At 33.0% G+C, this 72,089-nt stretch overlaps 2 protein-coding genes across 4 annotated transcripts; one reads left to right on the forward strand and one right to left on the reverse strand.

The window, feature by feature from the left end:
* The first annotated feature begins 3,605 nt into the window (after window positions 1-3,605).
* LOC131802651 (brain tumor protein-like) lies at window positions 3,606-27,521 on the forward strand. Of its 3 annotated transcripts, none has more exons than XM_059123037.1 (9): window positions 3,606-3,976; window positions 7,964-9,151; window positions 9,224-9,428; window positions 10,097-10,555; window positions 10,635-11,937; window positions 13,045-13,618; window positions 13,683-13,846; window positions 13,919-14,151; window positions 21,691-27,521. In XM_059123037.1, exons 2-9 carry the CDS (start codon window positions 8,670-8,672, stop codon window positions 21,793-21,795), a joined length of 3,525 nt encoding a protein of 1,174 aa, XP_058979020.1. In that variant the 5' UTR covers window positions 3,606-3,976; window positions 7,964-8,669; the 3' UTR covers window positions 21,796-27,521. The 3 variants fall into 3 exon arrangements, with proteins under 3 accessions (XP_058979020.1, XP_058979022.1, XP_058979021.1); XM_059123039.1 differs by having other exon boundaries at window positions 13,126-13,618; XM_059123038.1 differs by having other exon boundaries at window positions 3,607-3,976; window positions 13,048-13,618.
* A 21,493-nt stretch (window positions 27,522-49,014) lies between these two features.
* LOC101896792 (N-acetylglucosamine-6-phosphate deacetylase) lies at window positions 49,015-57,149 on the reverse strand. The gene is made up of 5 exons (XM_005191492.4): window positions 56,853-57,149; window positions 50,233-50,498; window positions 49,924-50,142; window positions 49,452-49,773; window positions 49,015-49,384 (listed from the first exon to the last, which is right to left on the reverse strand). The coding sequence occupies exons 1-5, from the start codon at window positions 57,061-57,063 to the stop codon at window positions 49,161-49,163; spliced, it is 1,242 nt and encodes a 413-aa protein (XP_005191549.1). The 5' UTR covers window positions 57,064-57,149; the 3' UTR covers window positions 49,015-49,160.
* Window positions 57,150-72,089: the final 14,940 nt, after the last annotated feature.

A 72,089-nucleotide genomic window follows, 5' to 3' on the forward strand; every position in this document is an offset into this window, starting at 1 on the left:
TGTGTGTTATTTTGTGGGCTTGTGGATACAGTTATATCCGTGAATTGATTGAGTAGGTAGTTAAGATTAGTTTAGATACAGATATATCTAAGTGAATAGCGGACTACAGAAATAGTCTTACGGATATAATGTTGCTTTGTTTAGATACAGTTATATCTAATCATCCCGCGGACTACAGTAATAGTCTTTTCGATTTCTTCACAGAAGCAGCTTTAGCATACTACCTGTAGAAGTATAACAGTGGGCGACGTTCAATTGGCCAGACAAGAGCTGAAAATAATGAGAGCGTAAGACAAAAAAAAAATAAATAAACTATATGATAGAAAGAGTGTCACGTCTGCGCAGTCAATCGTGTCCTCCGAATAGTAGAAGTTGGCGGGCCAAGTTATTTGGGTGCTCGGATAGTTTGTTTAAGTACTTGCGGCAAAGCTTCTTTATTTCTTCTTCAACAGTAAGTATATTTAGGTCCTTGTGGATGTTTGCGTTCCTTATGTACCATGTTGCACCTGTAATAGATCGAAGAATATTCGACTGTCTTCTTTGTAGTTTACTTACGTTAGAGGCACTAGCTGTGCCCCAGAGCTGTATGCCATACGTCCAAATTGGCTTTATTATAGTCTTATATAATAGGACTTTATATTCTAATTTAATAGAAGAACGTATACCAATTAACCACTCAAGATTGGCCTTTTTAGTTTAATTTGTGTGATTTTTGCATCGATGTGTTGCTTCCATGTAAGTCTTCGGTCCAGGTGCATTCCGAAATATTTTACGGTATCTTTTTGTGGAACTTGAGTATTAAAGATTTTTATCGTGGGGCAAAGTTCAAGTCTTAGAGCAAAAGTAACATGTATGCACTTGCTTGCATTTACCGATATTCTCCATTTTGTCAGCCAATTTTCGAGAAGATATAAGTTGTGTTCTAGTACTTTTTTAGTAGTAAAACTAGCAGAAGAGAGAACAGTTCGAAATGTCATTCTCATTTAGGTTTGCTCAAAAAATAAGGGAACGGAAAATTAGCAGAAATGCGATAAAATGTCAAAATTCAAAATTCCAAAAGTAAACAGCCTAAATCGGACTGGTGAAACCTTACTGAAAATAGCGCCAACATTTAAAAAATGAGTATTGAAGACGATAAGTTAAAATTAATAATTTATAATAATAATTAATAATCTGATTCCTCATTCAGCCAGTCCTCTTCACTGCTGGAATCATCCAAAAGTGAATACATCAGTTGCTCCATATTTTCTCTTTTTGTTTTTTGCACGACAAATATTAGTTTTTCCTTTAGTTTTCAAGTTGATCATTTTCTTTATTGAAATGTATCAATACATTTTTCAACCTTGTTAGCCCTGCCAATTAAATGTCAAATTTACAATATGCACATTTCTCGGCCAAATTCATGTAGCTAAAACAAGCAGAAATGTGCAACACTCAGCGCCATTTTTTCGAGAGAGAGCTGCAAGTTTTGCTAGTTTTTGGAGTACGGGAACGCGTTGTAGCAGAATTAGTGCTAATTAGTACTAATTTGCAGGTTCTGGAACACAACTATACATGGTATTGTAGTTTTTCCGACGCAATCAGAGGATCCTTGTGTATGCTAATGAAAGCAGTATCATCAGCAAACGTTGAGGTTAGAGTTTCATTGGTTGTGGGCATATCGGCAGTAAATAACACGTACAGAATTGGTCCTAAGATACTACCCTGTGGGACGCCAGCCAATATTTTTCTCGAATTTGAAAGTATGTCTTTCGATTTAACAACAAACGTACGATTTGACAAATAACTACAAAAAAGTTTATGAGTGTTTTTAGGTAGAGTTTCACAAATTTTGTATAGAATTCCAAGATGCCAGGCTCTGTCAAACGCTTGGGAAATGTCTATAAATAGCGCCGAGCAGTACTCCTTCCTTTCGAATGCCATTCTAATGTTTGTGACTATGCGGTGCACTTGCTCAATAGTACTGTGGTTCTTACGGAAGCCGAATTGGTGGTCGGGGATAACATTGCTATTTGTAATATGGGGAGTTAACTTCCTTAGTAATGTTGTTTCGAACAACTTTGAGAGTATAGATTAATTAATGGTCGAACAACGAATAGAGAGCGAATCACATGCCATGTGAACTTAGCATAAGTGTGCCCGACTTCTCCCAATTTTGCGTATGTATTTATTGTTTGGAAAAATGAAAACAAAATATTTCCGCGCATTTAAGCTATTAACCAGTTTAGCAATGAAATTGAAACATTGAACAGATTGGAACATATTTTTAAGAGAAAATCAAGGCATTTCGTTCATTTGTCGCGCCATTTTAACTCATTAAAAAAAAAAAACAACAAAAACAACTAGTTGTATATAATTTTGAATGAGTCTTACAGGAAGCGAGTATAGTCTCAGGGCTGTATTTTTGTTGTTTGACGAAGCTATTCTACCATGGTACAATAAAAAGGTAAGGTAGAGCTCCCAGCTGATTACATTTTTTTTCTAAGTGTGCCCGACTTCTGCCAATTTTGTGTATGTATTTTTATTTTTTGTTTTGAAAAATAAAAACAGAATATTTTCAAAATCAATGATTGGAAGAAACTTAAATTGCGGGGCGCGCATTAATAATATTAACCAGATTTGCCATGGGATTGAAAGATTGAATACTTAGGATCATATTTTTGAGAGAACATTCAGACATTTCATTCATCTTTCGCGCTATTTGACTCATTTTAGAAATTAACAAAAAATATCAAATAAATGAAAACAACTTTTTGGATATAATTTAGAATATTTCTGACAGGAAGCGGGCATAGCCTCAGAGCTGTATTTTTGTAGTTTTACGAAGCTGTTCTACCTCCTTATTGTACCATGTATTCTACCTACTTATTGTACCATGGTGATGCTACTTTCAGGTGATGCTATAACATATCAGGAAAATTTCAATATTCAAGATAAAATTATTTTATGCCCCGCAAGAGTTTTTAATATATATTTTTTTTCATCCGAAAAACAACAGAATTTAAAATCTTGGCATAAACACAATTTTTTTTCTATTGGTGCCCTTATTCTGTCAAAATATATACACATTTTGTGAATGTGTTTGTATTGTTTTGAATAAAAAATACAATAATTTGAAATTATTTCAAATTTGTTTGCAAAATAAATAAATAACAGAACATTAAAGAATAAGAAGTAGGCACAGTTAGAAAAAATAATTAAACAGCTGGTGGAGCAACCACATTTTACCTTTTTATTGTACCGTATTATCCAAATATGCCAGATCTTTATCTTCAAATTTTCCTAATAATAATGTTGTTAAAATTTATATTTTTCAATTGTTCTATTTTCCACTCATAAACATCAAACACACAAAAAATAACAGTTCTGTGGTGTAGAAATTGTTCAACTTTTGTAGGAATTTCGGTAACATTCATATAAATTCATGTGTTTCGACCGAGTACATCGAATTTTAGGTAACAATGATAATTGATTGGTACCTGTGACCTACCATGATTTCGTTAAACCCTGCGGTGTACACCTTCTCATACGACTAGCGATGTTCCGCTTTTATCCTAACGTACAAGTCGATCTACATATCCCTGGACTGGAAGACATTTGGACCGGCGCAATTTTCCAACGCCAACTACAATTTGTTGCAATTCTATCAACTCCAGTGTTGTACCTTGTCGTACTTTGGGCAAAAGTTTAAAATAAATATATTTGTTTTTTATTAAAACAATAATACAATCGGCTGGCAGTGGTCTTTTCGGCACATCCAATCGTCCCGCGTCGATTACCACATGTAGTTAAACACTTATACAAGCGTGCAAATTTATTTCCACAACACAGCAACACTGCCTGGAAAGTGGAGGCAACTCTGAACATAGTGTAGAAAAAATACTAGCAGCAAAGAAAAAATTTTTTCACACACTACGGACTGAATTGATTTTTGTCTGCGATTAACTCTGGTGGAAAAAATCTTATAATGGCAAAGGTGAGTGTATAATTTTATTAAATATTGAAAGAATAGCCAATTTGCAATTAGCTCGTGAAGCAGATGTCCGTTTTTGCCGAAATTTCTAAAATTCTTGATTGCAAAAGTTGTGTAAAGAAAAATTCTCGACCACCACGAGCTTAGTTCGCAATGTAGTTGTGAGACCAAAATGTGTGTGTGAGTTTGTTGAAAAGTACGATCTTTGCCTTCCACTAGGGGCAATGTAAAAATAATTGTCGTAAAGTAAAATTTTGTGAAGTTTGCATTTTTATTTGTTCAATAAATCTTTGAGCAAAAAGGTAATCATTTACACGAAAAAGTATGCATCGAAGGGCATGAAGAAGCATCGTTGCATGGGAGAAGGTGGAAAATTGTGTTCAAGGACACAACGGGCCCCAGCAAAGGGAGCAAGTTGAGTTTAGGGGCTATGCTCGGATCATTTTGAAATTTTTACCGCAGGTAGGTATTTGTAACCTGATTACGGCAATGTAATTTTTTTGTGGGGGAAATACCCGGTTACCCGGTTATTCGACCCAAAAGTTCGAATACAACATCCGGTTTGTATCCGGTTCTACGTAACCGATATCAATAAAATGGGTATCATTTGAAAGCTTATGAAAATACCTATCCAACAAGTGGTCATATGACGGGGTTGCTGGAACCGGTTTCGGAGAAATTTAGGAAAATTTGCATTTTTGTATGAGTACTTTTTGAAAAACCTATAAAAACTCGAAAATGGACCCATTATAGGGTCTTAAAATCTATACACTATATTATAGCTAACACTATTGCCTTTCCAAAATGGTGTCATATGTGTTGATATCTTTTGTGGTTCCGTGGATATAAGAGATAGAATTCATTAAATTATATTTTTCTCCAGTCTAGATGCATTTGACTTTGACCTTTATAGCTTTTTTAAGCAACCGGCCTTCGGCCGGGGCTTAAGATTTTCTCCTCTGGGGTATGTCCAACACCGGCTACGCGATCCATAGTTTTTCTAAAAATTGTACATTTTGTAAGTAGCCGGCCTTCGGCCGGGGCTTAAGATTTTCTCCTCTAGGGTATGTCCAACACCGGCTACGCGATCCATAGTTTTTCTAAAAATTGTAATTTTTGTAAGTAGCCGGCCTTCGGCTACTAGCCGGCCTTCGGCCTTCGGAGAAAATCTTAAGCCCCGGCCGAAGGCCGGTTGCTTAAAAAAGCTATAAAGGTCAAAGTCAAATGCATCTAGACTGGAGAAAAATATAATTTAATGAATTCTATCTCTTATATCCACGGAACCACAAAAGATATCAACACATATGACACCATTTTGGAAAGGCAATAGTGTTAGCTATAATATAGTGTATAGATTTTAAGACCCTATAATGGGTCCATTTTCGAGTTTTTATAGGTTTTTCAAAAAGTACTCATACAAAAATGCAAATTTTCCTAAATTTCTCCGAAACCGGTTCCAGCAACCCCGTCATATGACCACTTGTTGGATAGGTATTTTCATAAGCTTTCAAATGATACTCATTTTATTGATATCGGTTACGTAGAACCGGATATAAACCGGATGTTGTATCCGAACTTTTGGGTCGAATAACCGGGTAACCGGGTATTTCCCCCACAAAAAAATTATATTGCCGTAATCAGGTTACAAATACCTACCTGCGGTAAAAATTTCAGGTCAATCCAAGCATAGCCCCTAAACTCAACTTATGCCCAGCAAAGTGTGTGCGTACGTTTGTGTGCGCCCCTTTTCGTTCTCAGCCGTTTCATTCGTTTGCATTTCACTCGAGAGATTATAATAATATACTACGAATGTTCTGTCTGTCTGGTGGCTCTCTGTCCATGCATCACTCGTGTCAAACAAAAATGATAATTGTTACGGGAGTAGGGCACATAGAGGTAATGGGGTCGTAAGAGGATTTAAGCCCGTTTCCCCGTTTGTATAGCAGTAGCAAATCTGGTGTGTGTTCTTATTTTTGTTCTTCGTTGGTAGATTACAGACATTGTCGTGTGCATCTGCATGGTATATTCTACATGATGTTTTTACGATTTCAAACAAAAAGTTGTCAATTGCATTGGCCATGACAAGGTAGAATCTGTTTCCCTAGCTGACAAATTAAAAAAAAAAAAATGAACTATTTATTAAAGATATTTAAGGATTTGCCCTACCCACTATATAAAGCGAATTATCGACAGAGCGGACTTCTGAGTAGTGTATCGGTAATTGGTTGGCTTGAGTATTCTATATATTCCACTGGATATGCGGCTTTTACGTTCCGAAAAACATAGGCAGTCGCAGACATAAGACAACCTACGAGAAGTTTTTGTAAACATAAACTCAAGCATGTGCACAAAATCTTACGGCGTTCAACTATGCGCTTCTATGAGCCTTCATTCTCTGGGAATTATGATTATTTCCATTTCAAAATAGGTTTGCTCGAAGATACGAATTGGAATGGAGGAAATTAACCTATGGATCAAAGAAAGGCAATGTCGTAATTACTCTTTGATGATTATATAATTTATGGGGAAATTAGAGTGCAGCCTTTTAGGCATTACGATTGAATATTTAAAATGTTCGTTGGACGTCAAATGTCTCTTTTCATTGTTGAAATTCGTTATCATATATTACACATTACATCCTGCTAAATGATAAATTTCTATACAGCAACAGCTATACAGCTAATGTTCACCTAGAGGCTGATTTTCAAATTGCATCATGTTGCACCTAGATACTGATTTTAAAAACGCATAAAGGCGTTAAATGAACCATATTAACACCATATTTCGCTTTATATATCGAAACATATCTTATTGCTTGAAAAAGAAATTTCGTTTACCAATTTATCATGTATTCAATTCCTTTCCGTTGTTCGAATGGGTAATGTTGGACAATGTAGCCATGTGGCCATATGGAGAAATGGCAGTATAATGTGGTATTCTGGCTACTTTTTATTCAGAGTTCACTTATTGTTATAGAATGGACTGGGGTCTAGGACTAGGGTGTTTTTAGAACTTCGGTTCTTTTTCCGAATTTTACATTTATACGATGTTTTACATAGAACTTCCAGAAATACTAAACAAAGTATGAAATATGGGACATCCGAAGCCTATCGTAATAAAAAAGTTTTGGTATTAAAAAATATTAGGCAGAACATTCTGTGTCGCAATACGATGCTAAATCAGGGTTTAAAGCTAGGTTTCAACAATTTGCAAGCAAAGCTAAAGGAAAGGTTAGTGAATTTGTGGAATTTGAAGGCTAAAAATCCATTTTGATTTTTTTTTTCTAGGGAATAAACTATAAAAAATGCCATACCGTTAAAAAAGTATAATAATAGCGAATTTCATTTTTTCCTATCCCTTATAATCTCGAGTTTCAACCTTTGGCTTAGCTATAACATTCCATATATTCGCCAAAGAATTACTTCAGTTTACCTGTACTTTATAATATGAAACCTAGTTCGCATATATATGAAATATCATAAAAATAAAATATCGAATGTTCCCAGCACTAATCTTTCCTAAACCAATCGGTTTGAGTTTAGGACAGGGCAAGTACTACCAATTTGGATGGTAATCGAATAATAGTAAGCAGATAAAAGAAAATTAAAAAAAATTGCTGAAAGTCACTTCCCACCTACATGAAAGGTAACTTCTGACCTACGCTTGCATGGCTATATGAATTAATTTCAAGAATGAAACAAACTAACATAGACATGCACAAATTCAGAAAGGTTTCCCGATCTACAGAAACGTTATCGCAAATTATAGTGGTGTAGAACATCACATGTTCGGTCCAGCTCGACTAACCGGTTCTAAACCGAGCAATCATGTGATAAATCAAGAATAATAAAACATATAGAGCTGTAAATTGCTGTGGTTGAGATAACTCAGTGAATTGTCATTTTCTCATTTTGCTGTCATTGACATAGCCTCTATGGTTGTACAATTCTAATAATTTTGTAATATTAATCCTTTATATTTTTCTTGCAGAGTCTGTAAAAAGGGGACGGAATAAAAAGTGATATATGCTTTTCAAAAGAGTGTGGAGAACAAAATCTTTCGATAAGATCAGAAGACGTGTCTTTCAGCAAGTCAAAAGTAATCATCAAGCATAAATAACAGCACAGTTTAGTCAACATATTTGCGAGTAGGAATAAGTTTATCCTCCAGTGAAGTGGACTGCGCTAAGCGAGAGGCTTAATTGTTTTGCAAGACCTAAAGCAACGATAACGAACAGAAGAAAACGGGTCTTACTTGATTATCAGTCAATACAATAAATAATTGTTTAATGAACTATAAAGTTATTCAACCAAAAAGTATATTTGCCTTTTAACAACTTTGGTACAACTAATAATTAACATTTTGGCAATTCTTGAAACGCTTTTCATCAAAGGCTATAAAGGCGAAGTTAAATTAAAGAAGTACAAACATCTACCGAAAACTAGTAAAAGTTCTCCGCATAATATAAAAACACAGAATATTTTGGCGTTCGACTAATTGTTGCTAAACTTCATCATCTCTTTAACATCAAAGATTTGTAACTTCAACTCAAATACTAGGCGGCGTCATCTTTGTTCCAAATCACGATCAAGACCAGCACTAAACTCAGTTTAGACATACAAAAATAAAACGTCTACGATCTCTTGTACCTATCTGATTGAATTATTCTGTGTCACGTTTTAAAGAGGCTTCATATATGGCAACTATAGAGGATTTTGTGCCACATATCTTAAAAAGCACCACCGTCACTCCCAATCCTTCGTCTGTGGCACCAATCATTGCCAACACCGCCGACGCTAATAACTGCACTTTTACCTCTGTCTTGGAATCGTCTTCTATAACGGCTGTTGCTAAAGCGTTGGAGGCATCAAGCTTTATCACCTCCTCTTCTAGTGCTTCCACTGTGGATTCTATCGTTGACAAACTTGTCAATTCGTTGGATTTGAACGACTCTTTAATATCCAACAGTTGTAACCCAATAGCAAAGGATTTGAAGAGCATTTCGTCCCGTTCGTCCTCAGTTGCCGGCAGCTTGTCGTTAGGCGGGCTGGGCGGTGGCAATATGTTTAGTGAGGTCTTCGAAAGTAACGTGGGCTCTGAGCTGGAATCGGGCTCGTTAGAGGACTCGTCAGGCTCCTTAGGTGACGGCGATGTCGACAAGAATTGTAAGATTTGCAGGTACAGTATTTTTTGTTGAGTTTTATAAAGCCTTAAATTAAACGTGTGTATTTGTTTTTGTTATTTCTTCAGTTCCCGTTTGCAATCACCTCGTGTTCTCTCTTGCCTTCATGTCTTTTGCGAGTCTTGCCTGAACAAGTTGTTGAATGAAGACTCGTCGGGAGGAAACCTTTCATCATCATCTTCGACATCTTCGGTTGGGGGCGATCTTGTACCACTTCATAACTGTTCTGGAAAATCGCAAATTAGATGTCCAATATGCAAGCAGATAACTATGGTAAGTAAGATTATGTGTGATATTTTTGGCATTAGAAATTGCTAATTTACTCAATACATTGTTAGCTATGAAAAAATAATGTTCTATTACAAAACATTGTTGTAATGATGATTAAACTTATGCATATGCCTTTGTTTAAATTTATGATTTTTAAAAATTCGTTCTAAGAAATCTTAGTTTTTAGACATTTTCTGTTTTTTAGTCTGAATCGGTGTTTAATAAACACTGTTTATTAGCGATGAAAAAATCATAGCAGGTTACAAAAACAAACGATTCATATCTCGAAGAATTTTTAAAGCCTCAAACTTTTATTAACTTGTTTCTTGGTCTAAACAAGACAAAGCCTTTAATGTGCTTGCGTAAATGTTCTTCGGCCACACTTTGTCGATATCACGAACCGCTATATAAAGTATATTATACACAATAATGGAAACTCTCTATTGTCCCCAGTGTAATGAAGACTAAAAATATTATTTTTTAGAGAAGACATTATTAAATTTTGCTGAAACAAACAAATCAATTCATGCGGATTATTTACGTATAAAGATCTAGGCCAAATAATATGAAGACATAAAATAAAAGTTAAATTTTATTTGACGGCCCTTTTATACACTAAAATACTTGTGAGTGTTATTACTAAATATGTCTTCTTTTCGATTCCATTATAGGTTGGACCTAATGGCGTGCAATCTTTGACATGTGATTACATACTTACCAATATTTTGGACTTGGCCACTATTGAGTCGGAACAATTGTATTGTACTTCTTGTAAGAGCAAGGAGAATGCAATTTCCCGTTGCAATGATTGTGCCAATTTCTTGTGCAGTGGTTGTGACAACGCTCACAAATATATGCGTTGTTTTGAAAACCACGAAGTTGTCAAGTTGGAGGACTTGCAAAAGACTTCGGACGGCGACAAACCATTGATTATACACAAACCCTTGTACTGCAATGTACATACATCGGAGAATCTCAAGTATTATTGCTTTAATTGTCAAATACCGGTATGCAATGACTGTTTGATTGCCGACCACAAAGGCAGCGAGCATCACTATGATATTATTGCGTTGGCTGAGAAATCGGTGCGCGGTGATGTTGAGAACCTAATAAAGGAGGCCAAATCAAAGGTATGTCTTAGAACCTTTCAAACCAATGCTTTTGTTTCTTCGGATTTATGTGTGTGTTTTCGTTATCGTTTTCTCGCAGGTGCAATATTGCGATGACGCAGACGCAAATTTATGTAGCGCTCTCAATGAGCTACAATCTCAACATGATTCGGCACGCGACCTCATCCAAGAAACTTATGAGAATTACAAGAAAATCATTGAGAAATGTCGCGACCAAGCTTTGGTGGAACTGAAAAAACTGCATTCCGAACGAGTTTTGAAGATAATGGATTTAATGCAGAATATACAGAATACTATGGGCAAGATTGACAACACTTGTAAATTTACCAACCGCGTTCTGGAGCAAGCAAATGCAGCAGAATTTCTGTCGATGAAAAAACTAATTGCAACTCAATTTATCAATATGATTAATACAACTCCAAAATGCGATATAAATTATTCCTTGACATTCGATACTAAACCGGAAAAGTTTGAACAACTAGCTCAAGAAACGTTTGGCAAATTTCGTACCGAGTCGACACCCCCATCGCCAAAGGAAAGCACACCTCCACCTACCTTACCTGGTATGCCACCGAACATGATGAATGGTCGTGTTGGTAGTGGTGGAAACGGTAGCATGAATTGCTCCAACAGCTCACAGAGTCAGTTGACAAGCTCCGTTACAGCTAGCAGCCCCATTTCTTTGCCGACTTCCATGCAAAGTTCATTTGATGGCGATATCTATGCCAATGCCTTGGGCAATGGTTTTATGATGTCCAATGTACTTACACCAGACTCTCCACCACAAGGTCAATCCGCATTATCTCATCATCATCATCAACTGCAACACCAGAATAGCACTTCCTCTCACCACAGCAGTGTTAATGGGTTTAATAGTATGGGATCCATTGGGCCTGGTAATGGAAATAGTCTAAACAACAATTTAGCTAATTCCTCACCCGGCTTCAATGGATCTCTTGGCAACAGTCAGTTGGGCGCAGGACCAGGAGCTTCGCTGATCGGCCCTCAAGGACTCAACGGCTTAAATAACACTGTTCCTTCAAACGGACTAAGTGCTCTAAACAATCCTCTCAACAATAGTCTTTCAGCTGCTGTTGGTGGTCCTTTGGGTGGAAATACTGGAGTCGCCGCAGTCCCACCACCAGGGGGTTACAACAGTATTCTCGAATACAATTTATCACGTCTTGCCAGCCTCACTGAAAATACGCCGGATTCTCTAACGGATGCCCTGGTTGGCTCTCCAAGTGGACCTACTGCCCAATCAGTAGTGCCAGCAGCTAATGCACAGAATCAACCAATTACCCTAGCCGATATTCTCTCTGGCGATCAGCGCGCTTTCAATAATTTGCAAGCTCTTGCGAAACTGGGCTTAAATAACAACGGTAAGTATTGACAAAAATACATTAGATCATCTATGCCATTCCCAGTCAGTAATCCTTATGTCGTGTATCTTCTTTTTTTATTATTTTTTATTTATGAGACTTATATTAAATAAGTTTATAATCAATGTTTAAAGTATGATATTCTTCAGTGGGCATGCCTTAGCTCTCCTAAATTAAATACATATCTTTATTTTTATATGCATCGATGATGTTAGAATTCTAGTTTGTCTCTTATATATACCTTCCAGTTACAAGGAATTCTGGGGCTAAATCCACATATGATTTAGTTTTTGGTGTTTTTGTTTTACCTCAATTCTTCCTTTGAGGGTGTTTTCATAGTTGAAACAAATCGCAAAAGTGGCAGCTATGTTGCGTATGAATGCTCGGTAGAAAAAATTTAATAGGTTTTGAATTGATTCCATTTACCTATAGTGCTATACCGTAAATAGCTAACGACGTAATTGCCGATAGCTAAACATTGAAATTTTATCTAATTAACCGCAATTGTGGGAACTATAAATTCAAGAATTAACTAATTTTGCAATAGTTTTCGAAATCATTTAGGGAAAATCATTTTTCGTAGTAAACATTTTTTTACATTCTTGCAGTTCTGAAACAGAACACATGTCTATAATAAAAAAAAAAACAAGGGGGTAAGGCCTTTATAACTAGTTTCCCATTTTTTAACATTTTGTATTATTTTATTTAATTTAATTTTTATTTTAATCCTTTCTTTCTTTCGTTCTTTTTTATTTTCTATTTTTTAACCATACAAAAACCAATATACCCCACCAACATCCATGATCCACCACCACCATCACTACCGTTCCAAATACTTGCTGTCGTTATAAAAACGTACAATTTCAACATATTTTCTTCTACACGTTTGCACTAATATCGTGTGGCGGATAAATACTTATTTCCCACCAAAATGCCACTGGCTAACAATATACTACATACAAACTTATTGTACACAACAATTATATTGTGATAAATATAAAACGTATAACTGATTGTTTGTTATTGTTGTTGCTGATGGCACGCGTGTTAATCAATAATTGCTATTTTGTTATGAATAAATGAATATTGTTGTTGGCATATTACAAGTAGATTTTCACACAGACATGACAAGCAATCAGCTATTAACGAGTGGACCCTCACCAACTGGATTTGATTGTTTATTACCAGATTACTGCCTACCCACAGCACCGTCGCCAAGTTTGCCAAATTTGCCTCCATTGTGTCCAGGCGCTGGGGCTGGTGGTTCCGTCGATGATATGAGCATAACTAGCTTCCATGCCCCGCAACAACCTCAACCAACGGCTACAAGTATAATAACGGGTCGCAACAAGGCAACCCCAATGCAGATACGTTGCAAGTTTGGCTCATTGGGAACGTCCAAAGGACAATTTAATTCTCCACACGGTTTTTGCTTGGGCGTTGATGAGGAAATTATTGTAGCCGATACCAACAATCATCGCATCGAGATCTTTGATAAATCTGGCAATTTGAAGTTTTACTTCGGAGTGCCCGGTAAAGAGGAGGGGCAGTTATGGTATCCCCGAAAAGTTGCTGTTATGCATACTAACGGCAAATTTGTGGTGTGCGACCGTGGCAATGAGCGATCTCGGATGCAGATATTTTCGAAAAGTGGTCATTTCATGAGGAAAATTGCCATAAGGTATGTCGTTTGCACAGTTAACAAATTATGCACATGCAAATATGTTTTGGTTTTTCCCCATTAGATACATCGATATTGTTGCCGGTCTGGCCGTCACTTCTAAAGGCCACATTGTCGCCGTTGACAGTGTTTCCCCCACGGTGTTCGTAATTTCGGAGGATGGAGAATTGGTACGCTGGTTTGATTGTAGCGATTATATGCGCGAACCTTCAGATATCGCAATCAGAGGTAATTATATCTGCCCATTCATTTAGGAATCTACAGCAAGACGGAATTCTAATCGTGTACATTTTGTTCCAGACAATGACTTTTACGTGTGTGACTTCAAGGGCCATTGTGTTGCGGTCTTCCATGAAGATGGTACATTCCAGTATCGTATAGGCAATGAAAAAGTTACCTGTTTTCCGAACGGAATTGATATTTCTAATGCTGGCGATATTTTGATTGGCGATTCTCATGGAAATCGATTCCATGTTGCTTGTTATTCACGTGATGGTGTTCTTCAGTCAGAATTCGAGTGTCCACATGTTAAGGTAATTACAAAATTATATATCTATGTAACAATACAAACAATATTTTATCGTGTACAAAAGGTTTTTTTTCATTTTGATTAACATCATTTAATTGACTCGATTTCTTGAGAACTGAAATTGCAGGCGGGTTACAATGAAGTGTAGTACCGAATTATGTGGCGGCGAAACTGAATAGATGATGTCGAAATAATTTAAAGCGGTCACACCAAACTTAAAGGATAATTACTTTTTTAAAATCCCTAAAAAACACGAAAAAATTAAAATTGCAAAAATTATAAAATCGGGAAAAAATCGAGAACATTTTTTTCAATGGAAACGAATTTCAAAATAGTAGTACATTCTATTGACAAACTTCGTAACGACCTTGAAACATTTGCTGTAGAAAATCAGCGAACAAGTTGAAGTTTTTTTCTTTTTTCCTTTTGTTTTTCTTCTTTTGTCAATTTTATATAATACACGATTTTTTTTTCAATTTGGCTTATGTTGAATACAATATTTTTTGTGAACAAAACAAAGAATTATTTTCACCATATAAAATAAAGTTATGTTAGTTACTATGCTTATAACTCAAGAACGGCTTGCCGGATTTTAACAAATTCGTATGAAATGAAAATATGCCATTAAAAATGTGAATGAAAACAATTTTTTGGCTTGAAATTTTTTCTATTTGACATACTATATTGAAGTGTACATTTTTTATTGTTTTGAATTGTGAATAAATAAAAAAATGGCATCTAGCTTTAAACTCCAGTACCTACATCGTGCTTCAGCTGGAAGATGCGAACACATTTAAACAAACAAAAGTGACCGACAAAGCGTTATGGGGCTCATTTCAAAACGTAGACCTACTTCTCTCATATGACAATAATCCGTCCAATGAGAACTCAAAATGCAAACAAAAATGCAAATTTAGTAAGAAAAGGATTTCTATCTCTCCAGAAATTCTTCCTAAACTTTCAAGATACCTTAACTCGCATTTTCAGGTCATGATATGGGTCATAACCCCCGAATTCGTTTTCTTGCACGTTTCACATTTTAACCATATTTTTCATACTAATTTCCGGAAATGTTGGCAATTTGAGAAGAAACCATCCTTACAAAATTTTTTAACGTTTTGTACAACCATCATATGATTTAAGTTATTTTCGGACTCTTGAAGATTTTTTTTTTATTTTTTGATCCCTTATTTGACAACTTGGTTTCTCAGGGGGTAGAAAACCTCTTCGCATACAATATGACATAAACTCCGCAACTCATTTAGTTGGAAATTGTGACAGAAACATGAAAAAATTGGGAATATTTGAAAGTAGCACGGGACCGAACATTTGTTTAATCATCGTTGAATTATTCTATGATGAAATATGAACTTCAGGGGTCTCCTACGCATAAGACAGAAAAATGAATTCCCATCTTACGGTAATGGGTGTAAAAGAGTAATTATCTTTGACTATTCTGAAATCATTTTGCCTTAATTATGAGGTGGACAAAACTAATTACCACGCAGTACGGTGTTCTAAACATTGGAAAAAACAAATTCCAAATTACAGCTCATTTGAATGAAAAATGTTGCTAAGCTCTTTGCAATAAAAAACATTGAGCTGTGTTTTGACATAGGGCTATTATATGTGTTCTATATCATATAGGCTTTTAACACTCAAAGCCTATGGCTGAAAAATAAGGTCAGGCTATTCAAAATATCTAAAACCGACGGTTTTATAATTTTTGCATTGAATATTTATTTCTATTTAGAAATTACTATGGAGTCATTATTTATAATAAAAATTGTGTCAGCTAGTAGAATATATATAAGAGTACTACCTTAATATAGTGTACAACCTAAGATATACAATGGAAGATCAGAACGCGAAAACTGTTCCGTTACGAAGATATAAGAAGTGTGTGTTTTTTAATCACATATTTTTAGCATATTTTGGCATATTTAAAAAAAAATGGCTACAGACCTTCTTTTCATTATACCGATCGACTCGTTCTCTGGGGCCCGAATAGACGGTTGTTATTGAATTTTCATCGGAAACATACAAATGATAAAAATCAGGAATACCTGGATTCACATTTACGATGACATGGGATATTTGAAGTCAAACGATATAATTTTTAAATTTTTTGTAATTCTATTGAATGAAAGCAGAAAATGTCGGAAATAGCTTCAAATTTTGGAATAAGTTTAGATTTGTTCGAATTGGTCACTTTTGGCACGAATTATGGCCTTCAAACGGCCAATGAAACTGCGGTATTTTGGCCCGTTCCCGGCGAAGCGCTTGCTTGAGGTGATCGACAATTTTGTATTTTTTAGTGCCAACCTGCTTTTCAAAATACTCTAGACCCAATTGTACAACGGATTGGTATCCGGAGATTTTGGTGGCCATTGTGCGCTGGAAATGAAGCGAGGAACCTCATTTTGTAACCATTCTTGGGTGGCGCGTGTTGAGTGCGATGGTGCTGAGTCCTGTTGGAATGTCCAAGGTCTGCGGCTAAAAGGCTTTAATACAGCCTCCAGAGTATTTTCGCGATAATATTCGGCATTTATTCTAATGTCACGGTCGATTAATACGAGCGGAGAGCGACCATCATCTATTATGGCGGCTCACACCATCACCATGGCCGGCGCTTGAGTTCTGGTGGCCAACGGAAGTTGCACATTTTCAGCTGACCTCTTTGGTCTCATTGACCTCATTTTGTTTGTCTACAAACTAATGTTTTCTCATCGGAGAAAACCAAATTCGGCAGTTCACCACTTTCGGTCAAGTGAAGCAAAACTTTGGCTCTTTTAAGTCTATTTTATTTCTGTTGCGGTGTAAGTTCTTGCACTTCTTGGAATTTCAATGGCTTAATACCGATCTTATTTTTCAAAATTTACCGAATGGAATATTGCGATATGTTCAGCTCACAAGCCATTTTTCGGACACTGCGACGCGGGTTATGCTATGTCAAGTTGCTTCTTTACTTTTCGAACCATTTCTGCTGATGTTGCTGTTTTCTTCCGTCCACTTCCTTGACGTCGGGCTACGCTATCACATTTCCACCCAAATATAAAGAAATCACACTATCACGCTTGAATTCCATCACGAATAACTTTTTTCTGGAGAATTTTTACCAAAAGGCTTTTGTACGCTTGTAAACAATATATTGAACTGTCACAGGAATAATTTCAACAGCAAATGACAGCAGTCTGAAGTTGGTTGCAGCTTTTTCATCTCACCCTGTGTAGCTGAGTGCTACCGGACGCGTCCACATGTTACGAATTAAATAAGCAGTATCGGGCACCTCAGCGGTTTCCGGGGAGAGTCTGGGATTTAATTCCTGAGTGCCCATGATCCCAGGAATCGATGAGGCGAAGCCACTGGCGCCGCCTAACTAACCAGTGAACAGAATGGTCCACCGCAAACCGAATCCCAAACGCTGGGGTGTGCCCTTCAGTGTTCCAAGGTTTGCAGTAAGGGTACCCACTATTTTTAATTAGAATTCCATCAAAAGCCAAAAAGCAAAAGACTACTTAGATCGCTCTACATCTGGCCCAAAATGACTTTTTTGGGGAACACCAGATTGAAAGACATTGATCGATTTAGATTGACAAGTTTCAAATATAGCATTTTCAGATTAAATGAAACCTTTTGCAATTCAAATGAAACTTTTTGCAGCGGGAATGAAACCTTTTGCAGTGGAATTGAAACCTTTTGCAGTGGAAATGAAACCTTTTGCAGTGGAAATGAAACCGTTTGCAGCGGAAATGAAACCTTTTGCAACCGAAATGAAACCATTTGCAACCGAAATGAAACTTTTTGCAAATCAAATGAAACTTTTAAATTTATAGAAGGAAAAATAACAAAATATTTTTATTTTTAGTAGTTTTTAAATGAAATCAATTAATAATTAATAATAATATAACTAATATATTGACAAGGAGGATTTTTTATTGATTATAAATATATACATTTATTTATATTATTTCTTAAATTTTCAATTATTGTAATAACAAATGGTTCTTTATTGATTTGATATAAAATGCTTCCATATTATTAAATTCCAAATGCTTAATGCTAAAAAGAGAAATTTAAACAAATTTTGCCCTTTATAGGTATGGCCAGGACTGAAATGTGAAATTATTAATCTTACCTAATAAAGGTAAGTCGTGATTTCAAAAGATAGATAAGTGGAAATCATTAAATCAACTATGATCATAATTGTATATACTTTATGGGGTCTACGACGAATATTTAGAGGTGTTACAAACCGAATGACAAATTTAATATATCCTCTTTTCCATGGAGGAGATTATAAAAAGATACCTAATTCGGGTCCTTTGAAAAAAATACCTTGAAAAACTTTTTTCAATCTTTCTGCATCTACTCTTGTGTATTATGGAAGCTTTAAGAAAAAATTTTATAAAAACATAAATATTAATAATCAATAAAAACTCCTCTTTAACTATATATTAGTTATAATTAGTTAATTTAATTTTAAACGTACTGAAAATAAAAATGTTTTGTTATTTTTCCTTCTAAAAATCTAAAAGTTTCATTTGATTTGCAAAAAGTTTCATTTCGGTTGTAAAAGGTTTCATTTCGGTTGCAAAAGGTTTCATTCCCGCTGCAAACGGTTTCATTTCCACTGCAAAAGGTTTCATTTCCACTGCAAAAGGTTTCAATTCCACTGCAAAAGGTTTCATTCCCGCTGCAAAAAGTTTCATTTGAATTGCAAAAGGTTTCATTTAATCTGAAAATGCTATATATCTTTCAGGGATCAAAAGGGTGAGCTCCATAAAACCCGAGTTCTATTGAAGTCTATGTCTTAAAATCTTTTACGAAAAATTAATTCTCGAATAACTTTGGAATGACACTCAAATTGGGTAAATCCTCTATAATTGAAAACATGCTAAGCTATCATATTTTTAGGGACTCCATTCAAATGAAAATTAATACATGTAGGGGAATAATTATACAAAAGTGTTTAAAGGCCTGACCGGGAAAACCATCCGGACCCGAACTTTTTTTAATGCTTTTCAACCACGCAAACTAAAAACTAATTCAGGGTTTTTATTGTCGAAATATGTATTACATATTTTCAACTTGAAATACACATGGTTTAGAGAATGTTATCCCTTTGAACTAGATTTAAACTGATGTACTGATTTTGCAGAACAATTGATAGTTGTTAATATTCGCGATATTAATTTTCTTTTAACCGGATGAATATTTGATATTTTGGACATAAAAATCTGTTCAGTATTTCTTTTTTATTTTAATATATTCACTTGTTTATCGCATCTGCCATATAGGTGTATGACAATAACAAATCTGCCGGAACAGACTATTTGGAGGTGCATTGATGGTATATTAAGGTCGCAGAAGATGTTTTATGTACCAAGGTCCAGCTATAATAGATCGAAATCGTCTTTACGTTAGAGGCATTAGGCGTGATGTAGCATTAGAGAGATGTATGCAAAATCTTAAGTAAATATATACCCAAACGAAATTAAAACACGTAGCTTCAATTGTCGACTTAAAAATAAAAAAAAACAAAAGTTTCAGGTCTGGATATGGTACGTTCTTGAGTCTCGTATGCCTTATAATGATAATCTAGACAAAGTGAGCATAAACTTCAGCCAAGTTCTTTTCGTTAACTTATTCAAAAATCATTTCACGCATATGAGATAACTCAGTCAAAACAAGTACTTATCCCACAACCATGATGATGAAGCTTGGAAATGTACCATATATTGGTTTCCTCTGGTGCCTTTTTCTCCTGAAAATGTAATGTTGAAAATGTAAATAAAATATATGCATCTAAATTAAAAATTAAAACTTGCACATCGTAATATGTATAATTCATATTTGGTAAAATGTACAGGGTGAGATAAAAAAAACTGCAACAAAGTCAAACGCCATCATTTTTAAATTTTTTTTAATTTAATTGAATAAAAGCAAAACATGTCGGAAATAGCATCAAATTTTAGAATAAGTTTAGATTTGTTCGAATTGGTCACCTTTGGCACGAATTATGGCGATCATTTTGTTTGTTTAAAAACTGCTGGACAGCGAAAGTTTTCTCATCGGAGAAAACCAAATTCGGCAGTTCACCACTTTCGGCCAAGCGAAGCAACTCTTTAGCTCTTTTGAGTCTATTTTATTTCATTTGCGGTGTAAGTTCTTGCACTTCTTTTGTGAATTTCAATGGCTTTACCCCGAGCTCATTTTTTAATATTTGCCGAATGGAATATTGCGATATGTTCAGCTCACGAGCCATTTTTCGGCCACTGCGACGCGGGTTTCGATCGAGTCGCTTCCGTACTTTTGTATCAGTATCACGGTAACGAGCGATGGTACGCGTCACATAAGATTTATGCACATTTAACGAAAGTTTTCTCTTCGGAGAAAACCAAATTCGGCAGTTCACCACTTTCGGCCAAGCGAAGCAACTCTTTAACTCTTTTGAGTCTATTTTCTTTCATTTGCCGTGTAAGTTCTTGCACTTCTTTTGTGAATTTCAATGGCTTTACCCCGAGCTCATTTTTTTGCCGAATGGAATATTGCGATATGTTCAGCTCACGAGCCATTTTTCGGCCACTGAGACGCGGGTTTCGATCAAGTCGCTTCTGTACTTTGGTATCAGTATCACGGTAACGAGCGATGGTACGCGTCACATAAGATTTATTCACATTTAAATGCTGAAATGCCCCAAAGATAACCACTTGTGGTTTTCCAGCCCAAAATAAAGAAATCACACTATCACGCTTGAATTCCAATACGAATAACTTTTTTTCTGGAAAATTCTCACCAAAATGCTTTTGTACGCTTGTAAACAATATAATGAACTCTCACTGGAATAATTTTAACAGCTGTCGGACGAGTGGCTTAGAAATGACAGCAGTCTGAAGTTGATTGGTTTCTTCATCTCACCCTGTATTTGTGATATTATTGTTAGATTCCATAACAGCTTGCCAAGTTAAAGATCGATCCGTATTTTTATAAGTTATTACAGATATAACAAATTTTATATATTGTCCCCAATAAAGCAAACGTATGGACGTCATCGCCTCAAACCCATTGTCATAACATGCAATGGCAAACAAATGTGGATGTTGAAATTTTATCAACCTACTTCATTTCGTCCGGAAGTAAGAGTGATTTTCACAGACGGGTGGACATCGAATTTTGTGCCGACCAAGAATATATGTGGTTGTGGTCTCTAAAGTTTATGTCCATCTACGAGCTGTTTCTTCAAAATTAGGAATTTGTGATAGTAATAGTGTGAACCACTGAACCGAACCAACCCAAACCGACAAGTGGTTCACAATGCCAAGATCTTCCCCAAAGTTTATGCAGTTGTAAGTCTATTAAAAGTCCACTTTCCGATGTTATACCTTACATAATTTTTAGTCATTTTTTCAAAACATCTGCATTCTCTGGAGAAGAAAAAAATACTTTTTACAATTCCGTCGTTTAATTATATAGGAATAATCAGGGATTATTCCGTGGTTGTTTTCTAACCTTCAGCTCATTATTGTTTTGTTTTTCATAGGTATCACGTTGCTGTGGCCTAAAAATAACTTCTGAAGGATATGTTGTGACACTCGCTAAAAATAATCATCATGTTTTGGTGCTTAACACCCTGTACGTTCAGTGATTGCAAAAAAAGAAAACTCTCAATACGAGATCTGATTTGTTAAACTTTGGAAAAACTGCAACTGTAAGTAGACCACACCAGCAGCATCAACATCAAAATCCGCAGTCGCAGTCGCAGTCGCAGACGCAACCACAACATCATCATCATCAACAGCAACAGCAGTTGCGTTCCGTTTTTCCTACAATGCATGGCAATCATGGCATTAGTAACACATCATCAGCGGTCACAGTCCCAACGGATCCGAAAGTACCAACAACAGCAGCATCAGTATCAACAAACGCAGCACTAAATTTCAATATGCCTTTAATTAGCAAGCATCAGCTTTATAAAATTAATACTGAAAATAGTGATAATGGTGAACAAAAAAAATTACAACTTATAGATTATGATGAAATTTAAGGCAATAATATTTTTGTATTATTTTCATTTTCATGAAAACCAACAAAGAAAGAATAACTAAAACAAAATTACACCCACATAAAAATATTTAATGATAAAACAACGCCTCCAAAGATACGACGAAATTCTGAATTTACGCCGCCAAAAGCCAAAAAGAATCGTAAAATCAATATAATTTATTTTTTTTACACCTCTTCGTACCACTTACTACTACTATTACTACTACTTCTAATATTTTATTATAAATTATTATATTCTACATCGTTTTACACTTTACAATTTTTAATGTAGTTAAACAAACAAACAACAAACAAACAAATTAAAACAAAACAAAAGGCCGTTTTTATATACAAAACAAATATTTTAGCTTATATGAGAGATTTTTTAAATATATATGTAATATTTTAAATAGTTTCCTTCCTTTTTCTACAACACTTAAGAGACTTTCTAATGAGGAGGAGTGAAAAGGCTAATTTTTCTAGAGTATACATAAAGATTTATTTTTGTATACATAGAAAATTGCCCTTTTGAACATGAAAAACATGAATTTATAACTCCCAATGAATTAATGAAGGAAAACATGTCTGATTTAAAAAAAGTTGATTCTTTTCGAAACAAATCTCAAATCCACATACATACAAATATAATATTTTGATCTCTTTCTATTCAATTTTATGTTTTTTAATTGCCAAAAACCAAACATGAATCATAATTACAATGTAGAAAAATGAATGAAATTTTGAAAAGTAAATAACATATTTTTATTTCACCTTTGCAAAATAAAAAAAAAAAAAAAACAAAACGGAAATAGAAAACAAGTTGCAATGGTTTACAAAAAAAAAAACTAATCACAATTTATACAAAAGAACTATTACAACCATAACAACTTAAATGAATATTGTTACATAAATTACATTATTTTTATTATTTTTGTTACGTTTTCTTTTTATTTTAAATCAACTACAAAACAATAAAATGTATTTACAAAACGTCGATGGGAGCATAAGTATATAAGGCATACTTTTGTTTCCATTGAAATTGTATTTCACGTTTTTATTTACAAACAAAACAAAAAGAAAAGAAAAAACATATTCCTTTTTACATACAATTAAATTAATTTCCCCACGTTATTTTTTTTTAATAAGGCTGGTTTTCCAAGACATTATTTTACATAATTTACTCAATCACCTTTGTGTGTTATATATATATATCTATAAATATATTTTTTTTTAATAACATTGTTAACTCTTTTAAATTATTAATTAATTACATATACAAACTATTTACATTTACAAGAACAAAAACAAATATGTTTTAGTATATATGTTATATTAAATACACTGTAACACGAAACAAATTTTAAACTTGAAACAAAAGAAAAATAATCCTATAATTTTTATTATAAAATGTTTAATTTAATTTTGATTTAACTTTGTGTTTCAAATACTTTCTTGTCATTTTTTGTATTTAATTTTATTTTACTTTTTATATTTATTTTTTTGTTTTCTTTTTTATTAGAGAGAAAAAATATATGATTTTCAAATGTATTTTTTATATATTGTTTTCAAGATTTCTAGCTGTTCTTATGTAAAACATAAAAGTTAAAAAACGAAGAAAGATAACAAAAAAGATTGGAATAAGAAAAAAAAAACAAAAAAAAAAAAAGAAAAAGAAATTATCATATATTGTGCGTGAGGCTGTAGTTTTAATTGAAAAAAAAAAAAAAAAAACAATACCAATCATACCTTTATACTACTATATAAGCATTAACAACGATTACAAGAATTACCCAAAAGCAATCCTTTATAAAAATACATATTTAATTTTAAGTAGTACCAAATGTAGAGTTTCTCTTCGAAAACACTCACACATCAGACTTATTCAAATTTCAAACCGTCATTGACAAAAACCAAACTGTATAAGATATTTTTGTAAACATATTTTTTAAGTATACACACATATGTATTTTGTTGTCGTTTTTCAGTGCAAAAACAGTCCCACAAGAAAGTGTTTAGTCTCTCTCCGCAAAAGGCAATTTGAATACACATACATATGTAATGTTTGGCTGTTTAGAGGATTTAGCGTTCTTTTATAACTTTATTTTCTTAATGTAACATCGTTTTTCGTTCGTTCGTTTTTTTTTCTCTTTTATTTTTTGATCGAAAGTCCGGATGAGCCTGTGTGCTCTCGTCCCGATTTCCGCTAATTTCGTCTTGTTTGTGTTTTCCTTAAGAGCATTTTTCTAGCTATAATAACACATTTATTGTATACAAAAATTGAATTGATGCAATTTTTTTGTCGAGTTTAATTAGAAAGTATATACATACAATACGTTTTACATGCTCATTATTTTATAAACAAATATTTTTTTGTTTTAAAGTAACGAAATATATTGCAAAAAAAAAAAGATAATACCCACAAAAAAAAAATTAAAAAAAAAAAACAAATGTAATTCCATAAGCTTTTACTTTTTATTGAAATATTTTTTGTTGTAAGTTTTTTAAATCTATTTACAAGGTTTTGTTAAACAAAACTTAAAAAGTCTACAAAAGATTATTTTTCTTTTTTTTTAATTAAAGTTTTTTTTTTTAATTATTATTACTTTTATACACACACAGACATATGTAGGCATAGTAGGTGTTACAACATGTTGTGGAACTAGTTATAGGGCTATGTTTCCTGCATCATAGAGGTTTTACAACTGATTGCCAACACATCCCCATTTCAACGCATATACAAACAACTGACATTTGATATTATTAATAGAGTGTTTTAGATTAGAAAATGAATTTATGTTGTATTTTTTCTTGTTATAGTTTATTTCCAATAATCCGCTTAAATTAATGATATTAAAAAAAGAATATAATTGTTTAAGTCAGTTATTTTATTTTTTTTTTGTATTTGTAACTAAGACGCCCTCTTAGCGTTTTCCTTACATTTTAACTTTAAGTCAAGACGTACAGTAGTGCAGAAAGACTAAATACATTTTCGCTATATTATAATTGTTTAAAAAAAAACACGCAGGTTGTATTAAATTAAAACCAAATGCATTTTACGAAGTACTCCAATATTTTTTATTATTATTTTATAAGTATTTGTTTACAATATTTTAGTAGAGAAAACCTTCAAATTGCCTTTTTTAGACTTTTGTTTTCAAAAATATGTCGTCTACCAAATTATTTTTATTGGCCATATAAATGTTTTATAACAACTATGTATTTTTATACATACACTCCATTAATACATGATATGATGCAACACTAGTCATATACATATGTCTATTAACATGTGTATATTTTTAAACTATATAATTTTATTGACCCACTACTATTGTTTACCTCTATCTTTTTATTAATAAATCTACACTACTGTACGCTTCTGTTTTACACGCTTAAAAAATTAACTAGATAAAGATAGAGAGAGAAAGAGAGAATATGTTGTTATTGTTAACGTTTTCCACCTTCTTTTATGTTTCTTATTTAATTTAATTTTATTTTAATTTTATTTCTTTAGTTTTTTTTTTTATTATTATTATCTTCGAATTATTAATTCAAAGCATTATTTTTAATTATTATTTTTGTGATTTTTAAACTATACACCTATAAATTTTCAATAAAACTTAATTAAAGCGTTTTTATCTATATATTTATATGTGTATGTATATGGTTTTTGAAAGTGAAAAAGAAAAAAAAACTGCACAGAAATCAACTACTAAAAATATTTCAGCAATAATATAGAAAAATATTTCAGCAACGTTATTCCGGTTCCGGTAAAATGCACGATGCGATTCAAAAACGGTTTGAACAACTAAAAAATAGTATAATTCAAAATCTACTTGGTGGTGAAAAAGAAATATTTTTATTGCATTCGCACTTTTCCGATTTCGTACTTTCAAAATGGAAATCGCATTGTTTTTGTTTTTTCACGTGGAGTATTTGGGTACACAAATATTTTTAGTTCGACGGCAAATGAATTGAAGACGTTCAACTGAAGTATGTTAATTTTGTTCATAATTTGGTTTGTTTATCCCTTTACACGAATAAGCAAATCAACAATCTCGGTACAATAACATGAATGGTAGTGATTCTGTTTTTTTTTAATTTTCTTTTTAATAAAAATAGGGCTCAATTTGTAAAACGATAAAGTAATTTCAACACGTACACACACATATAAAGGTAATACTAATCTCCCCTTGACTTGCTTATGAAGAAATGTGAGGTTAGAAAAGTATATGTATTTCACGAATCCAAAGTTTTTTTATGTTGTATTGTATTTAACATATTTTAAATTAATATAAATAAATTTACCTACATTTTACATATATATTTATGTATAAAACAAATATATACATATATGTATGAGAAATATACATATGTTTATAAACGACCTTTAAATGTACATCATGTATATGGGTAAAACAAAATGAAATAACAATCTAGTATATGTCAATTTTTGATGATATTTTACGCCTTATGAAAATTATTAAAACATATATATTAAATAAAATAAAAAAACAAAAGATAAACAAACAAACCAAATTCCCCCCAATATTTGCAATAACGTTTTAGGAACACTTATACAAATCCAGTTATAAACCATTAATGTAATATTAGTAATGATTAAGAATGATTTAAGCTAAACACTTTTATTTTTTATATTCAGCTAAAAATTGAACATGAAACGAAATATGAAAATCAAAAACAACATTGGTAAATGCATTCACAACAAGAACCATAAAGGATAATATATATATATGTATGAGTGATGAATTTTCAATTAATAAATAGCAGGCCGAATCAAAAATAAAATGAAACAAACAACATCCTAATACATCAAACATTCAGAATTAAAGTTTTAAAACAACACAATAGTTGACGAAGTCGTTAAAATAATCGTAATGTTCATAAAACCAATTGATAAATAAATATATACAAAAAAAAAAAAACAATTTCAAATTAAAAAAAAAAAACAACAAAAAATGCGTATATAAAGACACCAACAACACACGTACGTATTTTGTATTTATATGGCGCCTAAAATGTTTGAATATAAATTGTATTCTCTATCTCTATTCTCTTAGCATATACATATATACAAATGTAAACTTAATTATAACAACACAGCAAATTGCTTTACCTGGTGGTGTATAAGTTCCTCAAATACAAAATTTTATAATTAATTTGTTATGATTTGAATTTATTTTTCACTGTTGTGTTCGAACTGTTTTTTTTTTAATTTTATTTGGGCTCGAAACCTAATATTTTATCTAATTTGTATTTATTTACTTTCTTTATTTCAATAAAGTTTTTATTCAAATGTATACACAATATGATTTTCTTTGTTTTGTTTACCATTACCATTTTAACCCTGTGCAAGACGCAAAGAAATGACTAAATTTTATTGAAGTTACCATATTCCACATACGAATGTTGTGTACATAAATGTAACACAGTATGATTAAAAAGGAATAATGTATTCCCAAAGGAATATATTCTTTCCAGATTTTATTCTTTAAAGCTTGTAATGCATTGCACAGGGTAATTAAACGATTTTCGCACTACTGGACGGTAGAGAAACCATTTCTCACTTTTTTTGTCATCAATGGCTTAAATGATCGATAGTGACATGTTTCACTTTGTGTTTCAAAAACTAACCAATTAACGGAAGGGATATGTCAAAGGATAAAAAGTAAACAACATATCAAACATAAAACAGCGAATATTTTTTAGTCATGTCATACTATGGTTCTCTTTATGTTGTGTTTCATTCAACAAAAAAACAAAAAAAAAAAAGAAGAAGAAATCCAGTAATAATAAAAACTGTAGCAGTGCCATTAAAGACAACTACTCATATAATTAATTCGACATTCCTAAGAAACAAAAAAACAAACTAAATATACATTTTATATAACATAAACTACACCCATGGAAATGAGACAGTTTATTTTTTTAAATCATTTAACGTTAAGAGGACAAACAAAAACAATAACAATAATAATAATTTTAAACTTACACTACTCGAAATCATGAAGTATTGTAAATCTGAAACAACAGCAACAAATGAAAGAACAACCAAACCACATTCTTCCTATATTTTCTCAGTGTCCACAATATACATACATACATAAATACTTAATAAATAATAATAAATTATAATTAGTTATATGAATGCGGTATGTATGTAGTGTAGTCTGCAAACGGAAACATGTATAACTATATTGTGTTTTGTTTCCTCTCTACATATAAAAAAAAATAAAATAAAATAAATTCTGCAACATGAAATGAAAAAGTAAAAATCACAAACGTTGGACAGGCTCTAATCTTGTTCGGCTTCGGTATGCTATCCCTAACATATAGCTCAGTGAATTTGACGAGAAAAAAAATAATTAGCTGTACTCTCTGAAAACAATTCTAAGCTGGGTTAATTCTGGGTATATATGTATACTTAAAGTCAAATATCGAAGACGACCTACATTCAAGCCTACCTGACAAACTTTATAGGTTGTTACTATATGTATATTTCAAAAAAAAAAAAAGACAAAATCTTGTATCGAAACTATTTTTTTGTTTATATAGAATTTTAATATTATCCATAAGTAAAGGCAAACAAAAAATGCAATTCTTGATAGATGGGTCTGGTATCAGAAAATATCTATATCAATGCCCGTTAATTCAATATTAGATATGGGAGAACGCAACGAACAACAAGCAAGAGACGACAACCATTGTCTATTAGCCTGCTATATGTATATTGTTCGATACAGATCTTGGCCGCTATCGTCATATAACACAAATAAAAAGTGATGCTGTCCGTTTTCTTTGACAATGTGTACAAAACATCCTAAAAAATATCGTAACTAGATCTATATTTTTGTTTGTTTTTTTCTAAGCCACAAAAAAAAAAAATAAAAAAAATGAGGCCTGTCTATTTCTTATATAATGATGCTAAACAAAAAGAAGGAAAACAAAAACAAGAAACAATTTACAATAGCATATACGACCTAATACATATTTATTAGTATATATATACATAGATAATAATTAGAATAAAATAATATTATCTACATTTGTTCCAAGACAAAAAAAAAAAAACGACAACAAGAAAACCCAAAGACCAATATTAAATGTATTTTATTTATTTTCACAATGAATGAAAAATTGTAATAATCAAAAATATACACACACATAAAAATGATAACACATACATAAACAATTAATAACATATTAAATGAGGTGTAAGAAAAATATCCTTATCCACGAAAATATGCAATTTACGAATGTATATGAAATGTATTACAAAGAAAAAGACGAATGTATATGAATTATCTCTGAATACTCAGCTTCAGAGCTAAGTAGACGAGAAGAATCTAGTAGTAATAAGTAAATCCAACAACAATTTCATGACAGGGCCTAACAAAAAAAAAATCGTTTTGAAAAAGCAATAACACTTGATACGGTTTTTAAAACATTTATTTAAACACAAGACAATGTTAATATAATTTCAATGCAATTGTTTATTATTTACAAATACATATACATATATACATAAATTTATATATATACACACACATATTTATATCCATTAACTTCTTATATACAAACTATTTAAGCAAAATGAGAGAGTTAAGTAAGAGAAGACATGTTGTGACATTGTATTGTAAAAATTGCCAACTTTATTTTAACAAAAATCAAAGACATATTTTTTTTGAAAATCAACAAATCGACTACTATTTATTATTAAAATTATGAAATATTAAAACTAAAATCACAAAAAAAAAATGTTTATATACAAATACAAATATATACACACTCTGATCTTTGAAAGGACTCTACTTCCATGATAAAAGAAACAAAACAAAAAAAAAACTTTCAATGATATATGTTAAAAAAATAACTAGAAAATAATGCCGCATAAGTCTATGCGTTTATAGAAAAAATGCTTTAAACCAACCTAAAAATGCAGATACCGAGAGAGACCAAGACCTCGTTGCATTATCAAAAAATAGTAATAATAATCGAATTATGCTAAAAATTATTACTACTGTTAAACAATCTGGGCCAAAATTCCATGTCAGTTCAATTTCCCAGTCACAAGACACAAGACACAGTTTAATGGACCGACTTTCTTTTTATTTTAAGAAAATTGGATGTTTGCAGTACCCCGTTTCTGATATAATAAAGATTTTATTTCATTTATTTCAAAAATGTCATTCTCATATACGTTCCCATGTGGTAAAATATTATTTTCATTCCAGCTGAATTTCATAGTAGTCAGAGTAATTTTCTATATTATGTAAACAAATGCATTAACATATGATCCTCTAACATTAAAAAAAAAAAACATTGTTTTGATAAAAAAAAATGAATATACAATGAAAAAGTTCGAAATAGGGTACTTCAAACATGTTTCTGTCAATGGCATATCTAAGGCATAATTGTGTTTTGATATTCAAACGCCAGTCAAATCACAATGGTAAAAAAACTACTAAGTTCATTGCCAAGTTGTTGTCAAAGGTAGTTTTCTTGGTCGACCTTATATAGGCCATGGTTCTGTCAAAATGTAACTAAGTGACCAAGTGTAACAATTTGATATTCTATTCTTTGGGTTTTGTAGAGAGCTTAGGATTAATGAAGACTTTATTAGAATAAAAAATTGAAAAATATCAAAATCGTGGACTGCCGTTCTGAAAACTTTTACTTTTACAAAAAACAAAGAATAAAAGAGCTGCCACCAATACCTTGTTAAATATTTTAAATACCCAGCAACATGAACCGAATAGCATATTACACGGCAATGTATGTAAACAAATTAACTTTGGCTTTACTATCAGGTTAAAAATAATGGATTATTACTATAAAAAGTCACACACAGCAAAATACCTTGTTTTCCTCATTACCAAGTAATGTCTAAGGGCAGTACGTGTCCGACCACAAATTTACTTGGAAACTAAAGGTGAGAATACATAAAAGTCTCTTTTGACTGGCTTAAGTCATCGGCTGGCTTTTTCGGAAAAAACGAAGTCAACCTAAAACTCCTTTGTTCCTCTACGAAGAAGCACACCGATGACTTAAGACAGCAGTCAAAAAAAGCCTTTTATGTGCTCTCACCTTAAGTAGTATGGGCATTAGCTTCAGATTCAAATATGAGGGATGAACATATCCAAAAAATTGCTATCTTATTCAAACTGAAAATCATTTGCTGTTTTTTGTCTACTGGGTGTTCAGCTAACTATATCCCAAAAACCGAGTGTAAATTAAACTGACCGAGTGTAAATTAAACTATTCATGTGGGAGATAGTTTCTTGCATAAATTCGATAATTTTATCTATAAAAATTACCAATAAAGAAAATGAATTAAGTAGAAATGTCCAATCAAAATTGAATATAAAATGAAGAAAACCATAAACTTAAGATAGAGTTCCGTGTGTTAGTTTTGTGTTGTGTTAAATGTTTAATGTTTCATATTAATAAGAGTAAAATTAAAATCCCAACACATTTCTAATTAATTCATTTTTGTGAAAAAAAAAATTATAATGAATAAAAGCTGCCTCAATTTAAATAAAAAACAAACAAAAAAAGAAAAACCAATATAAACAAAAAATTATAATAGACACATATACATACATATATTTAGCCATTTTTTGGCATCATATATAATATATATAAAGAAAAAAATGAACAGTTTTTTCGAAAACATTAAACAAACACCAATAACATACAACTTTATTCTCCAATTCTTAAATTTTAACAAACCAAAAACTATTTACAGAACAAAGTAAGAACATTTGTGTAGTTAATTAAAAAAAAAAAAACAAAAAATACAAACTAAAAAGAATAATGATAATATTACCACTAAAAACATTTTGCTGACTGTATTCCTTAGGCTTTTTACACCATTTATTGTAATACATATGCGTATATATACGATCTATACATATACTTATATGTATATTTGTATCTGTATATACTATATATGTACATGTAAGTCAAATCTGAATTTTACATATTTATAAGTCAACAAATCCTGCAAATTTATACATATTTTATTATGATTATTACTATACCAAGTGACAAACCAACAAATAAAAGACAAATATTATCGAATTGAATTACAAATATTTAAACAAAACGAAACAAAGCAAGATTGATTATCCCGTATTTTATAATTTGACGTTTTTATTTTATTTTTTGGTTGAGATATTTGGTTATTCCCACCTGTGATAGAGAATTTGATTTTTTGGTTAAAATTTGTAGATTTTTTGTACAAGGCTAAAACTATACAACATTTATTATTATTAGTTATACTCATTTTATTGCCCAGTTGACAATATTGCGCTGTTGTTTTTTGATGTAAAACCGACCATTGAAATCATCAGAACTCATATGCCTTTACATATCTAATTTTTGGATTTATTTATTAAAAAACAATATATTGTTCTTTATTTTGCTCTATTGCCAAAGTTTTGAGAGAAAAGCAAAACATTTACAATTCATTGAAATTGCTTACTTTTTTATGAGAAGTGGTTCGGTATATTTTGAAATTTGTAAAGCTTTAGTTTTATTAATTAAAATCGATTAAAATTACGGTTAAAACCTATTTGTTTACTAATCGGTCCCGTGATTTATTTTTAAAATAATTCCCCCTGAAATGTAATGGATAAGTAAGTTCCATATTAAAAGTTTTTATTAATAAAGATAACCTCAGTAACATACAGGGTGAGATAAGAAAAACTGCAACAAAATCAAACGCCATAATTTTTATTTTTTTTTTTAAATTTTATTTAATCAAAGCAAAAAATGTCGAAAATAGCATCAAATTTTAGAATAAGTTTAGATTTGTTCGAATCGGTCACTTTTGGCACCAATTATGGCCTTCAAACGCTGCCCGAATTTTGCTCTGCGGTATTTTGGCGAAGCGCTTCCTTGAGGTGATCGACACTTTGGTGCTTTTAGTGCCAACCTTGCTTTCTAAAATACTTCAGACACCATAGTCCATCGGATTGGTATTCGGAGATTTTGGTGGCCATTTGGCGCTGGAAATGAAGCGAGGAACCTCATTTTGTAACCATTCTTGGGTGGCGCGTGCTGAGTGAGATGGCGCTGAGTCCTGTTGGAATGTACAAGGTCTGCGGCCAAAAAGTTTGCGTGCCCAAGGCTTTAATACACCCTCCAGAATATTTTCGCGATAATATTCGGAATTTATTCTGATGCCACGGTCGATTAATATGAGCGGAGAGCGACCATTGCCTGTTACAGCTGCCCATACCATCACCGTGGCCGGCGCTTGATTTCTGGTGGCCAACAGAAGGTGCTTATTTTCAGCTGACCTCTTTGGCAGGTAAACACGATCATTTTGTTTGTTTACAAACTGCTGGAAAACGAAAGTTTTATCTTTATTGCCTATATAGTTTCGTGTTTCATAGTGAAACGACTTTTTCTTTTTTGACACATCACGCTGGTAACTGAACACTTCTTGTAAATTTTAAGCTATTCAAAATTCAGAACATTGTGAATAAAAAACAACCTTTGTGCCCCAATTGGCCTGTGGTATTCTAAGTTAAGGCAGGATCATAAAGACAAATATTATCGAAAAAGTAGCATAGAAAGCAATGTAGACATTGACCGAATGTTTAATAAATTAGGTTTACACAATCCATCCAATACAATTTTTTTTGAAATTTTTTATGATTCTTATTTACTTAGCAAAATATAAACGAGACAAAAAAAAAAAAAAACAAATTTAGCCACTATTTCTACCAAAAACAAAATTGCCAGAAATTTATTTAAAAAAAGAGCTACCAGCTCGAATTTCTATGACAAAGAAATCCACAACTAAAATCAATAGAACAATAAATAACAACAGAAAGATAAAGAATTGAAACCCCCAAAATTAAGAAAAATATATCCATATATATACATGAAATACATTTTCAAATTAAAATAAATACAAACTGTAGAAAGCAAAAATAAGATTAAACATTTTAAATAATAATCAATAATATTTATACGTATATAATACATATATAGTTAATATTGTATACACAGCATATATTATACATGTTTGATTCTTACTGTTTTAAGGAAATAACAAATAAAGCAAAAACAAACATATTACAAAAAAAGAAGCACCAGTTAAGAAAATAATTTTACGAATATTGATATATATGAGAACTATTGAAATCCGACAATGCTTTAATTTTACTTTTTTTGTAAAATGTTTATCAAATATTAACATTTACACACATCAAATACGTCTCTCACAAATTTTATGTCTTCCCAAAACTTAATGAAAATTTACAAAAATTTCCAGAACGAAACACAGAAATGCTCTGTTCACGACACCACACATACTCTACATACACACTATGTACAAGGAATGCCTTAATTTTTCAATTGGAACCCATTGGAATTAATGAATACTCCTTTGAATTTCGCAAACAAAGCTTACAGTACGTTTATATATATGAGGGTTAACCCACCGGATTTGGGTTTAAATTGTCATATCCATTACTTTTACTTCAAATAACTCCTCTCAAAGTAGGTTAACCCTACAAAAAGTTCTAACGTAAACATGGCATTAGACGCTTTCCAACGTTGATGAGCGATTTTAATGTTTTTCATATACCTACTTGCAAAAGAGAGAGAGACAGAGAGAGAGAACGTATGAAAACGTAGATAATGTTATCAAGATGAGGGGTTTTTGTGATTGAAAATCATCCGTCAAACCTCTATGCATATAAAAATGAGAATGTTTCAAACGACTTTTTGTTATGCTCACACCTCCATATGCATTTGGCAAATCCTTTGGGAAAAGTCGCGCTAGAATCGAAAATGTTCGTATGGTTCGCACGAATGACAATTTATCAATCACAATAAAATAGGCGTATTGTGATTGGTCAATAATCAGGATTGAGTCGGAAAAATATTTTATTAAAACGTTTACAGTATTAAAGTTAAACCCAGCGGTTTAATATTTCTGGAGGTTTGAGCTTATGTGGCTACATACAGGATGAGATGAAAAACTGCAACAAAATCAAACGCCATAATTTTTACATTTTTCGGAAATAGCATCAAATGTTAGAATAATTTTAGATTTGTTCGAATTGGTCACCTTTGGCACGAATTATTGCCCTCAAACGGCGAATGAAACCGTCACACGCTATCCGAATGTTGCTGTGCGGTATTTTGGCCCATTCCCGGCGAAGCGTTTGCTTGAGGTGATCGACACTTTGGTATTTTTTAGTGCCAACATTGCTTTCCAAAATACTCCAGACACAATAGTCCAACAGATTGGTATCCGGAACCATTTCTACTGATGTTGGTGTTTTCTTCCGTCCACTTCCTTGACGTCGGGCTACGCTACTAGTATCACGGTAACGAGCGATGGTACGAGACACAAAAGATTTATTCACATTTAAATGCTGGAGTGTTCTAACGATAGCCACTTGAATTCCATCACGAATAGAGACAATTGATGCCGAAAAATGACTGTTCTTGCTGTAATTTGTAGAAAGAGTAAAACTCGTTCGAATTCGAGCTGGAGTACCCTGGGAGCAAAAAAAAAAAAACGAACAAATTAAATTTTTGATGTCGCTCGAATGGAGCGAGCATGTTTTCCTCGTTTTTGAGTGCGAGCAAATTTTGTTCAAAATTGAGCAGATTCTACTCTTGCTGTTCACTTTTTTAGTCATTGTCATATCGTTGTTATATTTCTATGGGGTTTTTTTCCTTGCATGATCACCCCCCATCTTCCACCTTTGTTTTCACTCATTTACACTCTTAGAGCAAACTCTTGTTCTATTTTGAGCGATTCTGCTCCCATTCTAATTTTTTTAAACATTTGTGACTCGGGAGCGCTGCCGCACAAAACAAGAGCATAGACTCCGAAAAAACTCCCACTCTTCTAGCAATCCCGCTGGTGAACAATTTTCACTCCCGAGTGAAAATGATCAAATCTGTGCTATGAATTGTACCATATAATTTTTATGCCCTACCTTGAAAATTAATGTAAAATGTTTCGAAATTTAAAATTAGCTTTTTAAGAGCTCCTATGAGGTGAGGGCCATCTGCTGGCCTTTTGTGGATAAACGGGTTTTATGAATATGAATGAATGAATTCCATACACAAAAAATAGTGTTTTTTGATGCCACAACACAACAAGTTTGTTTCGAAATTCAAAGGAATTGGCGCAAACAATTGCCGTCTAATTATGGCCAATGAAACAAAAGTATTTTACGTGTATGTGTACATGTGTACATGGTTTCTTGTAACAAAATTATTTTTTTATTTGGAAAGTTTTAATTTTAAGTAAATATATATATAATATGGTTGTGATGTATTCCCGCTTTAATTTCGGAATCTATTTTAGTTGCTTTGTTTTTATAATTAATAACAACAATTTTAACACAATACATTGAAAACTCATACATACGAATACTATTTAAAAATAAGATCAATAAGAAAGAAAAATAAAAAAATATATATAATGAACTTAACAAAACTAAAAACCAAAGCTTTTCGAAATGAAATTGCACAATGTTTTATTGAACAATGTTTAAAGGACAATTCCAAAGTCACCTTTACCATTAAACAATGAACAACTAACTTTGTGTACATACAAACTGACATATGTGTGCCCTCCTAATAATTAAAACAAATAAAACACGAAATTATTAATCAATTTATTTATAATGTTCCGATTTTTTTGAAAAATACAAAAAAAAAAAAACAGAAAAAAGGAAGAAAACAAAGGAACAAAATATATTGCTCATTGTAAGTAAATAATAACTAAGTGGTGTTGGTAGTAGTTCATACCGTTATTTACAATTTCAAAACAACAACAAATTCACAAAATAATAAAAAAAAAACAAAGAGCATATATAACAAAAAACCGAAATCGTAAATAGGCAATGGGCAACATTTACAAATTAAAAAAAAACGCAAAATGCAAATACAAACTTTCAAAATTAATTTAAGGACAATTAACAAATGTTGTTGCCTAAAAGAGATTCTTAAATGAATAAAGAATTTTAATAATAACCGAACTACAATAACAAATCATATAATAAAACAAAAAAAAAAAAAAAAACATTTTTGAAAATCACAATTAACTGCAAATGCAATCAGGTATTTAATGACAAAAACAAAATAAACAACAAAAGAAAAACAAAAACAGATAAATCAAAATTTTTTCTTATTCACATTTTTTGATTTTACTTAAACAACAACTACATGATATTTATATTTTATAGAAATTTTCAAATTTTACATACATACAACAAAACCAAAAACCCATTTACTTACTATGTAGATTGAAATACCAAAAACCCAAAACAAAGAAAAATGGTAAAAAACTAAAAAAAAAAAAACAGAACTGTATACATAGTAAATAATATTAAATGAAAAAAGTTAATAAAACAATGAAAGTGGAAATCCAATCAATGCACTCTTTTTAACTGATCTTTATACAATGCTTTAAAGCCGATCCTATACAAAGAAAATGACAACACAAACACCAAGAAAAAACTTACCAATGACAAGATATAAATCAATGCTGATAAATTGTTCGAGATTAGTTGATCACTTACTAAAGACTAGGTACAATGTTAAATATCCTCAAACAGATTATGTATCAGTTTTTTTTTATGTTTTTAATGTTGTTTATAAACAAAGAAAAATCAATCAAATTCAAAACCGGACAAACATGTGCATAAAATTACTTATTTAAGTTCTTCAAAAGCAAAACAAGAATACATATACAGGGTGAGATAAAGGCTCCAGCCTCCAGAATATTTTCGCGATAATATTCGGCATTTATTCTGATGCCACGGTCGATTAATATGAGCGGAGAGCGACCATTGCCTGTTACAGCTGCCCATACCATCACCATGGCTGGCACTTGAGTTCTGGTGGCCAACCGAAGGTGTACATTTTCAGTTGATCTCTTTGGCAAGAAAACGCGATCATTTTGTTTGTTTACGAACTGCCGGACAACGAATGTTTTCTCATCGGAGAAAACCAAATTCGGCAGCTCACCACTTTCGGCCAAGCGAAGCAACTCTTTAGCTCTTTTGAGTCTATTTCCTTTCTGTTGCGGTGTAAGTTCCTGAACTTTTTGGAATATCAATGGCTTTACCCCGAACTCATTTTTCAATATTTGCCGAATGGAATATTGCGATATGTTCAGCTCACGATCCATTTTTCTGCCACTGCGACGCGGGTTTCGATCAAGTCGCTTCTTTGTTTCTCGAATCATTTCTGCTGTTGTTGCTGTTTTCTTCCGTCCACTTCCTTGACGTCGGTTACGCTGCCAGTATCACGGTAACGAGCGATGGTACGAGACACAAAAGATTTATTCACATTCACAGATACTGGAGTGCTCTAACGATAGCCACTTGTGGTTTTCCAGCCAAACATAAAGAAATCACACTATCACGCTTGATTTCCATCACGAATAACTTTTTTCTGGAAAATTCTCATTAAAATGCATTTTTACGCTTGTAAACAATACAATGAGCTGTCACTGGAATAATTTTAACAGATTTCGGGCGAGTGGCTTAGAAATGACAGCAGTCTAAAGTTGGTTGCAGTTTTTTTTCATCTCACTCCGTATGGTATCCACATGTTTCCGGCTTACTGCCATACCAATTAAAAGGGTGAAATAAATCTATTGTCCGGTTTGTCTGGGTCACAAGACAACAACATTCGAAGTATAAATTCGATACCCATACTTTTAAGTTCTGAGATCTTTTCGACCTCAGAGGTGTGACCCAAGTCATTCTGATATGTCTCGTCTAGCAGCTGTTGGAGCACACACGTATGACCTGCCAAAACCATACATTTAGCCACAATATACATAACTATATGGGTTAGAATTATTATGCGATCAGCCAAGGCCATATCAGACGTAACAGCCCGATTTATGTTTCCACCACTTAAATAGCCCACAATGATAATAGCTTTTAAAGAAGCTGAAGTCAAAGAAAAGGCAAATAAGTTCAACATTTTTATATCTTTCTGTTTTGTGATCAACTATTCTAGAAATTTTTTAATACTGTCAAATAATCAGAGTTCCCAATTCAAAGAAAAGAAAAACAGAAAAAAACGAATACAACTAAAATTATATAAATTACTTTAATGAAAAATCGTTAACATACTGACCAAAATATTGCAAAGTGGTATAATAATTTTGAAACCGAATCTATATATAGGACACAATGAAAAAAAAAAAAAATAGTAAAAACTCAATAATAATAATAATAATAATAATAATAATAATAATAATAATAATAATAATAATAATAATAATAATAATAATAATAATAATAATAATAATAATAATAATAATAATAATAATAATAATAATAATAATAATAATAATAATAATAATAATAATAATAATAAACCCACATATAAATAAAAACCGAAACTGTACTGTCGCCTTTTGAATTCCTTTTTTCATGGCATTGTTTTTATTTTTTTGTTTTAATAATTTAGACACTCACGAATTATACACAAATAACAGGTAAAAGGTGTAAGTTTCAATCAAAGTTCATTTTTAAGTTGAAGAAAACAACAAAAACATGAGCAAATAACGAAATAGTGAAATAGTTTAAAGACGCTTCTGACAATAAGCTTTGGCCACTTTTTATTTATTTTTTAAGACAAGAATAAAAAAATGGGAATTAAAATTAAAAAAAAAAAAAATACACAAATCAATTAGACAAAAAAATGAAAGAAATACAAAGAAATAAACAACAACAACAACTAACAAATGAAATGTTGCAATGAACCAATATTTTTAAATTTATTAAACAACAACAAATCTTATTAATATTCTTATAAAAATGGGAAATTTAAACTAAATCATATACACGAATTATTTTAAAATCATATATTTATGGATACGTATTAAAGGAAAAAAATCACAAAAACAAAAACATAATTCAAAACATGCTAATAGAATATTATTTAGGCGAATGTTGACAACAGACAAGCAACTGAAAACCAACAACAATTAAATAATAATAATACCAATACTAATAAATAGAGCATTTGAAGTTTAGAAGTTCTTATAAAAATTAACATATCAACAGTTTTTGAAGTAAAAACCCAAAATAGAGAAATTGTAAAAATATAACGACATCACACGTGTGTAGATTTTTTTCACTTTGCAGCAAAGTTTTCCTATATTCTGCAAAAATAGTAAAATAAACGCATAAAGTGGAAAGCCACAGCATTACCCGAAATAATTTGTATCTCTTGTGCCGGAATGGGTCGTTTTTAAAGTGTAAATTATGTTGCTCTAAGCATCGTTAATTTTCAAATTCCACATCCATCGCTTTGTTGATGTAATGACAGCGGGCTTTTCATTCTTATGCGTGGCGTACGCCTTCAATTTATCTGTTTTCTATCATATCCAAGACAAGAAAATCCAAAAAAAAAAAAACAACAATAATTATTTTCAAATTTTCAAAATTGCCAAAAACAGAAATAACAAATCTAAAGAGTATCGGAAACCCGAGAACAATGAATCCCAGCATAGGAACTATTTCGAATTAGAGTTTTAATGCTTAAAAAATTACAGTTTTGCTGTGTCTTAGTCCATGTTAAAACGAATTTATATATAAAGAAAAAAAAATAATAAATCAACAAAAAAAAATAATAACTTATATATTTGACATTTGTCGTCTTTATTTTAAGGAAATGCCTTTATTTTTTTTGTAATGGATAATTTTCGTTAGTTTGTTTTACAAAAAAAGGGGTTTGACTCAGTTTCTGTTCATTTTTTATTATAATTGTTTTGAAAGGAAAATATAAAAACAAAGGAAAAAATACTAGACACCAAATATTTTAAATAAAAAGAAAATTAAAAAAAAAAAACAAAAACCAAAAAAAAAAACGTTTATTGCAAATTTTTATGAAACATAACATAAATATTTTTTTGAAAGCGAAAGCAAAACTAAAAAAACAATGGTTTTACAAATGAAGTGTATTAAAACCACATAAAGACACAAGAAATATTGTCTTGTCTTTACTAATATTATATACATTAAAAAAAAAAACAAATATATATATTATATCTTTACATATTTTAAAAATTACATAAAAATTTAATTATACAAAAAATAAAAAGGAAAACCAAAAATACAATATACAGCCTCTCCTCCCCTCATATATTATATACATATAAACATACATATAGGAATGTGTATACATACATACACAAATGTATTCTTAACACTTTATGATTAACATTTGTAACCTTTGGAGAAAAAAATGTGTATTTGTTCCATATTTAAATATTAATAAAGTTGTATTCACTTAAAAGAAAAGAAAAAAACATTTGTGTTTCATTAAACTATGTATTCCAATTTATTAGCAAGACCATAAGTCGGATATTTATTAAATGGAGCGTTTGCCAGCAATATCTTTACCAGGGAGTACAACACATTTTTATAGACCAAGAATTGTGCCAAACTAGCATTTTCGCCTGCCAGCAGTTTATATAGAAATTGTAATTAACCAGTCGGAATAAATTTGAGTTTAGAAAAGCTACATTAAATTTCACGGCCAACCCGAATTACAACCTAGTATGTAAGTGGACTTTAGTCTCATCTCTAATATATAAAATATTCTTGTCAAATACTCATCTGAAACGGCTCGTTAACGGAGAAATAATTTGATTTTAAATGCATTTTTTATTTTTTATTTTTTTTTAATTTTTTATATCGCATGGACTTTTTTTCAATTTGGCTTACAAATTACTATTTTTATACTCACACCACTTGTAAGCGATAAGGGTATAATGTCTATGTGCATTTGATTGTAACAGGAGGAAGGAAGCGAGACATACAGTGTGAGATAAAAAAACTACAAAGTCAAAAGCCATAAATTTTACTTTTTTTTAAAATCTATTGAATGAATGCAAAAAATTTCGGAAATAGCATCAAATTTTTGAATAAGTTTAGATTTGTTCGAATTGCTTGAAGTGATCGACACTTCGACACCTGATATTTTTTAGGGCCAACCTTGCTTTCCAAAATACTCCAGACACAATAGTCCAACGGATTGGTATGCGGAGATTTGGTGGCCATTGTGCGCTGGAAATGAAGCGAGGAACATCATTTTGTAACCATTCTTGGTTGGCGCGTGCTGAGTCGTGTTGGAATGTCCCAGGTCTGCGGCCAAATGTTTGCGTGCCCAGGGCTTTAATACACCCTCCAGAATATTTTCACTATAATATACGGCATTTATTCTGATGCCACGGTCGATTAATACGAGCGGAAAGCAACCATCGGCTGTTATGGCGGCCCACACCATCACCATGGCCGGCGCTTGAGTTCTGGTGGCCAACCGAAGGTGCACATTTTCAGCTGACCTCTTTGGCAAGTAAACATGATCATTTTTTTTTTACAAACTGCTGGACAACGAATGTTTTCTCATCGGTGAAAACCAAATTCGGCAGTACATCACTTTCGGCAAAGCTTAGCAACTCTTTAGCTATTTTGAGTCTATTTTCTTTCTGTTGCGGTGTAAGTTCGTGCACTTTTTGGAATTTCAATGGCTTTACCCCGAGCTCATTTTTTAACATTTGCCGAATGGAATATTGCGATATGTTTAGCTCACGAGCCATTTTTGGCCACTGCGACGCGGGTTTCGATCAAGTCGCTTCTTTACTTTTCTAACCATTTCTGCTTATGTTGCTGTATCGCGGTAACGAGCGATGGTACGAGACACAAAAGATTTATTCACATTTAAATGCTGGAGTGCTCTAACGAGAGCCACTTGTGGTTTTCCAGCCAAATATAAAGAAATCACACTATCAGCTTGAATTCCACCACGAATAACTTTTTTCTGGAAAATTCTCACCAAAATGCTTTTGTACGCTTGTAAACAATACAATGAGCTGGAATAATGTTAACAGCTGTCGGACGAGTGGATTAGAAAGTTGGTTGCAGTTTTTTATCTCACCCTTTACCCATAGTTATTTTTGAGGATCTTCATAGAATCACTTTCTGAGGCGATTTATGCATGTCAGTCCCTCTGTCCGTGTATTCTTGTGAACAAAATGCAAGTTGCATTTATTATCCGATTGAGGTGAAATTTTCCAAATAATATTTATTTGGCCCAAGAACGAACCCTATTGATGAGAAACTGTTCAAATTTGGATATAGCTGCCATTTGGATATAGCCGGTTTATTGTGCACTAAATGGCCAATATTAGACCAAATGGCCTGAATTTTGGCTTATCCGACCGAATTCAGTCTTGAACCAAGTAAATCAAATTATAGATATAGCTCCCATATATATCTTCAAACGATTTCGGGTTAATTGTGCGCCAAATTTATAATATCAGATCAAATGTCCTGAATTTTGGTGCATCCTACTTACTTCAGTCTAGAAGTAAGTACATAAAATTTTGTGAAAATCGGTTCAGCACCCATACATATATATTTCATCCGATTTGGCGTTTAAGTCCCTCACATTCGTAATATGCATTCGACAACAATGATATTTGGTACCAGATATATTATAGAGCTCGGAAAAACCTTTGCCAAATTTTATCGAGATCGGCTAAGATTGGGATATAGCTCCCATATATACCTTATTCTGATTTCAGGTTTATTGTGCAAATAATGTCTAATATCAGCCCAAATGTAGTGAATTTCGGGACGTATGTTTCCATTTGGTGGAACTCGGTTCCGATACATATTTTTTTCTAATAATCCTTCTCGAAGTGATATCATGCACTCTATAGCGATGTTATTTGGTATGAAAGATAAAAATGTCTCCGTAAAATTTAGTGAAAATCGATTCAGATATATCTATAGCTCCCATATATATGTTTCCATATATTAGTTCCCTCTGAAACCAAACTATAACTGCTCTGAAGCCAAATGTTGATAGGTGGTATGATCTACTTCAAATAAATTCTTTTGTTACGTGAGCTCTACTAAATATGTATATTGATGTAGGGTATATAGTTTTTTTTTTTTTTTTGAATTCTGATTGAAAGAGTGTAGAAAATCAAGTTAGCCGTGATGGTGCAATTTTCTAATTTGTGACTAGAACTGGACCTACATTGATATTATAAATTTGTAGTAACTCCAGTCGCGAGAAACGACTAAAGGCGAGAATTATGCCATGGGTTGACTTAGTTCGATTTGGCCCTATGCTGCCTTGTTCTTTTCCGAAGAAGCCAGCCGATGACATAGCCAGTCAGAAAATCTTTGTATGTATTATCACCTTAAGACATTCAAAGAAACTAATACTGCCTATACAGCTATATGTGGTTATATCGAAACCTACTACTTTCGAATGGCTTTCATCCAGTTTGGTTGGGTCGAACTTCATCATAAGCTGAAGAAAACAATCATAAACAAGTAAAAAAGCTGTAATCCGTTAAAAATTCTGTTAGAATCTTAAAAATACCGATTGTAGCTGTTATATTAGGGTCTATACGACGACGTGGACCTGCATAGATAACATTTTTATAAGCCTTTACAATATTCAAATGCGAAACTTGAAAAATCGGTGAACAATTTCGCTAAAATCAATACCAAATTTAGGGAAATTATATGGTTGCTATACCAAAACTTGGACCTGCATAGACAATTTTCAGTCTTAGGCTGTAAGTTTCTCATTCTAATTTCTGTACTAGCCCCAAACATACAGGACCCGAGGGTTCTTTGTTCGAAACTCTGTACTTAATGCCTCCGACTCATCAAGAGCTACAATTACGTATCCATCATAGGGACTGGTTTCCGGTCAACACCACTAAAATATACATGAAAATAATGTGGAATGTTGCTGGCATCCGTAGCGGGATCAACCTGTCCGGCATCCTGGTATTGGGAACTATTGACTTTGATCAGGTAATCTCCTCCTGGTCACTAGATGATTCAACATGACAATTAAGATTCTGTAGCGACCAATTTTTTAATTTTTAGCATCATATAGATAAAAATTGAAAAGACATGTTTAAGCTTTAGATAAAAATTGAAAAGACATGTTTAAGCTTCTATGATAAATATCCCAAATATTTCTTCAGTAACTAGAATAGTTTTGAAATTTCGTTCAATAATGTGGCTCGAATCATTTAAATATGAAATATCGAGAGGTAACATTATATGGTAACCGTGGGCAAATAGGACATTGTTCTGACACCGGTAGTAGAACCCATTAGGAGCTACAAATAAAGAATTTTAAACAAATTCGATAGAAAATGCGGCCATATCGTAAAAATATCGAATGTATGGAAGTACCGGGTCTAAAACAAGTCCGTGGGAAAACGTGGCTAAAATCATCAAAGTACCGAATAGAGAGGTACCCATACATGGGGAATATCTGAAAACGTGAAACGATTCATTTTCCATAGCAACCATTCTTGACTCAATACGAACTATTGAGTCAAATTAAAAAGGGTATCTTGTGCAATTTCTGAAAGATGTTATATTTGGTAGAATATAATCATTTTGTACATTTTGTTAGTTATCAAATTCAGACATACGGTATACGATTTACTTATTCAGTAGGATTTTAAAAATTTGAACGGTTAAGTAACTAAGAATTTGTCTTTCATGTGAAAGAAAAATCAAGTACAAGTAAGATTGTTTTCTTGTTTGTAGACCCGAACTTTTGTCTGCGACTGTATTCATACGTCACGTTACCTATTTGAATCTGACTTTACAAGCTAGTTCCGTACTACATGCTATGAATATGCAATAGCAAACGAGCATGTTTTAAATACGAACAAGGCAGAATCACTAATACAATTACAAACAAACAATTAACAGCAACACACAGCAAATAATTGAAGTAAATAGAAAAATAAATTAGAAAATTTTGGAATTTTGATTTAAAATGTCAACATTTTCATGTCAACAAAAATTGAAAATATGAGTAAAATGTTGGGTATGTACGATTACTTTTCCAGTAAAAAATACTCCGTAATCTGTATGAGAGATTTTTCTTCCCCATGTCTAAATTTTGACATTCAAAATGAAATTTTTTATGGTTTAAAATTAGTTCTTTATTGTAATAATGTTTATTGCGAATGTTTATTATATAAAAAAATAATTAAATTATTTTTTAAATAATAATGCATGAAATTTGTACATATTTTTGTAATGGCCACAAAAACAGATGTTTTTCAATCAACTGATGTTACTCGATAATCCTTATTGAGTAATTTTTTTCCAGTAAGATTTTGCAAACTCTCAATACCTCCACTTGCTCTCAATCATCGATTTAAGTTATCGTATTTTAAGTTATCGTATCGTGGTATTGTCGAATGCATTAAATCGATGACATAAGTAACGTTTATTATACCTTCCACCATAGTATGGAGGGTGTATTAAGTTTGTCATTCCGTTTGGAACACCTCGAAATATATATTTAAGACCCCACAAAGTATATATATATATATATATATATATATATATATATATATATATATATATATATATATATATATATATATATATATATATATATATATATATATATATATATTCTTGATCAGCATAAAATTCTATGTCGATTTAGAGAAATCACTCTAGCTTCCGAACGAATTGAAGTAGATTGATAAAATTTTACTCAAATGCATATTATGTATGGACTTTTAATATTGAAAATGGGCCAAGTAGGTAAACGTTTTTGTATATCCGCCAAATAACGCTACCTCCCTATATTCGGTATTTTGATGAATTTAGCGACAACATTCATCAGAATTCTTTCAAATTTGGTATTTGATGTTCGCAATGGGTGCTACAGCTTATGACAGGAGATTGTGTCTGCAGTATGCATATTGATGACTTTAGCTATATTATTCAACGATTTTTATACCCTCCACCAAAAAAGGTATGGAGGGTATATTAACTTCGTCACTCATCGAAATAATCATTTTAGACCCAACAAAGTATATATATTCTTGATCAGCGTTAAATTCTAAGACGATTTAGCCCTGTCCGTCCGTCCGTCTGTCCGTCTGTTGTAATCACGCTACAGTCTAAACAAATTAAGATAGAAAGCTAAAATTTTGCACAGATCTCTCTTTTGTCTGCAGGCAGGTCAAGTTCGAAGATGGGGTATATCGGTCCACGATATCGTATAGCCCCCATATAACGGTACCCCCGATATTCGGTATTTTGATGATTTTAGTCACATTTTTCAACGGAATTGTCTGAAAATCCACACAAGGAGTTCCTGGTGGGTACATTTGGTATTTTGATGATTTTATCCACATTTTTCAACGGAATTATCTGAAAATCCACACAAGTAATTCCTTGTGAGTACTTTACCCCCTGAGAGAGAATTGTCTATACAGGTCCACGATATCGTATATCCCCCATATAACTGTACCCCCCGATATTCGGTATTTTGATGATTTTACCCACATCTTTCAACGGAATTGTCTGAAAATCCACACAAGGAGTTCCTTGTGGGTACTTTATATCTCGGCAGAGAATTATCTATATAGGTCTACTATATCGTATAGCCCCCATATAACGGTACCCCCGATATTTGATATTTTGATGATTTTAGCCACATTTTTCAATGGAATTGTCTAAAATTCCACAAAAGGAGTCCCTTGTGGACATTTTAACCCCTCAAAAAGAATTGTCTATATAGGTCCACGATATCGTATATCCCCCATATAACTGTACCCCCCGATATTCGGTATTTTGATGATTTTACCCACATTTTTCAACGGAATTGTCTGAAAATCCACACAAGGATTTTTTGTGAGCACTTTAACCCCTAAAAGGTATTTGTCTATATAGGTCCACAATATCGTATATCCCCCATATAACGGTACCCCCGATATTCGGGGTTTTGATGATTTTATCCACATTTTTCAACGGAATTATCTGAAAATCCACACAAGGAGTTCCTGGTGAGTACTTTACCCCCAGACATAGATTTGACTATATAGGTCCACAATAGCGTATATACCCCCATACATCGGCACCTTCCGATATTAGGTATTTTAAAGATTTTAACAGAATTTTCAATGGATTTTATGTTTTTGAATATTTTCTAATTCGTTCCAAATGGTGGAGGGTATTCAAAGTTCGGCCCGGTCGAACTTACTGCTTCTTTACTTGTTTTTTGTTTCGCATTTGAATATTTTAATGACTTATGACAAAAGTTACCTATGCAGGTCCATGTCGTCGTGTTGACCCTAATATAAAAGCTACATTCGGTACTTCTAAGATTTGAACAGAATTTTTAACGGATTTTATTGTTTTTCAAAATTGCGTTCGTTCGTTCCAAATGGTGAAGGGTATTCCCAGTTCGGTCCGGCCGAACTTACTACTTTTTTACTTGTTTTCTTTAGTAAAGTTATATTACAGAAAATGCAGAGCTGGATATCATTATTTGAAATGGGGCTACCTTGCTCTCATTTCTTATACTTCCACTAATGTAGCCACGTCTTATACAGGTGAGCATAACTTGAAATCCATAATATTAGCATGGGTTGCTAATTTTTTTCTTATTTCAAAGCAGTTACGCTCGATAACATTCTTATGTTTTTAAAAAGTAATGTTTATTTATTAGTTGTTATCTGGGTATCATTGTGATGATAATGATCAAGACCACATTTTCCCATGACACATTTTTATGGGAGAAAGCATCGAATTGCATCTAAAGGAAAATTTACCCAATACACTTTTGAGTTTTAAGAGTTTAACTTAACGATCTGCTTCACAATAATTTTGTTGACATCACAAAACTTTTTCTGACAAAAATCTTGCAAAAAGGACACAAAAAAAGCAAATAGCGTACATATTGACTATAATTTAAACAAGCTGCATAGCAATATAAAAACAACACACATTTATTATAAAATTTGTTTATAAAATAAGTGTATACACAAAATATATATAGGTATAAAAACAATTAACAATAGGTAGATTGTAAAATGTCCGAAACATTTTTGGGGAAATTAGATACTAACGATCAATTCTGTACAGAGTCATTACAAGAAAAGGTTTTCTTTGTGACTTCATTATTGCAATAAACACATTTGCCATCAATCCACGTTGACAATACATTCAAATCATCATCCAACATTATGAAATCAGCATCTGAATCAAAATCTAAAGTTCCCTTAGACTTTTCAATTTTTAAGCATTTGGCTGGATGCAGTGTGGCAGCTTCGATTGCATATACAGTTGAACAATCTGAAAAACAAAAACAACACAGTTTACTAGTATATTTAGTGTAATATGTTAATTTGGATGGACTTACTTGTTGCTTTCCTAAAGATGCGCACACATTCATCTAGGGGGGCGATACTACCGCAAAGCGTATTTGTACCGGCAACAAATGCCATGGAATCTTTTACCTCAAGTTTGAACTGTCCAATATGATGAATACCTTCTTCCAATCCTAGGGCAGATATGGCATCCGTAACCAAACACAAACCTTGGGGGTGTGTTCGATGAGCAATTCGCAAAGCAGTGGGATGGGTGTGAACGCCGTCGGATATAATTCCAAAATATACCGTCTGGCCCTTAGGTATGTCATCGGAAGCTAAAAGGCCCACTAAACCGGGATCCCGGTGATGAAACTAATATTAAACATTTTAATTATTTTTTTACAGTCAACCCAACTGGCATATCTAAAACGAAGACAAGACGGGTTTTTTGTTAAAAAAATGAGATAGCATTCTTTCGGCTTCACGTCTTGTTTTCGCTTTAAAGTTAAAATGGAAAATTACACTCGACATGGCATTGAATAGATGTGTTATTAACGTTGCACCATTTTGTACAGCTGCTTCGCCATGTTTTAAGCTAGCCATTGAATGACCCACAGCAACCGTTATGCCTTGTTCCGTAAGTTGTTTGATAACATTTTCCGATGATTCTAGTTCTGGGGCGAGAGTTATAATTTTAACATTCTTTAGTGACCCATAGACATCCATTAGGCCTTGAAAACCCTTAAAATAAAACAAATTACCTGATTATTACAAAGATAAATGTAATTTTTATAAGTATGTGGAGGATATGGGTATAGTTTTAAACGTTACATTCTCCAAAGATTTTATGCACTCTTCTGGATGAGCCCCTTTCTTTTTTATGTTTATGAAAGGTCCTTCTAAGTGAACACCCAAGACACCAGCGCCGTTTGTAGTTTCTGGAATGCGTGGCAAAACTTTATGATATGTCTCCATTGGAGACGTTACTATCGTTGGACAGAATGAGGTTACGCCGGTTTTTATTAAACCGCAAGCCACTTTGTTGATACCTTCTTCGACCGTATCAGTGTCATACGAAAAGTCGACACCAAAACCACCTATAATGCGAAAGAGTTTTTATAAAATATTAAATGTGATTGTAAATGACAAATGTATTATCAGACATTTTTAAATATCAAGCAACATATTCAACACGAACATGAAATAGGAAAAACACACGCTTTCAGCTTAATACAGGAATACATATCACATTATTCTTTAACTAATAATCAATAAGCATTAAAGTAATACCGTACCGAATGCCTGACGAATGACTTTAATGTTTTCATCGAAATACGTCGAACATACAATTTTTCAAAGTTGAATTTGTTCAAAACTTATTTTTGCGTTTTGCAGGCTAAAGTTGGGAATAGATAAGACGCTTTTTGACTGGCTTAAGTCATCGGCTGGCTTCTCCGTAGAGGAACAAAGGAATTTTAGGTCGACTTAGTTCGATTTTGTCCCTACGCTCCTTTGTTCTTTCCCGAACAAGCCAGTTTTACGTATTCTAGCGTTTTATGTATTCTCATCTTTAAGGTGATCTGCTCCTTAAAAGCCGTAAAGTAAAAAAATATATATTATGGACCAAAATTAAATTAAACGACCTTTAAACCAGTAAAAAAACCTTTATCAGCCATTCAAAAGTTGAATATTAAGAATTGGAAATTGTCATTGTCGATCATATATGTTCTCAGGACGCCATACATAGTTGAGAGGCTGTGTAGATTTTGTATGATATGTTTCAATAAATGTGGGCCTTTTTTCTTTACGGAACATATTTTTGAAGATACCCAAACATAGCAGAATTAAAAGGTAACCGCGTTTATACTTTATTTTTATAAATTAAACCATTGACAAAATCTTACTGTGGAAATATATATTCATAAATCCATTGCACGTGCACAAATCCGAGTGAGAAATTTTGACAGGGTGATTTAAGAAAATTTAGACGTGTACATCCTTATTTAAAATAATTCTACCATGATATATCATGGATACATGAACTTGTCCATTGACAATTTATTTTCTATAACAACAATGCTCTGGGATAATCAAATGCTTAAGTCTTAGCAGATGTAATATAATAATAAGTATTAAAAGAAACTTAAAATACAATACTTTTTAAACTATAATCCTATTAAAATACGCTTAAAACTACTGTCTTATTTCTCGACCTTATATGGACAAAGGTATGAGCTGAAGCTCCTATTCAAAATTTGTGATTTGAAATTCAAAAAAAGCCAATCACCAAAGTGTAAAAAGTACTAACTTCATTGTCAAATTATCAAATGTAGTCTTCTTATCCGACATTATATAAACTTTGAGCCAAAGCAAGGAAAATTTACAAGGTAGTATTGTCGGGCCAGCTGTCTCTTAACAATATTTGACTAAGTTTAAGTTTCAACAACACAAAAATTGAAAACAAGACGCATTTTCAAATCTTAAAGAAATGGGTATAGGAAATAGATGCAGTGATATTTTCTAAAGGAGATCGTACCGTAAATACGTAACTTGTTTACTTACTTCACTGAGAAACAGATCAATTTTCTTCTTTTATCCAGATGAAATATTGCACAAATAAATTGTTTGACCCAAGGATGAACTCTATTGAAATTAGAGGTAATCGGTTAAAATTAAGATATAGCTCCCATATATTCATTCATCCAAATAGTATAAAATTTTGCTCATACGACCAAATAAGCCTGAAAATAAAAGCTAGCTCCCATATATATTGTTCATCCAATTTGTTATTTTTGCACTCCGTAGCCGTAATATGCAGTCTGCAACAACGATATTTGGGGAAATATATCAAATACAACTCAAAAATACATTTGCTAAATTGTATCGATATATATATATATATATATATATATATATATATATATATATATATATATATATATATATATATATATATATATATATATATATATATATATATATATATATATATATATATATATATATATATATATATATATATATATATATATATATATATATATATATATATATATATATATATATATATATATATATATATATACTACATGGCTCGGTCCGCGTTGCCGGCCCCTTATTTTTGTCTATTATGCATATTTGTCAAAGCATAATTATTCACAGATATGGCTGATATAAGTGTTCACGTACTTGTCGATTAAAAGTGTTATAAAATACCTGGACCCATATTTAAACCGTGGGCTTCAATATTTACACCGTGGGCTTCAAATGTGTGGATGTGCTATACAATTCTATTAAAAAGTATATATCAATCTTATCCCCATGTAAGGGATCAAATTAATTTTTAGTATGGTAAAATTCGTAGCAAAATTTTCCAGTCAAATGAGCAGTAATTTGGAATTTACTGTATTTTGTACACCTCATAATTGAGGGCTGAATGAGTTAAGAATAGCCAAAGTTAATTACTTTTTTAAACCCATTAGCACCTCAGATTGTGCATTAGAGTCCTCATAAATCCTCCTAATCATGTCGGTCTGTTTGTCCGCCAAAAGGTGGACTTGAGGGGGTAATATAACATGGAGAAAATTCTAAAATTTGTAGATATGTTGAAATTTTTGTGTAAGATTTTTCACCCCCAAATAAACATTTTTAGCCAAGCCTTTTCAAATATGGTAAAATCAGGAGGTATCTTTATATGGGCACTACTCCAAAACATCGACCTACATTGAAAATTTTCTTCTACCCCTTATAATCCAATATGACAAATAGAGGCCAAATCAAAAATATAGCAGAACAACATAGCATGTCATAGCATTTCGCGTGATTTAAATAAGTAAAAATAGTTTTATCCACCTCATAATTGAGGGCAGAATGATTTTGGAATAGTCAAATTGTAAGTTGGAGACCCCATAAAGTCCATATTTTTCATCATAGTATAATTCAATGACGATTCAACATATATACGGTCCCGTGCTACTTTCTTATGTTTGTAATTTGTTCATGTTTTCACAATTTATTTCATATAGATGTACCTCCCAAATCTACATTCCCAACCAATATTCTCTTGGGGTTACAAATTCAATAGAATACAAAATTTTCTTTTCTGACCACACATTAGATGTGAAAGTGGACTTGGGGATACTCCAATGTGGAACTTTACTTTAATAAATACCTGTGGCAATTTTCTGTATGATGGTTCCCTACCCCAGGGTAGCATAAATTTTTTAGCCCAATCAATTGATGAATGTGGTCAAGACCAATATGGGCCCTACTCTGAAAATTTCATATTTTATGCGAAGAGGTTCTCTACCCCCTTAGAAATAAAAATGCCAAATAAGAGCCAAAAATGAAAAAAGTGGCCAAAACCCCATATAAATATGAAATCGGGTTGTACCCTTATCCGTGAGTTATGATCGATATCAAGACCTGCAAAAGCGATTTAAGGTATCTTGAATGATTGGGATAAATTTCTAGAAGGATATAAATCCTTTTCTTACTAAAAGTCCCATTCGCTCTACTATTTTGCACCCTTTAAATTTGTTATTTTACTGATTGTGCTCCCAAAGAATTTTGCATTTTGAGCTCTCATTGGACGGATTATTGTCACATGAAAGTCCACGCTTTGAAATGAGCCTCATTAGGCTTTTTCGGTCATTTTTCTTTTGTTTAAATGTGTTCGCAAGGGTAGATGTCCGTTAACATCCTATTTCGCACTTATTTCATTTTTTTGGTGAAAAATTGTATGATAATACAAATTGAAAAAAATTGACAAAAGAAGGATAACAAATTGAAAAAATCTTCAACTTTTTGCTGATTTTATACAGCAAATGTTTAAAGATCCTTACAAAGTTTGTCAATAGAATGTACTATTATTTTAAAATTCGATTCCATTGATTTTTTTTTCGATTCTTTCCCGATTTGAGAATTTTTGCAATAACATCTCTTTTCGTGATTTTTTAGCGATTTTGAAAAAGTAATTATCTTTTCACTTTGGTGTGACCGCGTTAAATTATTTCGATATTATCTATTCCGTTCCGCCACCACATAATTCGGAACTACACTTCCATGTAACCCGCCATCAATTTCAGTTCTCAAGAAATCAAGTCAATTAAATAAATTGGTATGAATATTCGAATTCAAAAATAAAATATAAAAAAAAAGACTACAAATGTACATTAGAAAAAAGTAATACAAAATGGAAAAAAATCATGCAAAACAAAACATTACTATTGTACATTTCAAAAGTCAAAATGAAAATGTTAATATATCACATTTTTACGTGATTTTTTTTGTATATTATCCTTTTCGGAGAGGAGACAATTCCGAATTTGTGTGAATCGTTAAAATCAGTCCAGCGGTTCTTAAGTTATAACCGTAGTAATACCTTTGCAGAATTTTCTTCGTTCCAGATCATGTATACATTTTGAATTGATGTGTTTCAAAATGCAAATATGTTGTTATTATTTACCATTTGATTCAAATTTTAAGTTAAATCAAGGCCTATATAAGGTCGGCCAGGAAGACCATTTGACAACCAAGTTTTCGGTCAAAATATAATTTGTATTCGCCCAATTCGCCCTTTAAATGCACAAACAAATTTGTAACTTTCATGTCAACAAGATTTATAAAGATTTTGAAAGTAAATCAAAATAAATAATATCTGAAAAGAAGAAATTGTGCGGGTTTTACTTAAAAATGAGAAATTGCAAAATATGCTGAAAGAAAGACGTTCCAGGAAGGGATACTTTTTTCGGTTCATCACTTCGTGAAATCTGGTAAAAGATTTAGACTGCTATTTATAGCTTTACCACAAATGGAACTATACTTGAATATATTGATGAAGAACTTAGTTAAGGTCCACTCCTTCCGGTACCTACCCCACAAAAGATAAAATTTCAAAGAAAAGATTTTCTTAATACAAGAAAATTGGATCATCAAACTCTGTAGATCCCAATAATAGTACCGGTGCTAGGCCAGGTGCGAAAATGGACGATATCGGCCTTCTCTATCAAGAACCTCAACCACATAGTGGCACAATTTTCAATATTTATCTTTAAATTTTACATTGAACTTAATAAAAATAGCTGTATTTTTTACCAATTCGCTTCTTCTCGTTCTATGAAAATGTGAAATGAAAACTTTTATAAAGGAAGAAATTGTCAAATGAATAAAAAATTATAAACACTGTGCTTTTTCAATTCGAAACTAATTGTCATTATGGTTTTTTTAGTTTCTATAACAACTATGTTTTTCTGTTATAATATAAAGATGTGAATAAATAAGCAGCTCAGCATCGTATTAATGTAAAATTGTAAGAAAAACCCCCGAGAGGATTCGAGCGCGGGTCTGGCATCCCTTCATGATAAGTCACAAAATATGCGAAGACTTATTTATATAAATTTATTAACGAAAAACAATAGAAATCAGTTTATTAAAACACTAACGTTACATATACTATCAAATACAACATACAATTATAAAACTTTAAAAATGCTGCATGTACCCAACGTGTTTTTGCCGCATTAAATTGAAAGAGGGAAACAATTGTAAATTATTAGTACCTAAATTGTTTGCACAAATACATATGAATAAATACAAATCAATTGTACAAATCACTTATTTTTATTCCTCAAGTTTCCACAATGGTCAATTGAAATCTTGGCCCACATTAGAAGCATCGACATCTTTTGTTTTGATAAGATAATCATGTTTTAAAAATATTTATAGAGCAAGCACTTACAATAGCAGATTGCAAGTATAATTGATAATTCGCCAGCGAGCGTATTTCTAAGCGGTGGAGTTGCTTCTCAATGGTAGTCATGTAAAGGTCTAAGCTACAAGACTGTAAGCACTGAATGTGTATGTAAAAACAGTAAGGATTCGGATTTATAGTTGAATCAACAGTTATTTGATTATTTTTAAATATCTGAATCTACGATATGGTTTTTTGATGTAGTGGGAACCACTTCTATAAGCTCTACATATGAAACAATTTTGCTCAAACCTGATAAAACAAAAAAGTCGCAGTAGTAATGAAACTACGTTTTGGTCTGTTCCAGAACTGTTTTTACTACGATTTTCCCTTTATGATATCGACAAAAATTGCAAAACTAGAAGATTCTTGCAGGTTCCGGAACAATATATTATAGGCCATATTAGATAAATATTTCGGGGATTTGAAAACAAAGTACAATATTCAAAACAGACTTTTTATTATTCCAGAGTTATTGCCTAAAATGGGATTGTGTATATCCGAAAATTAAATATGGGTAAGGATTTGAAAATCTAGAATAAGTTATTCAAATCAAATTGTGGGTTATCGTGTTAAGAGTTCCATTGCTGGAATTGGCGACAGCATTTTCCATTCAAATTCGTTGAGTAAACCAAATAAAGATAACAATGCTTAATGAACGCACAAAACAACAACAACTACAATGTATTCATTAACGTACCATTGATTTGGAGGTCAATGTACCCCGCTGCAATTATGGCATTATTGCAATCGAATCGCTTGTGGGCCAGATTCTTTTCATCAAAAAACACGGGCTCTGGATTGATGATACGTCCATTCCGTATCCATAAATCATCTTTGACTAACTGATGGTTGCGGACCAATCTACAGTTGGTGAATTGAACCAAAACATTTTCCCTCGACGCCGACATTGTTAAGAATCAAAATAAACAAATTAAAATTAAAAGAAAGCGCGAGAGCAAACAACACAACCGACCACCTTAACAAAAATATGAAAACTACCTCCCTTTAAAAAAAAAATCACAGACACACACACCAAAAGTGAACCATAAATAAACAACAGATGCTTTTGACATTAAACAATGTGGTTACTTCAAACAAGTAATCAGTCGTATCTCGGCTTATAATTGGTATTGTACACACCATCGAACACGTCAATATTTATTGTATATTTTTATTGCACTGGATTTGAACGATATTGGATTTCAGCTGCCAATTCATTTCATTCTAAAAAACATCGTTGTGAGTCAATGGATTTAATTTGTGGAGAAACCACAAAATTCAATTAAAGTTTTTTGGGTTTTCCCCAATAAATTCATTCTGTGAAAAAATATTAAAAATAAAACCAATTGTTGCATATTTTAAAGTTCTATTTCACATAATAAGACTCCAGTACAGAGTTGCATTTTCCTAGTTCACGTGAAGTTGAGCAACCTCTCTTATTGAGCCATGGTTGAGGGTCATGGCAGAAGAATACAGGTAGATGCATCAACGCTTGGGAGCATTGCTATGTAAAAAAATTGTTTAATGTTTCTTCGAATGACGTCGTATTCGGAGGTTGTTATATATAACTCATGTTTTTCAACAATTTTTACAAATTTACATAATTTTTCATTCAACATTTTCAATTCCAAAATTTGTTTGACAGTTCATTGTCTCAACAGCTGTGTCGATGCGTCTACCTATATTCTTCTACCATGGTTGAGGCTAGTGAATAATCTCGATTTCATGGTAGAAAAATATAGGTAGACGCGTCGACGCAGCTGCTGGGACAATGAACTGTCAAACCAATTTTGGAATTGAAAATGTTGAATGAAAAATTATTTAAATTTGTAAAAATTGTTGAAAAACGCAAATTATAATAGATTCCAAGTGACGTAGTATAAAAAAACATATAAAAATCTACTTATATTTGAAAAAAAAAACATTTACATTTTTTTGACATATCAATGCTCCCAAGCGTTGATGCATCTACCTGTATTCTTCTGCCATGCTCGATTTCATATATCAATTCCATAGCGTATACGTTACGTAAATCGCAAATACTCATAAATCCAGTGGATATCATTTAACGTATACGTTATGGACATATGAGATCGAGTGGATTTCGTAAATCTAAACGTACTTGTTTGAAAAAAAGCTTAATAAAATTTTTTTAAAATTATTCATTTGACGACATCTCATTGTTAAAATTTATATTTATGAATCCATTGTATACACAGAAATCGGAGATTGTAACCTGATTTTTCTTCAGTGAAATTTGACAAGGTAATTTACAGAAAATGCAGATATGGATGTCTTGTTTGAAACGACTCTACCTTTTTAATTTTACCAAGAGTATCATTATGATTTTATTTTTTAAAAGTTATCGTAAATGATTTTTATTGTCTTTCAACATTAAATACATTTCAATATTTTTCACAATTTAATACAAAAATCACAACGCCGTTTTTTATTCTTCATTAAGCCAAAAGGATAACGTTAGGTCATAGACAAATAAAGGTACAGACTTAAAAGTTTTAATGTTTACCCCTCCCGGCAGAGACCCCCATGGTTGACCATTGAGACAGTAAAGTCTCTAGACTTAGAAAACAATATATTAATTTTTCTGCTATTTAAGTTATATATTTTTATATTTCACGACGTAGTTGGCTAATGTAAACATTAACAAGTTCTTTGTGTTGTTTTATAAATAATAATATATCACAAAAATATTCAATATTTTGTATTTTGAGAGAATTGAGTGAATCGACTTAATGCTAGGAACACAATTGAAGCGAACGACGAATTTCGCCTACCTACGCGGGAACAAAATGAGCCGCATAAATTCGTCGTATGGAACACGATGCCGACGAAATGATAAAACAGCTGATGGAGTTGTTTACTTTTTTTGAACATTCTTGTAGTCTTTTGATGCAAAATTATACAAGAACTCATAATTTTTACGTTCTCTATTATAATTTCACTTATGTCCATCTTCTCTATTATAAATTCACTGATATCCACCTTTACTCTGGCGCAAGTACACAAATAAATAAACAAATTAATTATGTTTTTTTTATACGAGTAACAGATAGTAGAGTGACCATAACAATTTTAAAGTAAAAAGTAACTTTATTTACTAAAACACATAAAATTCGTACAAATATGGCCACCTTGTACTGTTTTGTTCGCCGTTCGCCGGCGTGTGAAGTAGAAATAAAGCTAATTGAGTTCGCGGTGTCCGACGAAATTTTCGCCGGCGCCGTGATTGTGTGCATTTCCATATACACATATGTTTTTTATTTTTGACGACGAACATACGCCGCGAAAAATTCGTCGTTCGCTCCAATGGTGTTTCTAGCATAAGCTCTCTCACAGAACGAACGACATCTATTGCAGCACTTTATTCGAAGATAACAGATGAGACAACTTTTTAGTTTATACCTTTATTTGTCTATGGTTAGGTTCTAATAACTTAACGCTGCATTTTTCTGTTGTGTTCCAGAACCTACAAATTAGTACTAATTAGTGCTAATTCTGCTACAACGCGTTCCCGTACTCCAAAAACTAGCAAAACTTGCAGCTCTCTCGAGAAAAAAATGGCGCTGAGTGGTGCACATTTCTGCCTGTTTTAGCTACATGAATTTGGCCGAGCAGATATGTGCATTTTGACATTTAATTGGCAGGGCTAACAAGGTTGAAAAATGTATTGATACATTTCAATGTTCGCACATCACAACTGATATATTCACTCACTTTTGGATGATTCCAGCAGTGAGGAATCAAGTTATTAATTATTATTATAGATTATAATTTTAACTTATCGTCTTCAATACTCAAATTTTGGTGTCCTTTCAGTAAGGTTTCACCAGTCCGATTTAGACTGTTTATTTTTGGAATTTTGACATTTTATCGCATTTCTACTAATTTTCCGTTCCCTTATTTTTTGAGCACACCTAAATGAGAATGACATTTCGAACTGTTCTCTCTTCTGCTAGTTATACTACTAAAAAAGTACTGGAACACAACTATAGATGGCAAGTTTTCATTTCTAATTAGCGTATGCACAATGGATATTGTCCACATATAATTGTACAGGGTTACCATGTACCATTTTTAAGGTGAGAATATATAGGCACTTTCTTATATCGCTTCTTTATAGTAAAATTTTGTTATCCCTCTCTTTAGGAAAAGTAAAAGATAAGGTCCACATTATCAGGTTTTCATTATTACATCTTTCCTTTGAAATAAATGCATTTTTTCTGATATACGGTAAAAATTACTACTTTTTGTAAATTGTGGAAAAAAAGTAATATGAGACCCTCGATTAACCTATCTTTCGATTTCGATAGTTTTATTGATGTTATGTCATTTTCTTTTCGTTCTATTACTGAGTATGAGCAAATACTATCTCTAAATTCTATTAAATTAAACTCGCTTAGATATGATTCTATACCAATCAACTTCATTAACCAAATTTTTCCTGCAATTTAGACTTTTTTGCTACATATATTTAATACAGTAATTTAATACAATTCTTACGGTCTCCAGTTTTCCTGACGCACGGAAACTTGGAAAGATAATTCCTATAACCAAAAATTGTCATGATGGTTTGATTTCTATTTTACCTTCGGTATCCAAAATCCTTAGAAATGTTATAAAGGAACAAATTCTGTATCTTTATGATCGAATTACATTTTTTAGTCCCTTTCGAAGAAATCATAATACAATTTCAGTTTTACTTTCAATTACCGATCCCATTAGAAAACAACTAGAGCGTACAAAAGCATTTTGGTGAGAATTTTCCGGAAAAAAAGTTATTCGTGATGGAATTCAAGCGTGATAGTGTGATTCCTTTAAACCACAAGTGGCTATCGTTAGAGCACTCCAGCATTTAAATGTGAATAAATCTTTTGTGTCTCGTACCATCGCTCGTTACCGTGATACTTGCAGCGTAGCCCGACGTCAAGGAAGTGGACGGAAGTAAACAGCAACATCAGCAGAAATAATTCTAAAAGCAAAGAAGCGACTCGATCGAAACCCGCGTAGCAGTGGCCGAAAAATGACTCGTGAGCTTAACATATCACAATATTCAATTCGGCAAATATTGAAAAAGGTCAGCTGAAAATGTGCACCTTCGGTTGGCCACCAGAACTCAAGCGCCGGCCATGGTGATGGTGTGGGCCGCCATAACAGCCGATGGTCGCTCTCCGCTCGTATTAATCGACCGTGGCATTAGAATAAATGCCGAATATTATCGCGAAAATATTTTGGAGGATGTATTAAAGCCTTGGGCACGCAAACATTTTTCCCGCTGACCTTGGACATTCCAACAGGACATTTATTGGCCGTTTAAAGGCCATAATGCATGCCAAAGGTGACCAATTAGAACAAATCTAAAGTTATTCTAAAATTTGATGCTATTTCCGACAAATTGTAATCGTATGATTGCATGAGATTACCTTAGTAATTGTACCATAAGTGATTGATTGGCTTTTTCGTCGTTTTATCATGGCAGAAAAATACAGGTAGTCGCATCGACTCAGCTTCTGGGACAAAGAACTGTCAAACTAATTTGGGAATTTAAATTTTTGAATTAAAATTTATTGAAATTTGTGAAAATGTTAAAAAAAATGCATATTATAACAACCTCCGATTGGCGCGGTATAAGAAAACATATAAAAATCCACTTATTTTAGACATAAAAATTTAAACAATTTGAAGATATCAATGTTGCCAAGCGTTGATGTACCATGCCTTATAGCGTATACATCAAATAATATCCACTGGATTTATGAATATTGCTCTTGTATCGCATTTATACTTGCTCTGTTTCAGAATCTGCAAGAATTAACTAGTTTTGCAATTAATGCCGATATCATAAAGGAAACAATTGTTATCGTAGTAAAAACATTTACATACTTGCAGTTTCGGAACAGAGCAACTATTGAATATTAAACCTATGGTAGAATTTAGAAGGTAAGGTCATGCCATGGTAAAATTAAGAAGGTAAAGTCATTTCAAATCAGCATTCCCATCTTTGCATTTTCCGTAACTTACCCTGTCAAAATTTACAGTACAGAAAGCAGGTTACCATTTCTGATATCTAAATTAAACCCAAATGTCCTGAAATGGATCTATCGCATTATGATGACTTATAGTACGTTTATATATATGAGGGTTAACCCACTGGGTTTGGATTTAAATTGTCAAATCCATTATTTTTACTTCAAATAAATCCTCTCAAAGTAGGTTAACCCTACAAAAAGTTCTAACGTAAACATGGCATAACATTTAGATTTAGCAGGCGGATATAAGATTCTAAGGAAGGGTTCCGTGTATAAATCCTATCAAAAATTAAATATTTATATTATATACGGGATTAATCTTGATTATGGAATTCACCAATTTATCCGGTAAATCCACACTTAAAATAAAAAAAATCGCTTGAAGTAGATTTTCCTTCTTCTGTATGTCATTTAATGACCTGCGGGCTTAGATAAATTATTAAATCTGTCTGACTAATCTTTAAAGCAGCAGTCCTCAAAACAACGACGGGTGGTTGTCGGAAGTCAATTAAAATCTCACTTTTAAAAAATGCTCGAATTTGTGAAAAGTTTTTGCAAATTCGAAAGTGCATCCGGAATTCGTCTTCGGAATATGATTTCATTACACCCTGTCTAAAATTTAATATGAAATTGCGTTTACCTTTAACTAAACGTCAAACAATCATAATAGTGCAATTGTTGTAAAGGACTTATATATATATATAAGCCGTGATCTTCCAAATACTAATAATTGAAACATTTTAAATCAGGACCTACATTGAAAATTTTTGCGACCAGAGAGAGAAATATATATTTGAAACGATTAGGCGTCATGTTCGATCTAACAATTTTTTTAGCTTACTGACTTTACAAGAATTTCCTCCATCTCAACTTCCGTAAACAAACACTGAAGTCCGCGTTTTAAGATTTAAAATTTTCTGAAAAACAAGTAAGCAAAAGCTCTAGTCGTGCGGGGCCGAACATGTGATACACTACAATATGGTAGAAGCCTCCTTATGTCCAAATTCATTTTGGGGGATTTCGCTATTAAAATTATTTGATAGAGCACTGCCCAGATATAACCCTTAGCTTTTTGGCTAGGGACATTTGTCCAATACATACGCACCCTGTCGTGATGTTAGTTGTTGTCGCCCATTTTACAGCTAAATATAATCCAATGGTCATCAACAATTCAAGACTTCTTCGCTGTCCTTAATAAATAAAATGATCGTGTTTACTTGCCAAAGAGGTCAGCTGAAAATGTGCACCTTCGGTTGGCCACCAGAACTCAAGCGCCGGCCATGGTGATGGCATGGGCCGCCATAACAGACGATGGTCGCTCTCCGCTCGTATTAATCGACAGAATAAATGCCGAATATTCTGGAGGGTGTATTAAAGCCTTGGGCACGCAAATATTTTGGCCACAAACCTTGGACATTCCAACAGGACTCAGCACGCGCTACGCAAGAATGGTTTCAAAATGAGGTTCCTCGCTTCATTTCCAGCGCACAATGCCCACCAAAATCTTTGGACTATTGTGTCTGGAGTATTTTGGAAAGCAAGGTTGGCACTAAAAATACCAAAATGTCGATTATCTCGCCGGGAATGGGCCAAAAAACCGCAGAGCAATATTCGGGCAGCGTGTGACGGTTTCATTGGCCGTTTGAAGTCAATAATTCGTGCCAAAGGTGACCAATTCGAACAAATCGAAACATTTCTAAAATTTGATGCTATTTCTGACATTTTTAGCTTTCATTCAATAACATTTAACAACAATGTAAAAAATATGGCGTTTGACTTTGTTGCAATTTTTTCATCTCACCCTGTATGTACATTAAAATAAGTAAAAAATTCGCTATAATTTTCACAATTCCGAATATCTGGTGTTGCTTTTTTATGGATCTATACGTCTACGGCCAATTATCTGCCAGAGAGGCTGGTACCAGTTACGAACTCAAAATTCAAAGTTGGAAAAATTCTGTTGAAAAATCTAACCAAAATAATCAAAATACAGAATATAGGAAGGAACCTTTTTATGTGGGGCTATACGAAGGCGTACTGAAACTTTCTTTGTAATAGGAAGAAGTACATATTACGAACAGCAAAATTGAGACTGTTTCAGTTAAAAGCGCTACAAAAAATATATATATTTTCAGAGTTCTATGGAATTACATTTCCCGCACACTGGGAACACTAACTGCCAATTTACAACAAATCAGGGTTAATATTGTGACTCAAAACAAACAGAAGAACTTAAATATGCGGTACAGCGTATGGAGACCTAAAACACATCTGAGTAAAATTGTATCAACCTACTTCATTTTGTTCGGAAGCTAGAGTGATTTCCACAGAATTTCATGCTGAAATTTATATTTCGAGATATTACAAATGAAATGACAATGTTAATATACACTCCACAAATGGCGGAGGACATAAAAATCCACACAAACGATACCATGTTTCATATTCCTTTAAATAGAATGTTTTCTATCACACTACATCATTAAATTCTGTAGACCTAAGAACGTAGGAATTAAAAACTTTAATCTCCATGGGGCTATAAAAAGTTAAGACCGGCATAACGCTATGCAGTTTGCATTCGCTCTATTTAGTATTCAAAAGATAGCATATCCTGAAAAACGATGACGTGAATCGTTATTAAGATCTCCTTTGAATAAGATAAAGATAGTTTCTTATGTTTAGTTAGTTAAAGATACATTAGTTTCTTCGAGAGCCTGGAGGAAATAAATGTTCTAAACACATTTTCTCTGCTTCTCATTATGGACACGGTTTGTATGAAATCTAAACATAGAGGTCTAATCAAGGGTGTTAGTGTGCCATCTGAGGGCCTCGATGAATTACTGATGAAAGGAAAGACAATAACAAGTAAAAAAGCTGTAAGTTCGGCCGGGCCGAACTTTGAATACCCACCACCATTTGGAACACCGGATTTTATTGTTTGCAATTCTCAAAAACAATAATATCCGATAAAAATTCTGTTAAAATCTTAAAAATACCGAATGTATAATGGCATAAGCTTTTGGCATAAATCATTATAATATTTAAATGCGAAACTTAAAAAAAATCGGTGAATAATGTGGCTAAAATCATCAAAATACCGAATATCGGGAGGTACCGTAATATGGGGCTATACAAACACGTGGACCTGCACAGACAATCTCCTGTCATAGGCTGTAGCATCTATTACGAACATCAAATATCAAATTTGAAAGAATTTCGGTGAATAATGTCGAGGTGTTACAAACGGAATGACAAACTTAATATACTCTCCATACTATGGTGGAGGATATAAAAAGAATTCACAACTAGTAGATTCTTGAATGTCCTGGATCATAACCATTATATGCAGGCTTAATTATATGTGAGTAATTCTATCTGGGTCCTCGTTTAGGTGTAGTCGCCATATAACGGTACTTTCAGATTTTGGGTATATTAAAAGTTTCTGCCACAATTTCTAACCAAATAAGCTGAAACTTTATATTTAGAGTTTTTTTGGTTGGTCCGTTCTCTCACTTCTTCAGATCCACTAATTGGTATAGCCCCCATATAACGGTACCTCTTGATTTTCAGTATTTTTAAGGTTTCTGACACAATTTCCAATTAATCTAGATAAAACTTGATAAGTGGGGTTCTCGGTAGGTCTGTTCTGTTCTTCCAAAAAAGTGTTCAATTCCGGTCCACTAGGTGTTATAGTTTTTCCCCCAATATAAGAATTTTGTGAAAAAAATAAAATAAACAAAAACAATTATTTCTCGTTTAAAAGTATATCAGACAGAATAAGGCTCCAGAATAGATTTTCATTTTTCCGAGTTTCTTTGAAGTTCAACAACCTTGCCTGCTGGCCTTTTTGGGATGACCTAATAAGCCATGTGGAAAACTTTAAATTTATTGTAATTAACTCGTTACAAACATACATACATATTTATTACTCATAACTTCGACAGAAATATATGGTCCATTAACTGAATGACGTATATTAATTTTTATCATTGTCAAATCGAAAATTCAAAAGTTTTTGACCAGTCCCCGACTTCTACGAATTATCACTATTTGAGGAGCTCCTTCTTTGTTTTCACATTTCCAGTCCGCTCCTGTTTGGATCGTGACTCAATTTATAACCACAAAGTCCACCACGAACGGTGGGGGTTATCTTCAACGCGACTGTTAATGACTTTCCAGCAGCCAGTGCTGCCGTAGCACTTGTCTTTACCTTATTCCATCATGGAATTTATATGCAAAATGTAGGTGGATATTTGTGTGCAAAAATTAACATTGGCATTTTGCTGGCGAGAAGACGAACCGAAGGGAAAGGAACTGCACAAATAGAAGCAGTTGGCTTAGATGCGTATCTGTGGCATAAATTATACATAATAAAAATGTTTAATTACATCAATGGCTGCTGCAACCCTTCTTGCTGCAGTTTGTCCTCTTTTTCGTTCTTTTCTTTTAAGAATTCCAACTTTAGATAAACTTGGGCAATGCAAGCAGAGTACTTGTTGGTGTGCCCGCCTGCAGGAGTAAGGAAGTGTCTTCATTGGCAAACACTTTCTGTGGGATGGAATTCATGCAATTACATGGAAGGTACAAACGCACACGAGCATACGCTCATACCTAGTTACTAACTTAGAATATCTAATTTAGTTAAAGTTTTTCATCGTTTGTTTCAGCCAAAGTGGGCAGATAAATAGCAATTACACAATGTGATCCGTGTTAGAAGTAAACAGGTGGATGCATCCACGTTTGGGATCATTGATATGTCGACATTTTTTAATGTTTTTATACTCTCCACCTAGAAAAGGAGGGTAAATTAACTTTGTCATTCCGTTTGTAACATCGCTAAATATTCGTCGTAAACACAATAAAATAAATACAGGGTGAGATAAAAAACTGCAACCAACTTCAGACTGCTGTCATTTCCGAGCCACTCGTCCGACAGCTGTTAAAATTTTTCCAGTGACAGGTCATTATATTGTTTACAAGCGTACAAAAGCATTTTGGTGAGAAAAAAGCTATTTGTGACGGAATTCAAGCGTGATAGTGTAATTTTTTTATATTTGGCTGGAAACCACAAGTGGCTAGGATAGGTTAGGTTGAGAAGAGGGACGAAAACGATTGCCACATATCCTAGTGGCCTGTAGTGCGCTCTAGACTGAAAGGATTTTGAAAGAAGACAGGTAGTTTACAGTCTATTATAATTGAGATTCAGTTGTCCATACAAAATTTCTTTAACTGTTTTATTCAACTTACCATGATCTGATATTTTACCCTATTGGATATGTTGATTGTCTTATTCAGTTTTGTTTTTCTGGTGAAAAGAAATATCTCAGTTTACATTGAGACCTCTTGGTCTGGACCAGTTGTATACGAGTTTCAAAGCCGACTCGGCCCTTATGCACAACAAGTTAGGGTTCCTTCCCCTTAGAAGTGTTATAACGTCGTCTGCATTGCAGACTGGTTCAAATCCTTTATTGGTGTCGACCAATGCGTAGTGCATTTCGTCCCTATAATACTTCCTGGCTGTTTTTGCGTAAGATGGCGGCTTCTTATCCGTTTCCTCGGACCGCTTCCTCTTATGTCGCGTTAAGGTTTTCTTCTCACAACCCCCAGGCTTAACAGTCGATTTCGCGGCCGGGTTCACATTTTTGGTGTTGGGCCAACCTTGTCGTCCTCGGTCAAAGGATTCTTATTACAGCCTCTTTGGGTGGTTCTTGACTTGGTTTTCCCAGGGCACTTGATGGTGGGAATCTCTTTTTCTTTTTTGACGGCTTCACAGTGTTCTGTTCCTCAGGGGACCTAATCCTCTTCCCTGACTCCAATGGATGGGGAGGAGTATTCGTATCCCCTTTTGGAGAATGCTGCGACTCTGTGTTTTTTTTCGCCTGTTGCTTCCATAGCTTTCGCCGTTGAGTCCCAGACAACTTTTTTGGTTGTGAACATCGCTAGCCTGTAGCTCACTTCTTTTATCGTTTTTTGCGTCTCTCCTTTGCTGGTATTCCCAAAACGGTAGTGTTTTGCTGCTGTCAGATTCGGAGTCTGACGAACTACCTGTCGTTGAAGGATGGGTAGAGCATACGTTTCCCTGGAGTTCCTCAGACTCTATGTCTTTCTTTTTGCCCAAGAGCTGTGTGCTTCTAGCAATACCTTCGACCACAGATGCCAAGGCAACACAAATTTGCTCACGATCGTTGAATAACGGCGAGGTGTGACTCGTGGCTGGACCACAAGCACCCACTGGTACTGGGCTGTTTAGACCCTGTACCGTAGCGTTTTACTTTTTCATGTTGTTGTTTCATGTTTTTTCTTTTTAGGGAAACTCGTCGCGGGGAATCCAATGATCCCCAGAGACGGGCGATCACATTACTCCAATCCAATCAGTTCGTAAATAATGCGCCCTAGTTCGAGCATAATAGTGTAATCATCCATCCCCCCTATCCACCGGTGGGGACGCGCCTGGTAGGAGAACTGACAAACGCCCCAAGGTGAATTGAATCAAAGTCGCCATAACAAATTGCAGAAAAAGTCCAGTAATCATTACCTTCGCCGGGATGAAATCACGATGTTCGTAGCTTTTAGTAAATATTGTCAAGTTTTCAGTTAGGTTTTCAAAAACAGTACAGGGTTGCCCATATTCGACAGACCCATGACTCTTTGGGCCCATTCAAATCGACGAGGCTTGTCCGCAGGCAACATTTTTTGCGTCAATTGAATTTTGTACGGGAACAAATGCAAATCAATGCGAATAATCCGTTGTAAAGTGGACCGAGCCATGCCCAACTGCTGATGCTCTTGGGGACCTCTCAACACTGGCTCGTACGGCAGCGATATTCTCGGCCGATCGCCTTGTTCGACTTTTATATGGCCTCTTCGGATTAGAAAGAGCCTTACCAGTCGAAAATTTTTCGTATAAACTCTTAATGATGTTCTTAGAAGGCGCACTTCTCACATTTTTTAATGTTTTAAAAGCACGTTGAGTTTTCACAATTGACTTCTTCTGTTGAATGTAAATTTCAACTATTTCAGAGCGCTCGCGTGGCGTGTATTGGTTCATGGTAAAAATCTGCTTGGACTGACGCTTCAAACGCGGTATGTCATTAAGCGATGTGACATCTCTGTCAAAAGTTATGGCGTTGCCAGATGGGTCCGTCGAACATGGACAACCCTGTACTCTCTGTAATAGAGATTTATATGAAGTTAGGCGAATGGGGAAGTATTTCAGATTTGAGCAAACAAATATGTACTACTGTTCCTTTTATTTGGAACATGAATTACATCATTCAGATTAACTTCACCAAAAAAGAAAAAATCAGGAGAAAAAGTATTAGGATTTCTTGATGAGATATTTTTCTGATTTTCTGTAAAATTATTTACATTGCCAAGCCAATAATGATTTCAATGTTCCGAAAACAATACATCCATGCGTTTTTTTATTACATTGCACCTTCATTTAGCGAAGTAAATGATAAGTTACCCATCGATAGGAAACGGCTTCTTGCAGATACTGCTAATCTATTTCACATCACTGTTTACATACATGTCCTGCTTATGCATACCAACTCTAAAGAAAAAAAAAAACACAAAAACGCAAAGAAAGATCTACGCTTTGTTTGTGTGTGTGTGTTCTGATACCTACTTTTATAATGGCTAATGAAGATAATTAAAATTTATGTGGCATATTTGGAAGGCTTGAAAACGCAAAGTTTTCGCAAATATTTCTCCAAAACAAAAACTTTTCACACAAAGCTGCGTTGTTTAATCTGTTCAAAGATTAACTTTATTCGCACTCATAACGGCCTGGAGTTCTTCTTTTCTTCTTTTTCGCATTTCCCAAGAAAATTTCCTAATTACAGTTTTATTATGACTCCGTCGTCGTGTACGAGTTCGAGGGTTCGAGTGCTCGGTTGCTGTCATAGAATAATAATTATAATTGCTTTCACTATTCGGTATTTGAGTAAAATTTAATTAAGACGCGAAGTCTCAGCATTTGTTTGTGCAGTTTCAAGTGCTTCGAAGCGAAAAAGAACATTTCGTAACAAATCATGTTTTCATTACAATTGAAATTGAGTGAGTGAAGGTAGCAAATTTCCTTTTTTTGTGGAGGCAACTAGAGTTTGTTGTTTTTGTCATTTCATTACCTAGAATGTGGAGTGAAATTTGATGAAATGTAAGTTTCTTTTAATTCCACGGAGGTAAGTAGCGAAGATTCTTTTTGAGGTTTCATTGCCAATTCAAAACATTGCTCATTTACGATCTGCTTGGAAACGATGAGTATAATTTAATGGTCAAAATACCAAAATTTGTCTTTGTGACGTAGACGTCCCAATGTGTTCTTCCCTTTCCTATTCGCGCAATCGTAACTGTAATTTATCTGGTCGAGTTTCACTTTATTTTTGCAATATTTATTGTTTCATTTCTGTTCGTAATTTCAAAAATTGTTAGCATTTACTGTCTTGGAAAAATGCTGGACAGCGACAAAAAGTACTTTTACATATAAATTTGTGTCTGGATTAACGCTGATAAAACCCCAATTACAGGATGAGATGAAAAAACTGCAACCAACTTCAGACTGCTGTCATTTCTAAGCCACTCGTCCGACAGCTGTTAAAATTTTTCCAGTGACAGCTCATTATATTGTTTACAAGCGTACAAAAGCATTTTGGTGAGAATTTTCCAGAAAAAAAGTCATTCGTGATGGAATTCAAGCGTGATAGTGTGATTTCTTTATATTCGGAAAACATCAAGTGACTATCGTTAGATCACTCCAGCATTTAAATGTCAAAAAATCTTTTGTACCTCGTACCATCGCTCGTTACTGTGATACTGGTAGCGTAGCCCGACGTCAAGGAAGTGGACGGAAGACAAAATGATCGTGTTTACTTGCCAAAGAGGTCAGCTGAAAATGTGCACCTTCGGTTGGCCACCAGAACTCAAGCGCCGGCCATGGTGATGGTGTGGGCCGCCATAACAGCCGATGGTCGCTCTCCGCTCATATTAATCGACCGTCGCATAAGAATAAATGCCGAATATTATCGCGAAAATACTCTGGGGGGTGTATTAAAGTCTTGGGCACGCAAACATTTTAGCCGCAGACCTTGGACATTCCAACAGGACTCAGCACCATCGTACTCAGGACGCGCCAACCAAGAATGGTTACAAAATGAGGTTCCTCGCTCCATTTCCAGCGCACCAAAATCTCCGGATACCAATGTATAAGAAATTTGAATGGAATCATACGTTAAATTTATTGCACATTTGTATTATTGAAGATGCTTTAATGCTTTCCATATGAAGATTCCACACCGAATTTAAAAAAAAAAATAAGCAAAAAAAACGTTAAGTTCGGTCGGAATTTTTAATACCCTCCACCATAGGGTGAAGAATACATTTTTATATAAAAGTGTTGAAATTCAAACGTTTTCCACTTTAAACTACAAATACCAGTAAGACCATTAGGATAATGCTGTCAAAACTTTTCAAAAAAAAAACCATAAAGTGGGTGAGTCCGTTATATGGGGGTCATAGCAAAAGACAATTTTATACTTCAAGGATCTTAAATACCAAATTTGAAACAATTTCGTGGGTAAATGTGACTTGGATTATCAAAATACCGAATATGGGTTGGTATCGTTATATGGGCGCTATAGGAAAACGTGGAACTAAATATTCAATGTTCTTCCACCGCAGCAAGAAACCATTATTAACTACAAATACCAATTCTTAGACAAATCCGTTGAATAATGTGGCAAAAAGTCATAAAAATACTGAATATCCGGAGGTACCATTATGTGGGGCCTATACTAAAACGTGGACCTATACGTAGTATGTTCCGCCACAGAAAGTAGAACCCATAACGAAATACTAATACCAATGTTTGGACAAATTCGTGAAAA

The sequence above is a fragment of the Musca domestica genome, unplaced genomic scaffold (assembly GCF_030504385.1).
Source record: "Musca domestica strain aabys unplaced genomic scaffold, Musca_domestica.polishedcontigs.V.1.1 22, whole genome shotgun sequence".
In the NCBI taxonomy this organism is placed as follows: Eukaryota; Metazoa; Arthropoda; class Insecta; order Diptera; family Muscidae; genus Musca; species Musca domestica.

What these genes read in the sequence shown, in the direction of transcription:
- LOC101896792 (XM_005191492.4), bottom strand. Translation starts at nt 57,063, where the DNA reads ATGTCGGCGTCGAGGGAAAATGTTTTGGTTCAATTCACCAACTGTAGA. An exon ending in TATTCAATGCCATGTCGAGT is followed by an intron (nt 49,774 to 49,923) that starts GTAATTTTCCAT and finishes GTTTAATATTAG; the next exon opens with TTTCATCACCGGGATCCCGG. An exon ending in CATCTTTAGGAAAGCAACAA is followed by an intron (nt 49,385 to 49,451) that starts GTAAGTCCATCC and finishes TTTGTTTTTCAG; the next exon opens with ATTGTTCAACTGTATATGCA.
- LOC131802651 (XM_059123037.1), top strand. Translation starts at nt 8,670, where the DNA reads ATGGCAACTATAGAGGATTTTGTGCCACATATCTTAAAAAGCACCACC. An exon ending in TATGCAAGCAGATAACTATG is followed by an intron (nt 9,429 to 10,096) that starts GTAAGTAAGATT and finishes ATTCCATTATAG; the next exon opens with GTTGGACCTAATGGCGTGCA. An exon ending in TAAAGGAGGCCAAATCAAAG is followed by an intron (nt 10,556 to 10,634) that starts GTATGTCTTAGA and finishes GTTTTCTCGCAG; the next exon opens with GTGCAATATTGCGATGACGC.